This window comes from Microtus oregoni, unplaced genomic scaffold, assembly GCF_018167655.1.
Source record: "Microtus oregoni isolate MIOR12 unplaced genomic scaffold, Mior012 000011F_ref0000422, whole genome shotgun sequence".
Lineage (NCBI taxonomy): Eukaryota > Metazoa > Chordata > Mammalia > Rodentia > Cricetidae > Microtus > Microtus oregoni.
In genome coordinates this window covers 44,381,716-44,452,474 of record NW_024543070.1, presented here as the reverse complement: position 1 = coordinate 44,452,474, position 70,759 = coordinate 44,381,716, and the positions used below count along the sequence as shown (strand labels likewise).

At 45.0% G+C, this 70,759-nt stretch overlaps 6 protein-coding genes across 6 annotated transcripts; all 6 read right to left on the bottom strand.

Moving 5' to 3' along the window:
• Positions 1 to 36,638: 36,638 nt before the first annotated feature.
• On the bottom strand, positions 36,639 to 37,457 carry LOC121453210 (chromatin target of PRMT1 protein-like). Its single transcript, XM_041659736.1, has one exon. The coding sequence runs from the start codon at positions 37,455 to 37,457 to the stop codon at positions 36,639 to 36,641; it is 819 nt and encodes a 272-aa protein (XP_041515670.1).
• Positions 37,458 to 40,697: 3,240 nt separating this feature from the next.
• Positions 40,698 to 41,516, bottom strand: LOC121453209 (chromatin target of PRMT1 protein-like). The gene has a single exon (XM_041659735.1). It carries the CDS (start codon positions 41,514 to 41,516, stop codon positions 40,698 to 40,700), a length of 819 nt encoding a protein of 272 aa, XP_041515669.1.
• A 3,209-nt stretch (positions 41,517 to 44,725) lies between these two features.
• Positions 44,726 to 46,364, bottom strand: LOC121453208 (chromatin target of PRMT1 protein-like). Its single transcript, XM_041659734.1, has 2 exons — positions 46,314 to 46,364; positions 44,726 to 45,535 (listed from the first exon to the last, which is right to left on the bottom strand). The coding sequence occupies exons 1-2, from the start codon at positions 46,362 to 46,364 to the stop codon at positions 44,726 to 44,728; spliced, it is 861 nt and encodes a 286-aa protein (XP_041515668.1).
• A 2,336-nt stretch (positions 46,365 to 48,700) lies between these two features.
• Positions 48,701 to 49,519, bottom strand: LOC121453207 (chromatin target of PRMT1 protein-like). Its single transcript, XM_041659733.1, has one exon. It carries the CDS (start codon positions 49,517 to 49,519, stop codon positions 48,701 to 48,703), a length of 819 nt encoding a protein of 272 aa, XP_041515667.1.
• A 3,209-nt stretch (positions 49,520 to 52,728) lies between these two features.
• On the bottom strand, positions 52,729 to 53,592 carry LOC121453206 (chromatin target of PRMT1 protein-like). The gene has a single exon (XM_041659732.1). It carries the CDS (start codon positions 53,590 to 53,592, stop codon positions 52,729 to 52,731), a length of 864 nt encoding a protein of 287 aa, XP_041515666.1.
• A 2,649-nt stretch (positions 53,593 to 56,241) lies between these two features.
• Positions 56,242 to 57,060, bottom strand: LOC121453205 (chromatin target of PRMT1 protein-like). The gene has a single exon (XM_041659731.1). It carries the CDS (start codon positions 57,058 to 57,060, stop codon positions 56,242 to 56,244), a length of 819 nt encoding a protein of 272 aa, XP_041515665.1.
• Between the last annotated feature and the right edge of the window lie 13,699 nt (positions 57,061 to 70,759).

Below are 70,759 nucleotides of genomic sequence, written 5' to 3'. Positions count from 1 at the left end.
GTGACTGTCATTTGCACCCCTCTTGAAAGTATGCGTTTCGGGTTACAGGATGTCCAGATGGCTGTTTGCGGCCAGCCCTGTCTTGCTGAAGGGCTGGGACTGCATTCTCCACCCCACTGTGGAAAGTGTGGGCTGCTTGGAGAGGCATCAGCTCTGTCCCTGTGACTCTGAGGGAGAAGTGAAAAGTCAGAGCTAGCACTCCCTAAAGGATTTTATGCCTTCGGCTTGGGAATCTCTGACCTCAGTTTGGGACTAAACGAGACTGATGGACAGCCCTCCTCACTAAGCTTTGATGACTCCAGTCGTTAGTGGAGACTTGGACTTTTTTTTTTTTTTTTGGAAAGAGGTTATCTAGTATTTTTATTTATTTTTTTTAAATTTATTTATTTATTGAGGATTTCTGCCTCGTCCCCACAACCGCTTCCCATTTCCCTCCCCCTCCCCCAATCAAGTCCCCCTCCCTCATCTGACTTGGACTTTTTTATGTTCCCTCTAAGAGATGGTAAGGATAGCAAAATGGCAGCTAAACTGACAGCTGGTGGTTAGAGGCAAGAGCAGACCCTCACTTGGGAGGAATGGGAACATCCCATGAGGTGTCTTACAGGACAGCAACATGGCTGCAGGCATTGCCCTGGTTTGGACATAAATCCCCCAAAGGCCCATGCATTAAAGCCTTGGCCCCACTTGTGGGAGGAAATCAGGTCAGCGCTCCCTGCCATGTATGCTCCGTACAGTCACAGAGAAACCTACCAGGGACTGGAAGCCCAAACAAACGCACAGTAACAGAAACTTGGGCAACCATCCTAACTAGGGTTCACAACTGTGAAATTCAGAGGCCAGGGAGGAACTTGAACAACGGAAAGGGGTAATGGGTAGAGAAAGGTCATGGGGCATTTGAGTAATAAAAGTAACCCCTGGTTCTCCTGTCTGGGAGCCAGAGGAAAACAGCCCAGCTGCTCTGTCTTTATCTTCCCAGACTGGATATGACCAGAAGTTTTTGAGATGTCGAGCTGTGGATAGATAATGAACTGGTGGCTGCTAACTTAGGAAGAACTGAGGTGTGCGAAGGGTGTCCCGGCTCAGTTCTGGACCTAAGGTTCTCCGTGTCCTAGCTGGGGTTTGTGTAAACCTGTGTACCTATGTCTCACCTTGGGAGCTACAACATGAAGTGTGACTCACAAATGGAACTTGGGAGTCCAAGACTGACTGGAGGGACCCCAAGGCCACAGGAGAAGGCCAAGCAGTGTCTGGGGAGGAAAAATGCCATCAGGGTCCAGGTCAGGGAGGGATCCAAGGAGGATCCTGGGGGGGGGGGGAGGGGCGGGAGGGGTGGCAATGCTCCTGGATCCTGCAAAGGCCTCTATGGGAGCTTTTAGGAGAAAGGCTCCAGAAAGACACTGTGCAGCAGCCTTAGTGGGAGAGGAGCTTTTCTTTGTAGGTCAATCAGAGAAGGCTGGGGTGGGCTGGGGTGGGCTGGGGGACCTCCGGATGGGGAAGGGCATATGAAGTTGGTGCAAAGACTAGACATCCAGGCAGAGACTGGTGTTTTTCTTGGCCTGTGAGGTCAGCAGGGCTGATGTGGTTGCTGTGTTGAGGGAGAAGCCAAGGCCTCAGAGAGAATGAGCTTTGGCCAGGAGGAGGCCAGATCTGATCACCAGGATAACCCTCTAACAGTTCTCAAGCAAAGGATGGCGCCTCCCTTCCAGACGCTCCAGTTTGGGGCAAAGAACTAGAAACAGCTGGAAGTGGGGGGCTGCGATTGAGGAGGGTGCTGTTGACCTCTATGACCTGATGGCTACTTTCACTTCCTGGTCACCAGTAAGCAGGGTCCTGGAATAGAATGTGTGCCTTAGAGACCAGCCATGCAGTGACTCCTCAGGCCAGTGTGAGCTGGATGTGATGGATTTCCAGGTCCTAAAAGCGGGGTTTGGAGAGATTAAGAAATACATCTAACCACATAGCTTGAAAAGGTGCGATTCTCACTCAGGCCCAGCTGCTGCTAACTAAAGCACAGATCTTTGCCTGTCTTTGTTGTCACAGCTTCTCTGACTTCTGCATATTGGATTCTTTTACGGGACTTTCGTTTTCCTTAGGACTGGTGCAATAACCTGGTCGCATAATATATGGCCCAAACCAACCTTTCTGCTCCCAAATTTCTTATAAATAAGTATCAAAGTTGTTAGTCTATGACTTTAAAGATTAGAACAAATACCAAAAAAGAAAACCTTGGCCCCTTTTTATAAGCATGATGGTATAAAATATCATATGAATTCCTTACTAAATTACTAAATTTATGTGAAATATTAATTAATATTTTTTTCCAATTTGGCCAAGGAAAGGGATCTTCTGAAAGCCAAAAGAGACAATATAAAACAACCCTGTATTTGCTTTGCAAAGTGTTTATCTAGAAACTGTATGCAAATTCTTGAAAATGCCTCACCAATTAAGGCTTACACACCTCTCTCCCAGGTAGCTTCCCAGTCCGATCTCTCTTCTTTCCAGTTAAAATGTCATTTGCATTTTCATTTGGGGCAGAAAGCACACAGATTATGTGAGTTTTTTAAGTAACTTAGGCTTCCAGGTTAGTGTCCCCACCTCTGATCTTCAATACGCAGCAGAGGAGAGCTGCCTCCCGCACGGTCGGGTCTGCAGAAAATGAAATCAGAAACCAAGCTAGATGGTTCTTATAGGGTTGATGTTTCTGCCAGTTTGGGTTTGGAAAGGAATTTCACCTCAGGGAGTTTTGGCACAGGCCTTTCTTTTCCTTTTCTTTCTTCCCAACTTTCACCTGGAGCCCTCAGCTGGGACCCTCTTCCAGATAAAGGGCTTACTCTCTGACTCTTCCTCCTCACCTCTTTCATCAGACTTATGGGGAAATGATCTCAGATTGGAAAAGAACAGCACATGATACGTGGGTGAGGGGTGTTTGCAGCTCACTAGCTGGCCTTCCTTCTCATATAACCCCATAGTGATACCAAAGGGACCGCCTGGGCTAATTCCTGGGTAGTCGGCACATCTCACAGGGCAGTGCTGCTCCTCAGTCCTCCCCAGAGGGCAACTGAAGCAGCTAGCCATTCATAGCTTGGAAAACCATTGTTTTTTTTATCCAGGATCCTTTTATTCCAGGAACCCAGTGGTGACAATCAGTATAGACAGAATTTGTGCAAAGCAAATTAAGCCAAGGTGCCAAGTGGAAAGATGTTACTTTTGAAGACTATTTTCTTAATCTTGTATGTGTGCGCGCCACGTACATGCGTGTATACGGATGTGCACAAGCCATAGCACACATGTGGAGCTCAGACAAATTCTGGTGCTGCTCCTTGCATCCCACCTGGTTTGAAACAGGGTCTCTTTGTTGTCCGTGGCTGCATGCACCGGGCTTGCTGACCTGAGATGCGCTTCTGCACCCAGCTCTATACTTTTCTGGATATTTGAATCCAGGTTTTCACATTTATACAGGAAACATTTTGTATGGTGAGCCATCTTCCCAGCCCCAAAACATTGCTTTTTTGTTTTGTTTCATTTTGTTTTAAAGTCACATTGGGTGGCTCACAAGTGCCTGTAAACCCAGCTCCAAGGGATCTGATGTCCACCAGGCTTTCCACATGGACTGAAGTCAGTGGCTCTCCAGGGTCCTCCAGGCATAACTGCTGAGGTCCCAGTCTCGTGGGCTGAGCAGGTACTGGATGGTTCTCAGTCCCTCCAGCATGAAGACCGTTATTGCTGGCTACCCAAACCAAGTCCTGTAAGCCATTCCAATAAATCTCCCTTTGTAACACATAGTCAGCCTTTCCATCCCAACCCTTCCTTTCAGGTCCTCTGAAGAACCTGCCTGATAGACACACAGGCCCCTCCAGGTTCCCTCAAAACAGAAGAGCTCTCAGAATCACAGAAGCACAACATCCTGCAGAAGAAAGCTAGAGTCTAGATAACACCGTGAGAGCCTGGGGTCACTTCCCCGTACACCCCCATGGCTCTCCACATAGCAGACAGAGACGAGTATTTGGGTACTGGAATTTGCCACATGCCAGGCTTTCTATGGCCACTTGATGCCTTGTGAGTGTTTATCTGTGCTTGTGAGTGTGGGTGCTGGGGGAAACCAGAAGAGGGCATCAAACCTATCGGAATCTGAAAACGGTTAGGTGGTGAGGGCTGAGCTCCCAAGAACTGAACGTACGCCCTTTATGAAAGAGATGGGTAATGGGGTGCAGCAGTGCACGCCTGGTTTCTGTTTGTTTGTTATTTGTTTGTTTGTTTGTTTGTTTTAGAGGCCTGGCTGAACACCGTTGGCCTCCTTGTCCTGGACTCCAGTCTTCTCTACAGGCAGTGTAGGACATTCTGCTGTGGCAAACTCAAGGGCCTGAGACAGCTCTGCTGGTTCCCAAACACCCATTCACACCTGGGTTGTCTGCACACATTATAATTTTCTGTTTCTTTAAATGATGATGTTGCTCCTGGTTGCAGCCGGTGTTCTCAACTTGTAGGTGGTCTGTCCTGCCTGCCAGGCCTGGCTGTTTCTGGAATCCAAGGTATCTGGGAAGCACTTTGCCTGCCTTAATTGAGAGGTTCACAAAGACCATTTGTGAACATTAGTGTGCTGATAATTAGACACTGAGGTAGACAGCTATTCTTTTTATCTTTCTTCTACCTAGGGATCCCATCGTTTCTCAGAAGAGGGCTCCCTGATCTTAAATCTTTTTCTCTTTTCTTGTGTTCAGACTGAGCACTAATTCCTTCCTGTTCAATCTGAACACGGCTTCCGCCTTCTCAGTAAGTGATTGATGCTGGACACCCAGCTCAGGTCCAGCCAGCAAACCCTGTAGAGCAGGCTCTTGAAGCCACTTTTGCTAGAAGACCGCTCACTCCTCTCTTGGGCTTACAAGGTGCCTCTGAACATCATGAAGGCCTGGCATCTCTGCCATCATGTCTGCCTTCCTTTGGGTTGGACTCTTCATGTTGATATCCCAAGGAGCATCTGTCTACTAACCTACCTCATCCTTCCAGATGAAAGCACACAGAGAGTAAGTCATCGTCTCAGGATGATGTACAGTCTCCTTGGATCTCAGGAACAATGAAGCATGAAAGCCTCGCATGCAACCCCAAGATGAGAACACTTACCCCCCCCACCCACACACACACTGATACCCCCCAGAGCAGATTGGTCTTAGGAACTGTATTGAGTCCCTCAGGGAATGCCGGTGATGAACAATGTGTGGGGCTACCTTGCAGGGCAGCTGAAAATCTGAAGGACAGGCCCACACCATGACCAGAACTGTTTAATTATTCCAGTACATTCCCTGACTGATTCTTCCCTGTTGAAACCCCTAGCTTATGCCAGAATCTTGAAGATGAACTTAGGGTCACTAGACCCCTTTCTATTTCCTCTTTCCTGCCCACATTGATTGGACTTCTTTCCAGCTTCTCACCATTGCTCCCTCTTTAAATGATATTTTGATATAGCAAAGGGGTAAGGCAGAGAGGGGGGCATCAAGATTAAGATGGAAGAGCCCCTGAGATGGCTCAGTGAATAAAGAGGGTGCTAGCCTACCAGGGTGACCCCTGAGTTTGACTTCCAGATGCCACCTTGTGGAAAGGGAGAAGTAACTTCCAAAAGCTTCTGTCAAGTATGTTTGCATGCACACACTGAACAAATAAGTGTACAAAAGCAAGGATGTGGAAGAAAACTATTGGCAGAGAGATTGGAAACCTCTCCCCACCAGGGTTCCACGCAAGGAGCGGGGCTTCTCACAAGTGCTTCTCTCTTTTCTAACAAGCCATCTCTGTTTTTGTCATTATCCATGTGCCCCTGGTCCATTTCTTTGTCTGAGGACACAAGAGCTTGGACATCAGTACCCTGGGTCTTCAATCCACACCTGTAACATTAGTGGGTGGCTGAGCCCGCCCTGCTGAGGCTGTTGGAGCCTGGGTTGTGCCCTAAAGCTCTGGTTCTCCATGAGCTCTCTGTGATTTTAGTGGTCAGCTTAGAGTTAGGAATGGACAAGTGGACCTCCACTGTCTGCAATAGATGTGAGTCCAGATCCCTGCATCTGACCCATGTCCGGCTGACAGGACTTGGCTCAGGGCTGTTTGCTTGAATTACTGTCACACAAACTCTTTTCTCTCTAGGATTTCTGGAGAGGTGGAAGTAAGGCTGACCCTCACCGCATCTGTCTCCAGACCATGAGCCTAATAAAAGAGCTGGGTGGAAATCAACAGGATAAGTTCTGATGGTATTTGAGTGCCTGGAACCAACTGTGCCCAATGGTAAGATTTCCGGCTACCAATGACAATCAAGTTCTACCCTCTTACTTAGGCAAATTTGAATTTTGAAAGCATCCTAGCCCAATAACACATAAAACACACAGCTTACAAAGCAACCCAAAGTTTCTTTGACCTCGTCTTTGGTTCAAGACAACAAAATGATGCAAATTTCCACATTAGTGATGATTAGGTTAGCGTTAGTCTCTGGGAACATTTCGAATGAAACAATGCCGTGGAAGAGAAATATTGGGTCAGTGGCATCCCGATTCATCATGCTGGTGGATGAGTAGTCAAGACTCCAGCTTACCCGGTGTCTCAGCAGTCAGAGGTGTGTGGGGGCCCACGTGAGCACACAGGTGTACATGGTGTACATGTTTGGGGAGGCCAGAGACTAATGTCCTCTATGCCTCTCCACCAGATCCGGATTGGTTTACTGTTTGGACTAGACGGACTGACTGGCCATTGAGCCCCAGCAATCCGCCAGTCTCTGCCCCACTAGTACTACAGGCTTGCACTGCAGTTCATTGGGACAGTCCTCATGTGTACACAGCCAGTACCCCACCCACTGAGCTATTTCCCCGCAGTTAGATACCTGGTGCGCCAGGGGAGCCACTCTGTACACCCCGAAGTGGAGTGTCCCCCGCCTCTCTGTCTTAAGGAAAGTGTCTCCTACATCAGTTACTCCATTTGGACTCCTTGGCTGTTGACAGGCAGGTGAGTGGTGGCTGTTTCCTTCAGCACATATTGACTCTTCTTATTCTAGAACACTGGTTCTTGGCCTTCCTAATGCTGTGACCCTTTAATACAGTTCTTCATGTTGCGGTGGTCCCCCAACCATAAAATTATTTTCATTGCTACTTCATAACTGTAAGTTTGGTACTGTTAAAAACTGTAATGTAAATATCTGTGTTTTTCTGATGCTCTTAAGTGATTCCTGTGAAAGGGTCATTCTACCCCCCTAAGGGGTCACGACCCACGGATTGAGAACCTCTGCTCTAGAAGAATATACAAGGGAGTATACAAAACATCCGGCTTTCCTGGTTGTGAACAACAACAACAAAAATCCAGTGTTCTTACCTGTGGCAGCCATAGCCACAGCTCAGGACTGGATCTGCCTGAGTGACAGCCGGTGTCACAGGCAGCCCTGGGGAAGGGGAAAGTCTGCAGCAGAGGCTTGCGGCCCTAGCAACTGGCTTGGTGTGTGGTCTCTGAGCTCCAATTACACAGCCCCTCCCCCATATTCTGGAGTGGGGAGCATTTTGTCAAGCTTCCAGGGGATTCCCGGAGACCCCTCTCAAGGCTGAGAATCAAAGCTCTGAGGAGCTTTTCCTGGTGTCCCTGGTCACACCAGACCCCAGAGTTATCCCCTGAATACTCTATCTACAGAAACTAGTTTCCCCAATTCCTGAAAGTAGCAAAACGTTCATTCTAGAAGACGTAAAAATCTCAAACGACTCTACTCTACTTCCCAGCAGTCGGCGGTCATTGTCACCTGGGCATCTGCCAGTCACGAGCTTTCTGATCTGTGGGATTATGATCTGCTTTTCTGCCAGCTCCTCCTCTAGTGTATATCCAGTCTAGGAATTCCTCTCCAACTGACCCCACAGCTATGGAGCTAGGCTGACTTGCAGGAGCTTTGTCATTTATTAAAGTCAGTGAATGTTGAACAGCAACGCTGTGACTCCTGACAACAGGAGACTTTTTTCTTGTGATCCTGTGCTTTATGTATGAGAATACTTCATGTCATGGATGATCAGGATATTCAGTATGTTTTCAACCCAGTTCCTTCCTGTGCTCTCTCTCTCTCTCTCTCTCTCTCTCTCTCTCTCTCTCTGTGTGTGTGTGTGTGTGTGTGTGTGTGTGTGTGTGTGTGTGTTCCAGCCTCTGTGTGTGGCCTTCTCCTGGTAAAGGCAATGTTCCCACCGCTGACTGTCCTGAATGCTTTCCAAGCCTCCGCCCCCTGCCAACAGCCAGGCAGGCCCAGGGATCTCTCCCTCTCTACCAGGCAGCAGCAAGGGAGATAAGGAGTTGCTGCCCAGGCTTAGAGGCTTCCCAATAGGGGACAGCCAGGGAGCACAGGCTGCAAGGGGTGTCCCTTATAATAGCCACCCCTTCCACTGCCTCCTCTTAGAAAGCGCCCCAAAAGCTATCTGAAGGGTCCCATCTATCTACACCACCGGAAACCAAACTGGAAGTGGCTACTGCAGGTGGCCAGAAGGTGAAATCAGCACAGGACACACCAAGACCAAGTTCTCAGCACAACGGGGATTCATTTGCCCCAGAGGGACAAAGGGCAGGGAATAAGAGACAAAGACAAGAGATAGAGGATGAGAGAGAAGAGAAAAGGGTCAATGGGGTGGGAAGATATTTACCCCAGAGGGACAAAGGACACGTAGGCAAGTGGCAGTTTATAAAGGGAATCAGAAAACTCCATGTTAGGATGAGTTACTTTTGATTGGGCATCTTAATTAGGGTAGCCAAAAGGGGGCGTTAGATACTGGGTTTCATTACTTTGATAGCAGACCTTAGTGGTCCCAGGAGGAGGAAGTGGCCAAATAAGGGCACAGACCTCCTTGGCTAGCTCTAGGGATGTAATCTAACAGTTTAGCAAGGCAAATGAAATGAGGGAAGGGCAATACCTACTAGACACGTTTGCCATGCTCAGGCCTGTTAGAACCGTCAGGAGGACCAAGGTTCTGCAGCCTCTGGTTGTCTGGGGACAGAAGGGCTCTTGGACAGGAGAGCTGGGGTGGAGTTGGCACTTGGTAAGAGCCTAAGGACCAGGAGAGGCCCACCTTCTCTAAGAGCTCTCTCCTCGCCTCACCTCTCCTTCCCCAGACTCTCATAACATCACCCATTCTGGCCGTTTGTCCTTTAATTGCTTTTTAGAGGAGTCTGATTTTTCTGAAGGAGTTTGTCTGGCCAGGGTTGGGCCAGGCCGGGCTCTCTATGCTTGTGATCTGGTCAGCTTAGGGAAGTGACCACGACAACTGCCCAGACTCCTCTTGCTACCATCCTTCCGGTCTCAAGTGACCTGCCTGCTGGCTTTTCTCTTCTGGTGGCAACACTGGGAATTCTGTCTGGCTGTGACTTCCCATCATGAGATCTCTCCAAACGACTCAGCAATTCTTAGCCTTGCCTCGAGTGTTCTAGCAGGTAGACACCTGTAAAATCTTTCTGATGCTATGACCCCTCTGCCAACATCCTCAGAGGCATGCCGGGGAAATTCAGGATGCGATCTCCCTGTTCCTAGCTGTTCACTTTTAGTTTAAAAGGTAGGAGTCCAGGTGTGCAGGATAGGGCCTAGGCTCTTTGACTAGAGTATTATCTATCAGACAGGGTATTTAATATACCCATCACTTGGCCTCCCAGAAACCAGCATCCCATGGATGTGTGATGCCTGCCCCCAACAGAGTCACAATTCCACAGGACCTTGGTCCCCTCGTTGTCTTTTTCTCTGATAAGATAAATAAGCAGATTTTCTCAGGCCCTCATGTTTTTTTCAGATATGAATATTGATCAATCCCCAAAGTTACTAGAAAAATGAAAAATGTAGGCTCAGATGAATTCAAACTACTTGAGGGGGGGTGTCATACACCCCTCCCTGCATCCCAACTTTTCTGGATAATGTGGCTAAATACTTAAAAACAAACAAACAAACAAAATCTTTCAGAATGGAGGGTAAAGGGATGGCTACAATGGGTAAGGGCACGCTCTAAAAAGCCCGATGACCTGAGTTCAATCCCCAGAACCCACACTTAGAAAAGAAGTGACTCTTCTTATAAGCTGCCCTCTGACCTTCACATGAGCATGCGTATGTGTGTGTACACACACCGTAACACATAAACACACACATTAAATACATCAAAATATAGTGCTTTTTTAAAATTAAAAAAATGGTAGCTTGCAATCTAGGATTGTTTTTTTTCCCTCTGTAAAGTCTAACATAACACAACCCACATTGATTGCTCTGGGGGAGTGAGTGGGTAGGGACAGAAAGGTACTCGTATGGCTAAGAAGATCCTAACACCCACGTCAGGTAGCTTGCTACTGCCTGTAACTCCAGCTCCAGCTCCTCTGTCCTTACATTCTTGCAAAGTTTACCCACGCATACACATAATTTAAAATAACAATACTTTAAAAAATCTAAAAGCCCCCTGTGTTGAGGTCTCTAGCCAGCCATTTCTCACACACTCCTTTAGCGACTGGGAAGGATAGTATCTGCATGCTCTGCTGCTTACAAGATAGTTTGTGAGCCAAATGGACTAATGTTGGTAAGGCCATTTTATTTACCATAAAGTGCTGCACAGATGTGAGCTACTGTCCCTTAAAAGGTGGTTTCTAAGAAGTTGCAAGTGTCCCTGGAAACTTGAATATTTGTTCGTAGATGGCAAACGGGGTTCACTGAGTGATTAGCCCCTTAGGAGCTTGTCTGGCTATTTCTCAGAGCAATAAGTATGACTAGTGAATGCTATAGCAACCTGCTTTCCATGTAAGGTCTTGGCTAACAACAGGATTTTGTCTTAACTAAACACGGAGCTAAGTAGCCTCGTAGCCTGACTGATAGAGCTTTGGACCCCTGCTCTGCCTCATAACTTTCCTTGGGCAATTGCTAGGCTTCTGGGAGCCCTGTTTTCCTTGTCTGCAAGGAGATCCTATTAAGAATACGCATCTTGCGATTCTTGTGTGATAGAGAATGCATGCCTTGCTCCGAGACAGTTCTCATCCAAGAATTCCTTTGTGTTGAGTAGCAGAGCTTCCCGTTGGTCACACAGCGTTTGACAGGCGTTTATCAGATATCTTCTATGAGTCTGAAGGGAAAACAGCTTGAGCTACTCCTAAGTAAGAAGGATTGTTGATCCAAAAGCACAGGGGAGTTCTGTGCCTAACAGCTGGACAGAAACTTACAAAGACAAAAGGTGGGCTCCCCAGCCCCCCACTCCCCACACACACACACTCCAGAAGGACAAAGGTCACCCTGAGAAGCCACTGTAGCTGTGGTTGGCCGGCAGGAGGTAAGAGAAACCTAAGCAAACAACTTTACTTCCTAGCCTCTGTTTGTCTTCCCCCTAGTTGCCACCCAGAGAGACTCAAAGGCTGGTCCATCTATCCTGTCTTTTGTTCTTTTCTTTTCTTCTCTCTCTTTTTCATAGGCATTGGGGGTGGGGGGTTGGTAGGTGGGTAGATGGGGGTGGGGCGTGTCACTGAGGATTCTACCCAGGGCCTCACACCTGCTAGGCAAGTGCTTTGTTACAGCTGACATTCCACGGCCACCTCTGTTCCGTTCATCCTCCCAGGATCTCAGTAGATAAGAAATACAACTGTTGTTTGTTTTTCCTTTGTTAATCTCTTTTGTAACCAGGGTCCCTTTTAATAAAGAACTTATTGGGGATTCCTTTCCCCTCAAAGCCTCTAAATAACTTTATCCCATCTGCTGCCCTATGCCGAGAACTCCAGACACAGAGAGGAAATAAGCACAGAGAGAGATGTGGTTGAGGTGGCTGAGGAGAGGGGTTTAGTGGGATGCTGGGGTTGTGGCGTTTGAATTAGGTGACAAACGCGGTCAAAGGTGGTGTAGAGTGAAATGGTATTCAGATACCGTGTTAATCCCAAAGACAGGAGGAGAAAGACGGCCAACCGAAATCATCATAGACAGTTAGTTAAAGCAAGCTTTTCTATTCTTGTACACAGGAGGCTGCCTCTCCCTAAGGTGGGATTAGAGAGGCCTGCATTGGATGTGAGGAAGACAAGGCTTTTATAGCTCAGGGGTATAGGATTTCCAAATGGGGGATTTGGAGGGCAAAATAAGCAGGGTTACAGGAGCAGAACATCATAATGTTAGTCCTAACAACCTCCTGAAACAAAGACAGGATTGCAAAGTGGGCATGACAAGGTAGTCATAACAACAGGTAGTCAAGACAAGGTAGTCATAACAACAGGTAGTCAAGACAAGGTAGTCATACCTTTTGAAACAAAGGTAGGGTTGCAAGATGGTCATATACAACTTTTTGAAATAAAGACATGATTGTCACTCCTAGAACAGGCAGTAGAGAACTATTTGTAGTTAAGGTTACAAATGAGGCATAGCCTGGTCCTTGAGAAACAGAGGTTTAATCATAAACAGGAATGAACTTAGTTTGTCTTTGCTATAAGATGGCCTTTAAGCCTAAGATGGAGGCAGACTGGTTCTTCAGCAGGACACAAGAAAGTAGCAAAGGAACTTCAGATGTAGGAATGAGACACAGCAGAGGTTCCTGCATGACTGGGTGGTTGGTCTGGACTAGGGTAGCAGTTTGATTGGGTCAGGTAGTCTGGCTCTTCACCTTGGTGTTCCTTCTCTGTGTTCCTCTTGTCCTTCTCTCTCCTGACACAAAAGATGCTGTGGTGGTTCAGCCAGGGAGAAGACAGCAAGTGAGGTAAGGGCAGGCCAACTTGGCCCACACAGGTGATATTCTACCCACAAACAAACAAACAAACAAGATACTACCAAAAGGAGATTTCTGGAAGCAAGAGATATGAAAAGGGTACTAGGTTCTGGTTCAGTTGCATCATTTCAAAATATTTTTGTAGGCTGTTAGACCACCATGTGGTGGGCATCTGTATGTGGCTAAGGATTAAAGCTTTAAGGTGATGGCTACTACACTCAGTGAGTGAGACAAGGCTACAAGTCAAGGCATCTAAATTGACATCTGATTCTGTCAAGCAAAGGGCCCCAACTCTGGCATTTCTGGGTCTAGGGGAAAAAGAGAAGCCACCCTCAGCTCACCTCCATCTTTAAAGAGGGTATTGGTCAAAGCATAACAATGGGACCCAAGATGACATCGTGAACGTGAATGGCATAGTATTATTGGGAGGGGAGTAGAAGTTGGAAGGATTTGCAGTTGGGTGGATTGCTGGAAACAGCTGGTGTTGATGGTGGAGGTCAATCCTATGAGGCAGGGAGATGAAATGAAATGTTGAATTGATACAGCAAAGTAAGAAGGGTGAGAACAGCCCCTGTGATACCCTTTCTTTGGCAAAAGGAAAGAGTGGTCGCTGTGGAATAATGCTCTTGTACCCTGTAAAGATTTGTTACTCGTATTGGTTTAATAAAACTCTGATTGGCCAGTAGCCAGGCAGGAAGTATAGGTGGAGTGACCAGACTAAGGAAATTCTGGGAAGAGGAAAGACAGAGATGCAGTCACCTGTCAGATACAGAGGAAGCAAGATGAGAATGCCTAACTGACAAAAGGTAACAAGACACATTGCTAAACATAGATAAGAATCATGTGTTAATTTAAATTGTAAGAGCTAGTTAATAATAAGCCTGAGCAATAGGCTAAAGAGTTTATAATTGATATAAGCCTCTGTGTGTTTATTTGGAACTGGATGGCTGCAGGACTGGGCAGGATATAAACTTCATTTACAAGTGGTTCAAAAGGCATTAGCTCTGAGAGGGAGGGAAAGAGACCTTAAAATTCTTGACTCCCTCCTGTTTGTGTCTTCACGGTGCCCTTTCCAGGCTGTAGTCCTTATTCTTGTGATCCAAGACAATGACTTCTGTATTCTAGAATGCAGACTAGAGGAAGGGATGACAGAGAAAGCGAACAGCACAGACTTGCTACGTCTTAGGGAAAGATACCTGCTCTCATGACTTACTTGTCAGAACTTAGTCCCATGAACATACTAGCTGCAATGGAGTCTGGGAAATGTAGTCGGCATAATAAATTTCCACATGTATACTTAATTCTATTGCCATTGGGAAAATGTGTATTATAGGAAAGCCAGCCATCCTGGTTATATTTACCTTGCTATAAATAATGATTTCTGTCATTACTAATGTCACAGTTGTGTTCCTATATGACAACACTGTACAAACACCAAAATTGAGACTGAATTGTTGAAATTAGGCAGATGAATGACATATGATAAAGGCAGAATAATGGAAATACTGTCATAAAATGGAGATGGTATTTTACTACACAATTTACAGCTTCACTCCACATTCAAAAATATTTGTAATAAACTGTTAAAATGTTAGGCAGAATAAGACCCAATTCTTCTTTATATCCATATTCACAGCATATCCATCCAAGAATTTGGTTTTCTTCATCTTTAAATTTTTATCTAGAATGTCTCTAATTCTTAATACTTTGATTCTCGATTCTCAATACTCCATTTTCTACATTCTAGCCTTTATTTTTTTAGCCTTTGATTGGATTTTGTTGTTGTTTGGTATTAGAGGTTAAATCTTAGGGCTCACACTTGCTCGGCAAGTACTCTACCATGGAGCTATATCCTGTTTTTCATTTTTGATTTTGAGATAGTGTTTCAGTAGGTTGCCCAGGCAGGCCATGAACTTTCCATTCTCCTGCCTTAGCCTCCCAGGTAGCTGAGATTACAGGCTGAACTACCAGCTTAACTCTGCCCAGGTTTTGGGGGCTTGTGCTCAGGGCTTAGAGCTTCCCCCATAGATTCCACTGTGACTTGATGATGAGTAAGAGACAGCTGTCAGGGCAGAGGGGTAGCACTCACTGCAACAAGGCTGGAATTCAGATCCCAGCGTCCACATAAGAGACCAGGCATCCCTCCAATGCCTGTAGCTCCAGCTCTAGGGGCTTTAACGCCTCGCCTGTCCTCTGTGCACACATACTCAGGTCCATACACATACAATTAAAATCTTTGGGGGAGAGGGCGGAGCATGAGGGAGAAGTAGATAGTCCTCCTGGTCTACTGGGCTGACTTACAAGGGTGAGCTCTCCTCTCCTTTTCTTCCTTCTTCCCTTCTTATTTTGTGCCACTGAGAACACTGCATCTGTATCATAGTTTATAGAATGACAAAAGAAGACAGCAATCTTCACACACACACACACACACACACACACACACACACGGGGACATAACTGGCATAGTTAAATTCTATGTCATGTTAAGGTTGTCTTTCATTCATCTAGCTAGTACTTTTAACCTTTTCTTTCTTTTTGGTGTGGGTGTTGTTGTTGGTGGTGGTGTGTGTGCATGTGTGTGTGTGTGTGTGTGTGTGTGTGTGTGTGTGTGTACCAGTACATTTGTATGGTTGATACACAATAATGTGTGGGTATATGTGTCTTATGTTCTCATACTTGGATGCCAGAAAAGGATGCTGAATGTCTTCTTCTCATTCTCCACCTTATTTCCTTGAGACAGGGTCTCTCCCTGAACCATTTCACACAGCAGGCTTTCCAAACAGTGAGCTCTTGGCTCCACTTGCATTCCTCCAACCCCATGCTAGGGTTATAGGCACCCAGAGCCATACCCACGGGTCCTGGAATTCTAACTCGGGTCGTCATGCTTACATAGCAAGTCCCCCTATTCACCAAGCCATCTCAGCTTCTCAACTAGTCCTGCTATGAGTCAGGTGCCATATTGGCCCTGGACACTGATCTAACTTAGACTAATTTTCAACCGATTGCTGCCACAGGGCCTTGCTGATACCATCTTTGGGGCTACTCTACTTTGACCTTGTCTGATTTCTAATCCAGTACTTGAGCATCTGGGCCAGGGGCCATAAACCCTGAACAAGAACCTATCTTCTCTACTGTGCTGACCTCAGGATGCCATCACTCACCTCAGACCACCCGCCCCTCTTGGTACAAATGCATCACAGGTGCGCTTCTCCCTCAGCAATCTCTGACGTGTGCAAAGCTCTCTGCATACAGACCCACTCTCTGCATACAGATTGCATACAGACCCGCTCTCTCTCCACACACAGACCCGCTCTCTCTCTCTGCATACAGACCAGCTCTCTCTCCACATACAGACCAGCTCTCTCTCCACATACAGACCAGCTCTCTCTGCATACAGACCGCTCTCTCTGCATACAGATTGCATACAGACCCATTCTCTCTCCGCATACAGACCCGCTCTCTCTCTCTCTCTCTGCATACAGACCAGCTCTCTCTCCACATACAGACCAGCTCTCTCTCCACATACAGACCAGCTCTCTCTCCGCATACAGACCCGCTCTCTCTGCATGCAGACCGCTCTCTCTGCATACAGATTGCATACAGACCCGCTCTCTCTCTGCATACAGACCCGCTCTCTCTCCGCATACAGACCAGCTCTCTCTCTGCATACAGATTTTCTCTCTCTCCGCATACAGACCCGCTCTCTCTCTCTGCATACAGATTTTCTCTCTCTCCGCATACAGACCAGCTCTCTCTCCGCATACAGACCGCTCTCTCTGCATACAGATTGCATACAGACCCGCTCTCTCTCTGCATACAGATTTTCTCTCTCCGCATACAGACCAGCTCTCTCTCCGCATACAGACCGCTCTCTCTGCATACAGATTGCATACAGACCCGCTCTCTCTCTCTCTGCATACAGATTGCATACAGACCCGCTCTCTCTCTGCATACAGATTTTCTCTCTCTCCATATCTTTCAGATGCAACCGGTTCCTTGTGGGAAGCGTGCACTGTTGGTTCATTCCGCTCCAGCAACTGTCCACATTCTGGGAAGACTTTACACCATTTATCCTGCTCTGTGTCCAGTGTCCTTCATCTGCTGACACCTGCATGTCACCTTTCCTTCACATCTCGCCTTTGAAGCATGAATGTATGTCAAATGAACACATGATACTTGAGTATATGTAACACATGACCTTTGTGCAGAGATTTCTGCCTAATATTCGGCTATATTGAACCAGCAGCAGAGAGGAGAGAAAATCAAAGCCAATTGTTTGGCAGGGGAAAAAAGGCTTTGCTAACTCAGCTGGCATTGCCTATTCAGAGCAAATGTTTTGAGTAGTTCACATTGTTTTGACTTTTAGGTTATAGGGAGTTAATTGGGGTAATAACCAATGACTTGCAACAATGCTCACCTCTGTTCTGAATGGCCTCAGGGATGCTATTTGTTCCATAATGTACTTAAAAACATGTCATGATCAGATGCAGGAGCTGTGTCTTGGGATAGCTCAGTTACCCTGCTAGTTCTTCCTGATTTGCCTGTAGTGAAAAGACCGAGTTAATATGGATGGCCACATGAATGCAGGTGCCTTTTCCATGTCTTCATCAGAACCCACCCGTTTGAGAGCACAGAGGGGTACTACTCGAGTAAGAGAGCTGGGGGATGTATTTGTGCTGAATGCCCTTGGTACAAACTGGCAGGACACATGAGAACAGCATCCCTCAAGGAGTGCAGGTGGCTTCTTGCTCAGGTAACGCGTCTCATTGTCCCTTTGAGTCCTCGGATTCATTTAAGTTTCAGGCGAAGCACGGGGTGACACCATAGAAGACAGGAAGGGCAGTGGGGGATCCTCAGACAAAGAAGTGGTTTGGGAGACAGGAAAAAAAGAAGGAAAGAAAATCCCTAGGGCACCCTAGGAGCAGCCCAGTCTAAGCACGGTCACATGAGAGTCATCCTTGCTCATGTTATCCTCTCCAATTGCGTGTGTGTGTGTGTGTGTGTGTGTGTGTGTGTGTGTGTATTTAAAAGATACTTTGTGGTCCAGACTGGAGACTCTTCTATAACAAAACATGTTAAATGATCCATTGACTACAGTTTTTCATTTCACCTGTGTCTCAGCTTGATGAGAATCATATAAGCTCAGGAATAGAAGCAAGAGTAACTGGGAAGGAAGCCTTGGGTGAGGGTGGCTTTCAGGACGGGATGCTGGAGGAAAGTTGCTCGTGGCTGGCAGAGCAAGTGGCTGAACTTTCTACATCTACAAAAAACTGGAGGGTCAGAGATAGAGGATGTTCTATGTCTCAGTGAGGCCACTGGTCCTGATGAAGGGATGGCTTTGCCATGACCAGGTCAGGTCCAGCTCAGGACTCCTCAGCCTGCCTGCCTGCCTGCCTGCCTGCAATCATAGAGCTTCTCACTTTGTATTTGCCACAGAACCTAGCTTGATGGCTTCACCTCCCTGATGTGGGATTCCCCTCTATATGCTACAAATATGTTTTATTACCATTGACTAATAAAGAAGATGCTTTGGCCTATGGCAGGGCAGAATATAGTAAGGCAGGAAATCCAAGCAGAGATAGCGGAGGAAAGAAGGCAGAATCAGGCAGACATCAAAGGAGACAGACACTGGAACCTTACTGATAAGTCACAGCCTCGTGGTGATATATAGATTAAAAGAAATGGGTTAATTTAAGATGTAAGAGCTAGCTAGAAATATACCTGAGCCATTAGCCAAATAGTGTTGGAATTAATATAGTTTTTGTGTGATTATTCAGGTTTGGGCAGCTGGGAAATGGATGAGCAGTCTCTGTCTATACCTCCCTAAACAACCCCTTGAAACTTTGGTGTCTTGACTGCTTAAGTTGTGGCAGTAACATTCAATTTTTATTCTAGTTGCAATAACTTGGAAAAAATTACACAAAGCACAGAATAATGTATCTTAAATAGATGTTCAAAGATGTGGGTTTACATATTTTTATTTTATTAGTAAGTGGGAATGGTACTCTCCTGTTTTGTTTTGAGACAGAGTCTGTCTGAGGATTTCTATTGCTGTGACGAAACATCATAACCAAAAAGCAAGTTGGGAGGAAAAAAATTGTTTGGCTTACACTTCAACATTGCTATTCATCACTGAAGGAAGTCAGGACAGGAACTCAAAGAGGGCAGGATCCTGGAGGCAGGAGCTGATTCAGAAGCCATGGACAAAAGCTATTAACTGGCTTACTTCCCCTGGCTTGCTCAGCCTGCTTTCCTATAGAACCCAGGCCCACCATACCAGGGATGGCATCACCCACCATGGACTGGGTCCTCCCCCAATAACCACTAATTGAGAAAATGCCTTACAGCTGGATCTCATGGGAGCATTTCCTCAACCGAGGCTCCTTTCCCTCTGATGACTCTAGCTTGTGTCAAGCTGTCACACAAAACCAGCCAGTACAGGGTCCCTTTGTTATGTTGCTCTGGCTGTCCTGGAACTCACTGTGTTGTAGACCAGGCTGGTCTCAAACTCCCAGCAATCCTTTTACTCTGCCTCCCGAGGGCTGGGATTAAAGGTGTGTGCCTCCATGACCGGCTTCAACATAAACCAAACTACCTGCTTTAGAAATTCATTTTCCTTTGAAGAATGCCCTAAATGTGAGTTTTAAGATGACTTTTAGCTAAAAGGACAAAATGTGGTTTATAATCTATTTCTTTTAACTCACAAAAATCCCATAACTTCACACACACACACACACACACACACACACACACACACACACACACAGAGAGAGAGAGAGAGAGAGAGAGAGACCTAGAATGTTCAAGGGAGAGTTTGTATCAAGACCAACCTTAAAAAAATAGCAATTTATATCATTGTGTAGACTTCAGCAGTTACATGGTGAGAACATTCTGAAGAATGAAGAACCTCCTGAGATGCCTCGCTCCCCAATCTTCTTTATCAACTTGTGATTATACAGTGAAGTGTATAACATCAGGGAATCAGTGACCTCGACAGTCTTGGGCTCAGCCTCCCTAAATTCAGGGCTTTCATCGGTCAGGCTCAGAGTAAAGGGTAGGATGAACATCTGTATCTTCCTGCCAGCATGGAAGGCTTAGGCTGAATGCATCTACATTTCCCGAGCCAGGCTGGCTGTAGTTCATAAGGGCCATGCCTAGTATGGGAACCTTTTGCAGACTTGGTACCAGCCAAAGCTTCCCCTAAGCCTGAGCTACAGAACCCACAGCAATGATTTTTAAGTGTACACTGTGTTCAGGCTCCCAGGAGAAAGGAAGTTTAAATGTTTAATTAGAGAGAAACCAGAAACACGCGGAGCAAAGCCTTAAGGGTGACCACGGAATTCAGGGGAAGATGGAATTCTAAAGTTCTTCGGGACAGCCGACAGAATTTCAGGACTTTTATCTTGCCTTTTATTTTCTTTTCAAACCTTTGAAACTGAAAATATTTGAGGATAAATGTATGAGTGTGAGGCTTTTGGCAGAGTAGGAAAAAAATTGTCATTCTGAATCCAGGTTTGACTTGGACAAGGAGAGACTTACAAAAACACCAGGAAGACAGAAATTTATGAAAATCATATTGACTTAGGGATGAAGGGAAGGTTTCTGTCTAGCCTGAAAGTGATGTCATATGAAGAAGGGGAAATACTGAGAGTGTCCTGAGGTGGTGTTCCCCAATGTGTATTCCACAGAACTTAAGGCTCAGGAGATGCTTATTGATAGAGGGTTCTCTGACAGGTAACTTTGGGGACTCTCACAGTCCTTGAGACAGGCTTTCAGAAACCCTGAAACAAATCTTTCATGGTAGACTCAGTAGTTTCTAAACATTCTCTCTCTCTCTCTCTCTCTCTCTCTCTCTCTCTCTCTCTCTCTCTCTCTCTCCCACACCCCCCCCTCCATTATGACAATTTGATGTATATAACATATTCACATATAAAATATATAATGGTCAAGTTATGGTAATTAATATTTCCATCTCACTAAATAATGATTACTTGTTTGTGTTGGCAACTTTGAGCTCTTTTTCTCTTTTTAAATATTTATTTTTAAAAGCATTTGTATGTGTGCTGTGTGTGTGTGAGTGCAGTGTTCTCGAAGGCCAGAAGAGGGCACCAGATCCCCTAGAATTGGAGTTAGAAGCCGTTGTGAGCTGCCTGCTGGGAACTGAACTCAGGTCCTCTGCAAGAGCAGTGTAAGCTCTCAACAGCTGAACCGTCCCTCCAGTCCCAGCAGTCACTCTATTCGTAACACTCCTCCATTTTCATTGTGAGAAATGTGACTTTGTTTGAGAGAGAATGGGCCCAGACCAGGGGATGAATCTCCAGAGTTCAATGGTGAGGTGGGAGGAAAGTGTGACTCAGGATTGTGGGTCAATGACCTGTGACGTGGGAAGGAAAAGACACATGCAGGGAAATGCTTTTACTTTCTGCATTAGCATAAGGCTGTGCAGCCTGCGATCGTGAGAAGGCAGTGAAAATGGTCACAGGCGAAGCCCATCTAGTGTCCAGACCCCAGAACCACTGAGTTGAACTTACTCCACTCAGCCCCCTGCTCCTCTCCACAGTGTCCACAAATGCTGCTGTTGACTAAATGTCCTCACAGTTGGAAACTCGGGTCACTAGAGATGGAATATATCACACAAAGGAATGGCTGCCTTCCCTCTAGGTCTGAGTCATTGGACAATAGAGCGTTACTTTCCATTCTCTGCCAGCACCCTTTCCGTGTAACGTGCCGTCTGTAGAGCTCGTTCGGCAGACTCCCGTCTGCATTTCTGAAAATACTGGTGGGAAGGGACTTGGAGAGTGGGGTCTAGGGTGACCTCCTTTGATTCTTAGGATTGGGTGAGAACTTCAGTGTTCAGTTTCCGGGATGCAGTGGAACCTCTAAGAAACAGGGACTATTGTGAGATCTTTGCGTTAATGGAAGTGAGTTTCCAGACTCTTCCTGTTAGTTAGTATTCAGGCACCTGCACTGGTCTGCCCTTGAGGTCCTCACAGGCTACGTCCTTAGCTGCAGCCACTAACAGCACCTTCTTTGCGCTTTTGCTATGTTCCTTTTTAAAAGGTGGACCTTGCCCAACTCCCGTCTCTTCCTTTCTCTCTGCTTCTCTCTCTCTCTCTCTCTCTCTCTCTCCCTCCCTCCCTCCCTCCCTTTCTCTCTCTCTCTCTCTCTCTCTCTCTCTCTCTCTCTCTCTCCCTCCTCCCCTCCCCCCTCCCCTCTTCTCTTCTGCCACTCCAGTCCCCAGAGGATGGTCTCCCCTCTCCCCTTCCCCCTTTTCCCATTTACTTTCCCCCAATAAGAAAAGCTCTCCATCTGAGCTCTGTCGCGTGGTGTCTTTCTCTCATGCACCACTATTTTTTTTTTAATTACAACACTCCTTGTTTCCCTTTTGTCCCCTAGCCATCAAGTAAGCAGTTTTTCTCTGCCATATATTCCGACTATGAGGTGCTGCTACCATGTTTCCAATCCAAAGCAACAACAAAGACTGAAACCTCCCAACTATCAGCCAAAACAAAACTTTTCTCTTTATAGGTTAACTCATGTATTTTTAAAAATATATTTTTTGAAAATGTAATGTGCGTGTACATGGTTGTAGAATCTCTGTGAGAGTGTATACATGCATTTGGAGGTCTGAGGACAGCCTTGAGTCGTTGTTGGTCTCACCACCCACCTTGTGTGAGACAACGTCTTGTTTGTTACGGGTGTTGTGTGATATTTTGATTGTGTTCTGACAAATAAAGCTTGCTTGGGGTCCGAGGGCAGAGCCAGCCATTAGCTGACCATGGAGGTTTGGAGGACTGAGGACAGAGAGGAGACAGGAAGTGGTAAGGTGGGCCTGAGAGAGGATCCTGGCCCTTTCAGATGGAGGAATGGAAGAGGTGGGAACTAACTGGCAGCTGCTCCCTCTTCGCTAATGGTTCAGGTGCTTACTCCTGTAGTAATAAGGGGCGGCAGGGCTGCGTCCCCAGCACCCCGGCTGCCTGCCCGGCTAGCTTATGCCCGAAATAACAACACACAAACTGTATTCATTTAATCACTGCTTGGCCCATTTCTATCTAGCCTCTTCTAGGCTAATTCTCACATATTAATTTAGCCCATTTCTAATCATCTGTGTAGCGCCCCTAGGTGCGCTTACCGGGAAGATTCTAGCCTAGTCCATCCTGGGTTGGAGCTGCATCGCGTGCGTCTGCCTGTGAGCTGGGAGCATGGCATCTCTCTGAGGCGTCTGCTCCCGAGAGGAGAGCTGTGGAGTCTGAGCTCACTTCCTCTTCCTCCCAGCGTTCTGTTCTGTTTACTCCTCCCACCTATCTTCTAACCAATGAGGGCCAAGCAGTTTCTTTTTATTTAACCAATGACCTTCCTCTATCGTTTCCCCTTTTTCAGTTTAAACAAAAAAAAAGGCTTTAACTTTAACATAGCAAAATTACATATAACGAAACAGTTATCAAGTAAAAGTTACAATAATCTTTATCATAACTAAGGAAAACTATAACTATAACTAACTATTCTTAACTCCGTCAAAGACTCCAGAAAGATACAATACTACCTAAGCAAACAAGAAAAAAGCAACTTTTAAAACTCTAGAAATGACAGAGACATCTCGCTGCCTGGACAGTCATCCAAAGTTCCTCTGTACCGTTGGGGCATACATCTTCAGCCTTCAGGCCCATGGTATCCAGCAGACATTTCGATAAAGCAGGAAAATTCAAAGTCAGTTCAGTCACTATCTGTTGTGTCCTGCAGAATGTCTCGCAGACTCTTTCATGAATCAGGAACCCCGAAAGATCATCTCACCTTAGGCAAGTTCAGTAGTCCTCTCTCTGTGGGTTCTCTATGTCCAGTTTATGCAATAGTCCATGCATGAGCAGTTTCTTGCCCAAATGGCTATCAAACTCCATAACGAGCCTCTTCGATGCCCATCTTCCTCTTGAAGTAGATTGGTGCTGCCAGGAGCAGAGTGTCTCATTGTCATGAAAAGTCCTAAGTTATTAAAACATTTAAAATGCCATATTCTATAATCTTTGAAAAATATGAAGAATGCCTATCTAAAATATATCTACGCACATCTAGAAAATATTAACTAACATGACTACAAACTTGACTATTATTATGATTATCCATCAACAACCTATATTTCCTAATTAATTATACATTACATTTTAATAATGAACTACACAATCACAATACCTTAATCAATATCAGAAATACATATACATATAACAAAATTGACCGTAAATCTCTATCAATAAAGCAAAATCTATACTAATGCAAATTATTCATACCTATATCATATCCCCCTTTAAATGTAAAAGAACGTTTATAAACCATATTTGGGAACATGGGAGCAGTTTTTTTTCTCCAAACTGCTTCCTGCTGAATGGGGGCGTCGTTAATTAGGTCTTTCATGGTATAACCTGTGTGCTAGTTTCATCTCAGTTGGCAGTTGAGCGAAGCAGTTTTCTGAAGATGTTCACAGCAACCCTTCAGGAGGACGTGGTCCATCATATTAAATCGGAATAGAAGAAATGAACAACGTCTCATCCTCTGTGAAAACAAAATAAGAAACTCCTTTCCAAAGCATCATGTCCTTAGATCCAAATTTCAAAGTCAAGGCATCAAAATATCTATGTTGGATTAGTTCAGCAGCATTTATAAATAAATATCTTTTAGCATCTGTTGCCCCGTCCTCAGCATTTAAATAATTTAAAGAGAGCATAATAGCATATAGTATCAAAATTCTCTGTGTATTTTCCATCTTTGTGCAGCTTTGTTTTAACCTCTATTTTGTTTATTTTTACTTTTAACTCTTTGCTTTTTGAGACAGGTTCTCTGTATCTTTGACCTGAAGTAACTCTGTAGACCAGGCTGTCTTTGAACTCTCAGAGATCCGCCTGTCTCTGCCTCCCAGGCATTCGGGATTAAAGGTGTACACTACTACACCTTGAACTCACAGAGATCTGTTTGTCTCTGCCTTCTAGGCACTGGGATTAAAGGCGTGTGCTACCACACCTTGAAGTCACAGAGGTCAATCTCCCTCTGCCTTCCAAGTGTTGGGATTAAAGGTGTGTACTACCACACACAACAACTCTCTTCCTTTTTTTTGTTTTTTACTTTAAGAACTTCAACTTTTAGTCTGCATATATTTTAACACACTGTAAACCATTTAAAAATTTTCTTTGTCTTTGAATCTCTCTTTACTGTATATCTCTCTTTTTCTGACCATATGAGTCTTTAATTTACCAAGCAATATCAGTAGGATTAAAGGCGTGGCTTTGCCGGCTAGATGTAGCCCATTCCTTAGCTTTCCAGCCTCATGGCTGAGGTACTGGCTGTAGCCATGTTTACTGCCACAACTCTATGGTATTTCAAGGTCCCTGCCAGCAAGCAAGCTTCAGCAGCCTGTGCTTGCAAACCACACGAACCGCCTGCATAAAAGAGTCAGAGTTTGCCCTGGCAGGACAGCCCAGAAAGCTGGCATTTTTAAATGGTGCAGCTTTTTTCCTGCTATGGCTGAAAACCGAAAAGCATGCATTCAGCTTTTCGTCAACACTGTTTAAGTGTTTCGTGGCAGGACCTCTTAAAAGAGCTGCAAGCTTTGCAGCTAAAGTTGAGTCAGGAAGCCTCTCTTAGATGAGAGCGCTTGATTGCCTCTAACAAGCAGAGCAGACCCGAGAATACAGCGAGTCTAGTTGCCATCAAACAAATCATAGCACTTTACTCCAAATGCTCTATTCAAAAGCTCTGTCTCCCGCAGGAGCCAGACAGAGAGCGCAATGGCGGCACATCCCCAGGAAGTCGCGCTTTAAAATGACACAGCGTTTTTTTCTGCTACTGTTGCCGAATCAGGAAATCTCTCTACAGCACGCCACCAACAAACAGCAAAAATCTATGTTAAACTCTCTCTCCCTTATTTTTAAGCCTTCTCAGGTTTTTTAAGTGGGTTTAGTCCATCACGTGGGGCGCCATATGTAGTAATAAGGGGCGGCGGGGCTGCATCCCCAGCACCCTGGCTGCCTGCCCGGCTAGCTTATGCCCGAAATAACAACACACAAACTGTATTCATTTAATCACTGCTTGGCCCATTTCTATCTAGCCTCTTCTAGGCTAATTCTCACATATTAATTTAGCCCATTTCTAATCATCTGTGTAGCGCCCCTAGGTGCGCTTACCGGGAAGATTCTAGCCTCTGTCCATCCTGGGTCGGAGCTTCATCGCGTGTGTCTGCCTGGGAGCTGGGAGCATGGCATCTCTCTGAGGCGTCTGCTCCCGAGAGGAGAGCTGTGGAGTCTGAGCTCACTTCCTCTTCCTCCCAGCGTTCTGTTCTGTTTACTCCTCCCACCTATCTTCTAACCAATGAGGGCCAAGCAGTTTCTTTTTATTTAACCAATGACCTTCCTCCATCATACTCCAATATCTGACTCCTGATTTTTTATTGATAGAGATTAGATTAATGCTTCGTGTGGGCATATCCACCATGGAGTTGGAGCGGAGTCCCAGTGGCCTGGCAGAATCAGTCTTCTATCCCGGATGCTCCCTCAGGCAAAGCTGCCCTCTCAGGCCATGGCAGAGAGATGTGAAAATCCTTAGCACTCATAACATGGCTGACTGAAACTGGTTTCTCAAGAAGATTAGGGAAATTTCAAAGTGGGGTAAGACAGGGACAAAGCTGAGAGAACTCCTTAGGAATCTTATGGTGACACCTGTTTGTGTCCCCGAGATGGGAAATTGCTTTTATGGAAAGTATATTTCTAATATTCAAGGAAGAATCAGCAAGCTTCTGCAGGCCTCTCTGAATTTCCAGTGAGTCAGCAAAAAGTCAACAAAAGGTTGACCATTCCCTTCACTTAGCCTGCCCATGGCAGTCAGATGCTCACGGGGAAGCAAAGGAAAGTCTACACCAGGAAGACTTCACTTTTGGCTGCTGTAAGGTCTCAAAAACAGTATGTGACTAACAGTTCTGAACTGCTGAGGCACCTTGAGGGGGAGTCTGTGCATTTTATGAGCCTGGGAACAGGTGTCAGGAAGGAGGAATAAAAGTTGTGCCTGTTGTTTGAGTAAAAGAAGACAGCATGAAAACCTGTGTTCTTTTAAGCACAGCTCTGAGTTCCGGGTGCTTTTTCTCCTGCATTACAAAATTCCCATTCATTTTCCAACTCTGATCCATTGGCAGCTGTAGAGTGTGTTGAGGTTTCTGAGGCCCACACAGGCTGCCGAGGATCACTCTGTGCCCCAGGTGCCCCCAGTCAAACAGAAGAGGCAGCATCTCGCTCAAGCACAAATTAGCCAGCTTTCGGCACCTCCCTCCAGGATGGAACGTAGTAGGAACGTAGCAGCCTATAAGTCTGCAAACACTCTGGAAAGAGTGCTCACAGCCTCGTGACTGAGGGGGAATCGCAGGTTGAGGGCTGGGATTTGTGGATTCTGTCCTCTGCACCACACTCCTCAAGCTGTCCTGCCTGTTTTTGTGGGTTTTTTTTTTCTCTCTCTCAGAATATGGCAAAGACTCTGGGGTTCTTGACTTGACCTCTTCGCAGCTCTGGGACTCTAGAAATCTTCTGGGCCCTGCTGTCACTTGAAGTTCTTGAGGTAGAGTCACTTCCTGAGTAAGTTCAAAACTTCGATTTACACTATGTGAAGTCATGGGAAAATTTATTATCTTACTGAGGAGACATCCAAAAGTAGGGTGGAGTCCAGAAACGCAGTTGGTCACTAAGAAATAGGCTCTCTCTTTCACTTCCGAATCCTAGAGTGGCTTATCATCTTGATATGACCTAGAATTACCTAGAAGACAAGCCTCTTGGCTCACCTGAGAAGGATTATTTAGTTTTGGTTCATAGGGGTGGGAAAAGGCAACCCCTGTAGGTGGCACCATTCCTTGGGCTGAGGTCCCAGAATGACTTCAAAGGAGAAAGCTGACTCAGAACAATCATCAGTCTCTCTCTCTGCTTCCAGCATAAAAATACTAAGCAAGGAACATATGCTAAATGTTTTCATAATCATTCTATCCTAAGGACTCTAAGTCTTGTATTAGAAATGGCTTAGCTAAATCATAAGAGGACAGTAACTATGACTATCTAATCTTCAACTCCATCGAAGGCCTGAGAAGGGAGAGAATATCGCTTGAGTAGGCAGGACGTGCAATCAAGCAGCTTCGAAAATGTGCAGTAGATGACAGAGACAGCTGGCTGCCTGAGCAATCACCCAAAGTCTCATTTGCAACATTGGAGCAATCAACTTTGACTAAGGCCTAGAGTAACTGACAGACCATTTGAGTAAATTCAAAACTTCGATTTACACTATGTGAAGTAATGGGAAAATTTATTATCTTACCGAGGAGACATCCAGGGTAGGGTGGAGTCCAGAAATGCAGTCCTGCACTGCGAGGCAGGATTTTTTTTTTTTTTCGAAACTGTCTTACTCTGTCTTGATAAGGTTTGGCAGTCTTTTTTTTTTTTTGTATCCTGCTTGTCCAGTCCAGACACCATGCATTTTGTCAGTGGTCAATGCATGGGCAGTTCCTTGCCCAAAGGCCAGTTTTGCCAAGAAGGACACAAGCCCCAAGTGGAGTGTCTTCGGTGGTCAACATTCTCTCAGGAATAGATCGGTGCTGCCAGGAGCAATCCTGTCTCACATGAATAGAACTCCAAGTCATGCAAATGACATGTTCTATAGCTCTTTGAAGTGGTTCAAGATTACCTATCTATGCAGAATACAATCTCTAGGTATCTAAAGAACCTGATTAGTCTTACTATAAGTATGACAAACATGAATGACTATTGACCCATAATAATACTTAATACCTTTATAACTTTAAGACTTCATATTAGAATATTAAACAATCTTTAAGCAATTGTGTAGCAATTGAGGACAATGACCTTAAAATGTAAACAATGTACAAGTATCTGGATCAGAGGTAGAAATGTATAATGCTATATGATAAATATATCCCAAAACTGTATCAATATACAAAATGTCTTAAACAGAGGTAGAAACAAACATGCATACATTCTGACAAAATAACTTTGCATAGGTGTACAAATATTATAAACAGAAATAGGAGCATATTTAAGATAGAAAATATAATTCGAACCTGTATCAATATACAAGAATCTATATCAATGTATATTGTCTGTAAATAATAGCTCACAAGTATTCACTCTATTACTCACTATTATTATTATTAGTGTGAGTAAGCTTACAGTAATCTACTATCCCATTCAATTTCCCCCCTTTTTTTTTAAAAAAAAGAGATCTCTGAGCCTACATAATTTCACCCCAACCTCCACCCCTATACCAGTAATAATCAACCCCTAAATGATGTCCTTAATCCTAAGGACAAATTTTGTTGGGAGAGGGGGCATCTTCTTTTAGAATTACTTCCGGCTGTCATGGGGGTAATGTTCTTTCTATGGGATCCTGTAAAAGTAAAATGATAGTTAAGTTTCAAGATTATTGTCTGGTATAATTGCAAATGGTCTCTGAAGAGTCGATAGGGTTTTTCTGAGTTTCCTATTTGGAGTTCTGGCCAGAATGGTGTAAGAAGGTTTATCATTTCAGCTAACCAAGTTGGAACCATCTTGAGCAGCTAGTACCCCAAATCAGTCTTAAAGTAGCACTACCAGCATCATGAGGTCATATCAACCAGGTAGACTCATTGTTGTGAGGCCCCATTTTCTTCCTGGAAACTTCAAAGATTACTGCATGAAAATCTACTGTTCACTGTGGAAAACTTAAACATTATTCGTATAGACATATATTTAACAAAAGATACAATATAGACAAAATAGGTATGAACAAAAGGTCCCTGTGTAAGGTCACCACATACTGAGCCTAGGTTCAGCCAGGAATGAATCTGATTTACAACAAAGCATAGAGCCAATTCAGGTCAGCTTGCAAAATGCTCTTATTTGAAGAGAAAGTTTTGTTTAGTTTGGCTTGGTCAGTGGCTATCTGTGTGTCTCCCTGTTTGTGGGAAGGAGCACCTCTGAAACCTGGCCCCTACCATTGCCACATGAATTGAAGCCCTTGCCCATTGCCACACAGGCTGAAAGCCCTGGCCACTGGCACACCGACCGAAGCAGCTTCTCAGCTCCAAGGTCTGTGATGCTCCCACATAATCTGGACCCCTAGATCTCCATCTTTCTCTTCCTTCTTGTCTCTCTCTTCCCCTCTCACCCTTTGGAAGGATTTTACAGAACAAGAAATGAATACATATGTTCTATTGTAATAAGGAATTTTAAAACCTTATCTTATATATGAAAACCCTATTTTTATATATTAAGTGACCATTAGTGATTAGATATGCAATATTTTTTTTTCTTTTTTTGGGGGGGAGCACGAGTGGTTAGAGGCAAGGTTTCTCTGTGTATCCCTGGCTATCCTGGAACTCTGTAGACCAGATTGACCTCGAACTCACTGAGATGCATCTGCCTCTGCCTCCCAAGTGCTGAGATTAAAAGTGTACACCACCACTGCCTGGATTATTTTCAAATAATCACTCCAGTCAAACTAAACAACATACCCATCACTCATGTCACACTATTTTCTTATTTTGTATGTGTGTGGTGTAATGAATATCTAGCATCTTAGATTCAGGTATACAGTGCTGTGTTAAGTGTGGTTACCTGCTCCCAAAGTTATCTGCTTTCCTTATTCCACAGCTGACACGTTGTAATCTGATCAATGCCTCCCACTGCCACCTTCCCCCACCCACATCGCCTTGACTCTGGGTAGCCAGCATTGCATCTCCCAAATGCTCCAACCTCTTCCTGAACATTCCCTCACTGTCCATGCTGACGTTTCCCTTGCTCTTGTCCATGGGGTTAGAGAATAGTGTATAGTACTATCGCTAAGAACCTTAAAGATACACATTGATTTCACATGTGAGAGAAATCACAGCGGTATCTCTGTGACTGGCTTGCTTGACTTAGCACAGAAGATGATTCAATTCAAACAAGTTAAAGACAGAAGTAAGGGAATCAGTGCAGGACCCAAAGAAGAAAGCCAGGAACACAGATGGCAATTAACAACATGCAAGAAAAGTTCAGCGAGGATCTTGAGGTTTAAGAAAGGCCGATCATTGTGGTGCACGCCTTTAATCCCTGTGCTTTGGAGGCAGAGACAGGAGGATCTCTGTGTGTCTTGGCTAGATTTTTGCCAACTTGACACAAGCTAGAGTCATATCAGAAGAGAGAACTTCAGTTGAGAAAATGCTTCCATAAAATTACAATTAGTGATCAGCCCACTGTGGTTAGGGCCACCCCTGGGCTGGTGGTCCTGGGTTCTATAAGAAAACAGCCTGAGCAAGCCTTAGGGAGCAAACCAGTAAGCAGCACCATTCAGGGGCTCTGCATCAGCTCCTGTCTCCAGGATCCTACACTGTTTGCACTTTTGTCTGGACTTCCTACCCCAATGAACAGAGATACAGAACTGTAAGCCGAATAAACTCTTCACTTCCTAGTTTGCTATCTGGTGAGTGTTTCATCGCAGCAATAGAAACCCTAACTAAGACACTGCAAGTTCAAGGCTAACTTGGGCTACATAGCAAGTTCCAGACCAGCCAGAGAGTTAGATAGAGAGACCCTTTTGGAAAAACCAACCAAAAAAGTCAAAAAGAAAAGAAAGAAAAAATTAGAAATGTAAAGAAAAGGATTGCAAAAAACCTCAATGATTCAAGTAAAAACTATAGTGGAAAGAATTGCTAATAGACTCAGCCCAACAGTGGAAATAATATCAGATGGAAGACATGGACAAAAGCATCCTATATTCAAATAATGATAAAGGAAAAAAAAGCAACATTACCAGAATGTCCGAGAATTCTGGGAGATGATTAGAATCTACAGAATAGGAGAAGAAGCTGAGATAGAAGGATTGAGAATCTCTTAACAGAAATCATAACAGAAAAGTTTCCAATTTTAGAGAAAGTAGACACCCAAACACAAGATGAATTTAGGGCTTCAAATAGATACAACAAAAATCTCTCTGAGAGACATTGTAGAAGACACAAAAGAAATAGTATAAAAAAACAGTATTAAAAAGACAAAGAAAAGAAACAGTATCAAAAGCTATAAGGAAAAGACATCTCAGCTCCTCCGAGAAGCTAAGGAGGGGAAGCAGGACGGGGAGGAGGATGGGGGAGTCCGGAAGTGGGCATAGGGGTCTCTGAAACTGGAATTATAGGCCATTATGAGCCACCCGACATGGGTGCCAGGGACTGTTCTAGGTCTTTTGCCGGAAGAGTATACATTCTTACCTGTTGAGTTACCTTTTCAGTCCCATAATGACTATAATTTATGAAGATCACCAGCAGTCAAGAAAAAAAGAAGAAAAAATATGCAAATGTACCCCTCCCCACTCCATTTCCCCTTCCCTATAAAAACACTGTAAATTGCCGAGAGTCTTCTGGTGACTTCTTGCATTTGGCACCGGTTTGATTGGTTTTGGCACCCGTAGCGGAGTGACTCATGAGAGAATACTGTGGGGCTCCTTCCTCGCAGATGGAACGGTGCTGGCTAACCCAACGGCAGCAATGCCGCATGCTTATAATACTGCAGGAATTTGCTGCTGGTGGGCCAATGAAAACAAACACGTCCGAGCAAAGAGAGCCCAGTGAATACAGAGTTGCAAGAGGATAAAAATTAAAACACACATGGTCATTTAATATGCAGTCAAAAGGGTGGAGGTGGAGACTCTTGTGTCCTTTATTGAAATACACAGTGAGATGACCCAGCAAGTAGATGCTGTCTGCCAGTGTGCGCTTAGTTGGTCTTCCTCTTCGCTCCCAGGCCTTCAGGAGGTAAGCGGTAGGCTCTACCAGGTGTTCCCCCTCCAGCATACGCTGTGTGTCCCATCACGATGTACCCCAAACACTGTGTTCCCACATGTCTAAACACAATGAAGCCAAGATACCATGAACTGGAACCTCCCAACCAAAGCCCAAATCCAATTTCTGTCCTTTAAATTTCCCAAGTATTTCTTCACAGCAGTGGCAACCTGTCTGACCTACCACTGTTAAATCTTTTGTTTTCCTTTTCCGGTACTCATTAAACGTTGTTGTAGTAAAATGCATAAACATAAATTTTCTCTTTAATCATTCTACGTGTATGATTGGCTGAGACTGATCTCAAGCTATGGTGCAGTCGTCACCACTTCCTTTGACAGCCCCTTTTCTCTACCCCAAGTGCACTGTCTATCCATAAAGCGGTAACCACCCATTCCACCCTCCCCCAGGCCTTCCTAGACCCTAGTGCTCTCTGTATGAATCTGCTGATTCCAGAAAGTTCTCTAAGTAGAATCACATACTATTTGTGTTCGGCTTGTTTAATTTATCACAGTGTTTTCTTTTTTGCATGAATGTATGCCTGTGGAATGCTTGTAAAGGTGCCTGTACATACATGTACATATATGTAATAACGTGTTAGTGCAGATAGAAGACAGAGGTGGACACAGGAAGTCTCCCTCTAAAAATTTCCAGTCTGGCTTTCTCACTCTTTCTTTTTTGTTTTTGGTTTTTTTTTTTTCCTTTTGGAGACAGGCTTTCTCTGTGTAGCTACATTTGTCCTGTGTCTCACTTGATAGTCCAGGCTGAACTTGAACTCACAGAGATTTGCCTGCCTCTGCCTCCAAAGTGCTGGGATTAAAGGCACATGCGACCACTGCCCTGCCCTCCAACACTCTAACAATCAGAAAAGGAAATTAAGACGATAGTTCAAAGAAGCATTCAACTGAGTAAAATAGTTAGTGATGAGTTAGACCAAAAACATTATAAAATTTGTACTCTGGGGGGCTGGAGAGATGGCTCAGCGGTTAAGAGCTTTGCCTGCTCTTCCAAAGGTCCTGAGTTCAATTCCTAGCAACCACAGGGTGGCTCATAACCATCTGTAATGAGGTCTGGTGCCCTCTTCTGGCCTTCAGGCATACACGCAGAAAGAATATTGTATACATAATAAATAAATAAATAAATAAATATTAAAAAAAAATTGTACTCTGAAAACTGCAAACTATGCTCACTGAAAACAAAATAGCAACAGCAACAACAACAAAAATGATCCTAGGGGCTAAGAGGTGGTTCAGGGGTTAAGAGCACTGGCTGTTCTTACAGAGGACCCAGGGTTGATTTCCAGTTCCATGACTGGTTGAAATGTCTATACTTTTAGTTCAGGGAATCTGACTCGCTTCTTCTGGCCTGCTCGGGAACTGCAAGCATGTGGTGCAAAAACAAAGGCAAAACACTTGTATGCACATTAGTTTGAAAAAAGATTAATAAAAACTCAAGGTCATAAAATGGGGTTCAACCTCATATTCCAAAATGCAAAAGAGAGCAACTGGCTCGAACATATATTTCAGTCTGAAATGACAACCTAACATTAAAAAAAAAAATCTCATTTTGACACTGTGTGTCTGAGAGAGGTCTCTCCCATCTTATATTCCATTCTAAGACTGAGATTAAGAGAATGCACCACAGGGATTAAAGGTGTGTGTTATACTGACCACAGGGATTAAAGGTGTGTGTTACCATAACCTGGTCTATAAGGCTGATCAGTGGCACTGTTTTACCCTAAGATCTTCAGGTAACTTTGAATTATTAAAAAAAATTGAAATGTCACTGCATATTCACTTTTAGTCTAAAAAAGGGTTAAAAAAATATAAGAAAATTATATACAATAAGTACAATTATATACAATATGTACAGGAATTAAATACATAAACAATGTCTAGAAATTTCCATTTGACAAATTGAGAACAAATATTTCACATCTATCCTATCTATATGGGTTCAAAGTTTTCACCCTAATTGACTTTCTATCATAATTTGCTATCGACGTCTGGAAAACTAGAACAATAGCTATCAAATACTCAACTCCCTTAGAGACGCAAGAAGGAAATAACAGAAATTGAATAAGCAGGAGGTGCAAGCAAGCGACTTCCAAATCATGGAATGATAGAAAACAACTGTCTGCCCGTACAATAACCCAAACTGAGTTCCTGGGCAGCATCGGGGCATCCATCTTCAGCCTTCAGGCCTAGCACCTGTGACAAGCTTTTCTGTAAAGCAGGATATTCTGTGTTCTGCTTGTCTTTAGGACAATGTCATGGCAGCAGTCAAGACAGGGGCATTTTCTTGACCGGTGGCTTTCTTTTTGAAACGAAGAAGTAAATTCCATGTGGAGTTAATTGCAAGTTCATTATCTTCTTTGAAGTAGATTGCTGCTGCAAGAAGCAGACATATCTCATTGTCACAAAAGAGAACAATTTGGTTATTAAAATATTTTAATTGCCATATTCTATAAATCTCTGAAGTCTTTGAACAAGACTTATCAATCTAAATTTTATCTTTGTTTGACCTTGAAAATATACCTAGTATGACTATGAGTTCAATTGTACTAGGTGATTAACTACTAACCTATGTTTCTTTATTATATTAAACAGTTAATTGATAATAAGAATTTTCAAAGTCTAAAAATTTATATTAATTTATATTAAGTGAGCTGTAGAGGTACAATAGCTCAGACAAGAATGGAAATGTATGTAGAGCATGTTTTACTAAAATTGACCTCAAGTTTGTATCAATGTACAAAATTTGTATACAGTATACAATACTAAACCAATTGCAAAACACTTAAAACAAATAGGTGCTGAAAAGTGGATCAATAATCTTTTTTATTTATTTTTTCATTTTATCTCTCTTCTCTCTCTGTCTCTGTCACTCTCTGTCTCTCTCTCTCTCTCTCTCTCTCTCTCTCTCTCTATCTCTGTCTCCTTCTGTTTCACCATTGTGGATTTTTGAGCCAGGGTTTCTGAGTAGCAGTAGAACCTGTCCGGGAACTTGCTCTGTAGACCAGGCTGACCTTGAACTCATTAAGACCAGCCTGCTTCTGCCTCCCAAGTGTGGGGATTAAATTGATTGCCACCAACGCCCAGGCTTTGTTTTGCAAAACAAAAACTTTGGATCTAACCAAAGATGCTTTGTTTAGGTTTTCCCTAAGCATTATCCATAATAAATTGTAACTAACACATTACACAAAAACCAACATCCATAATCCATTTTTGGGTGGAGGGGAGAAATGTGCATAGTTTTCTAGGCTACTTCCTAATGATTGGGTGCTGATAAATTTTTTGAATGAGACAACAGTTTGTTATCACGAGCCAGATAAATGGATTCCACTGAAACTGAACAGCTGACAAATTATTGTTAAAATTAAACCTTCAAGAGGTTCAAAACAAAAAGCGATTTATGTAGATTGAACCAAGACTGGTTCTGGACATAGGTAACTGCATGTCTGCAGTTAGGTTGTAAAGCTTCTCCTAGCCGAGTGTCTTTGGCGACCACAAATGGCTTCTCTTTCACTAAATGTGAAAAATCTCTTGGAAATGACACAAAGGCCAAAACAGTTAAAAAATGTTATTTTAGGGTGGAAATTCTACACATCCAGCTCAGCATGTCCTATGCAATGTCAAAGACTAAATCAAAGTGGCCACAACGTGTACGCCGGTCCTGACTCAGGAGCACTATCAACATTTCCAAATTACCACCTTCACCATCAACATAGCACACAGCTCTTAAGGAAGGTGTAGAACTCTAACCCAGAGAGCTCACATCAGTGAGAACTCTGGCTGCTTCTGGGAATTCTTTCTGGGATCATAAATGTGATTAGAAGAAATATTAATCTATCGGCGTATACAGCAGGTGAGGCAGAGACTGGAAAAAAGTTCTCCTCACAGGGCCAACGCCTTCCTGCTTAAACCCAAGTCTGGGTGACTGGATAAACAACAAAACAAACTCAGCCGAATCAAGGGGAAATGGGGTTTATTTCACAGAGCATCCGAAAGGCACCCACTGGTGGCAAGGGAGTCCACAACCCATGGTGTGAGTCCTTCCGGCCTCAGTCAGGGTCCTTCTCATGGGTGCTCAAGGCTATTTCTTCATAGGCACAGCTGTGGTGATTTCCCGAGAGTCTAAGAGGCAGGCAGGCAGGCTTCAGTTTCAGAATCTGCCTCTGCCATGTAGGCATCCAACTCAGCATCCAGGCGTGCTTTAGTGTTGGACATGTATGCATCCAGTTCTTTGTCCAGCTGCTCCTTGGTCAATGCAGGGCGAGTGCGGGCACCTCTGCCTCGACCACGGCATCCAAAGTTCCCTCTTCCCCGACCTCCTCTGCCTCGACCACGGCATCCAAAGTTCCCTCTTCCCCAACCTATCACAGCCAGACCTCTACCACCGATTCCACCACGACCCCTAGCTGCACGCCCTCGGCCCCTTCTCCCAGGACCTCCACGACCTGGAACAGCACCACCCCTTGAGTCCATTTGTGGGGCAGCAAAGTCTTGTTCACCTCGGAGGAGCGGGCTTCGACCTTGGAATGACAACCCGCCCCTTGGCAGGCTTCTGGTGGCAAGTCCCCCACGTAGTCCTCCCCTTCCTCTTCCTCTTCCACTTCCTCGTCCTCGGCGAAAGCCTCCCTGGATTTTGGGTAGGCCTCGTCCTCCAATCGCTCCCCTGGACAGGTCACCTCTGGGTAGGCCTAAGGGAGCCTGGATGTTCCTCTTGTTACCCAGGCGCTGCTTAAGTTTTAATGCTGCCTGGACAGAGGGTCTATTCTCCATCTGCTGGGCCAGTCTTCTGTTTCTGGCGCTGCCTTGCAGCTGCTGCTGCAGCGAAGACCGAATAGTCACTGGCGTGGACTGTTTGTTCTCCACCAGACTAGTAAAGCGCTCATTGAGAGACAACTTGGTGGTTCTTATTAGCACCACATTCCGCCCTGACTGTGCATCCATCTTCAGGTCCTGAGAATCGAAGGAGATGGACCTCAGGGCTCCTCTCGCGGACGCTGCGGGCGGGTTTGCTGAATCTGAGCTGTCAAGAACCACTCGGGTTTATTTGCTGGGTGCTTGGGTTAGGCGCTTGCCTAAAGGGTATGATGCGAAGCTCACTCCTGGTCCCTTGGCTACCTAGTCCGCTGACACTTCTGCTTGTCCGGCCCACCCTCTCCTTCCTTTGCTTTGTGCTAGTCCGTGCTGCCAAGTCCAGCTTGCTACCTCCAGAAATCTCACAATGAGAGAGACTGTGTCTGAGAGAGGTCTCCACGCCTTTTTATGTTCTCCTCTAGGGGTGGGACTAAAGGCCTGCACCAATGGGATTAGAGTGTGTGTTAGGGTGTGGCTACTGGGATTAAAGGTGTGTGTTTCTAAATCTGCTCTTTAGGCTGATCCATGGCACTCTTTTACTCTCAGATCTTTAGGTAATCTTTATTTATTAAAATACTATTGAAATGTCACTATTTTCCCACTTTCTATCTAAGAGAAAAGAGAAGGCTATGACGAATATGAACATACACAATGAGTACAGGCAATAAATACATCAACAATGCCCCATCCATTTGTGTTTGACAAATTCAGAGAAAGATTTCACCTCTATCCTATCTATTTGGGTTCAAAGTTTTCTCCCTAATTGATTTTCTATCGTAATTTGCTTTCTTTTTCTGGAAAACTAGAGCTGTAGCCATCAAATCCTCAACTCCCTCAGAGACCCAAGAAGGAAATAACAGGAACTGAGTAAGCGGGAGGTGCAAGCAGGCGACTTCCAAACCATGCAATGACAGAAAACAACTGTCTGCCCGTGCAGTAACCCAAACCGAGTTTCTGGTAGCATCGGGGCATCCATCTTCAGCCTTCAGGCCTAGCATATTCGACAGGCTTTTCTGTGAGGGAGGATATTCTGTGTCCTGCTTGTCTTTAGGACAATGTCATGTCAGCAGTTGAGACAAGGGCATTTTTTGCCCGATGGCTTCCTTTTTGCCACAGAGAAAGTAAACTCCATGTGCAGTTTCTTCCATGTCCATTATGTTCTCTGAAGAAGATTGCAGTTGCAAGAAGCAGACGTGTCTCATCGTCACAAAGAGAAGTGTACAAGGAGCTCTGGGCTGCGAGCCTGCCGCCTGGCTCCCAGCCGCCTGGCCAGCTTATGCCCCGAAATAACAACACACAAACTGTATTCTTTTAAACACTGCTTGGCCCGTTGGTTCTAGCCTCTTATTGCCTAATCTCACATCTTGATTAACCCATTTCTAATAATCTGTGTTGCACCACCATGTGGTGGCTTACCGGGAAAGATTCAGCACGTCTGACCTGGCGGCTGGCTCCAGGGCGGCTGCCCTGGAGAGGAGAGGCATGGCGTCAGGCTCACTTCCCTTCTTCCCAGCATTCTGTTCTGTCTACTCCTCCCACCTACGTCGGACCTTTCAGGCCAAGCAGTTTCTTTATTAATTATTCAATGAAAGCAACAGATAGACATATGACCTTCCCACATCAGAGAACAACCAAGGTTATTAAAACATTTTAATTGCCATATTCTGTAGATCTCTGAAGTGTTTTAAAATGACCTATCCTTCTAAATTATCTTTGTTTCATCCTGAAAATATACCTAGTATGACTATGAGTTCAATTGTACTAGGTGATTAACTACTAACCTATATTTCTTTATTATATTAAACAGTTAATTGATAATAAGAATTTTCAAAGTCTAAAAATTTATATTAATTTATATTAAGTGAGCTGTAGAGGTACAATAGCTCAGACAAGAATGGAAATGTATGTAGAGCATGTTTTACTAAAATTGACCTCAAGTTTGTATCAATGTACAAAATTTGTATACAGTATACAATACTAAACCAATTGCAAAACACTTAAAACAAATAGGTGCTGAAAAGTGGATCAATAATCTTTTTTATTTATTTTTTCATTTTATCTCTCTTCTCTCTCTGTCTCTGTCACTCTCTGTCTCTCTCTCTCTCTCTCTCTCTCTCTCTCTATCTCTGTCTCCTTCTGTTTCACCATTGTGGATTTTTGAGCCAGGGTTTCTGAGTAGCAGTAGAACCTGTCCGGGAACTTGCTCTGTAGACCAGGCTGACCTTGAACTCATTAAGACCAGCCTGCTTCTGCCTCCCAAGTGTGGGGATTAAATTGATTGCCACCAACGCCCAGGCTTTGTTTTGCAAAACAAAAACTTTGGATCTAACCAAAGATGCTTTGTTTAGGTTTTCCCTAAGCATTATCCATAATAAATTGTAACTAACACATTACACAAAAACCAACATCCATAATCCATTTTTGGGTGGAGGGGAGAAATGTGCATAGTTTTCTAGGCTACTTCCTAATGATTGGGTGCTGATAAATTTTTTGAATGAGACAACAGTTTGTTATCACGAGCCAGATAAATGGATTCCACTGAAACTGAACAGCTGACAAATTATTGTTAAAATTAAACCTTCAAGAGGTTCAAAACAAAAAGCGATTTATGTAGATTGAACCAAGACTGGTTCTGGACATAGGTAACTGCATGTCTGCAGTTAGGTTGTAAAGCTTCTCCTAGCCGAGTGTCTTTGGCGACCACAAATGGCTTCTCTTTCACTAAATGTGAAAAATCTCTTGGAAATGACACAAAGGCCAAAACAGTTAAAAAATGTTATTTTAGGGTGGAAATTCTACACATCCAGCTCAGCATGTCCTATGCAATGTCAAAGACTAAATCAAAGTGGCCACAACGTGTACGCCGGTCCTGACTCAGGAGCACTATCAACATTTCCAAATTACCACCTTCACCATCAACATAGCACACAGCTCTTAAGGAAGGTGTAGAACTCTAACCCAGAGAGCTCACATCAGTGAGAACTCTGGCTGCTTCTGGGAATTCTTTCTGGGATCATAAATGTGATTAGAAGAAATATTAATCTATCGGCGTATACAGCAGGTGAGGCAGAGACTGGAAAAAAGTTCTCCTCACAGGGCCAACGCCTTCCTGCTTAAACCCAAGTCTGGGTGACTGGATAAACAACAAAACAAACTCAGCCGAATCAAGGGGAAATGGGGTTTATTTCACAGAGCATCCGAAAGGCACCCACTGGTGGCAAGGGAGTCCACAACCCATGGTGTGAGTCCTTCCGGCCTCAGTCAGGGTCCTTCTCATGGGTGCTCAAGGCTATTTCTTCATAGGCACAGCTGTGGTGATTTCCCGAGAGTCTAAGAGGCAGGCAGGCAGGCTTCAGTTTCAGAATCTGCCTCTGCCATGTAGGCATCCAACTCAGCATCCAGGCGTGCTTTAGTGTTGGACATGTATGCATCCAGTTCTTTGTCCAGCTGCTCCTTGGTCAATGCAGGGCGAGTGCGGGCACCTCTGCCTCGACCACGGCATCCAAAGTTCCCTCTTCCCCGACCTCCTCTGCCTCGACCACGGCATCCAAAGTTCCCTCTTCCCCAACCTATCACAGCCAGACCTCTACCACCGATTCCACCACGACCCCTAGCTGCACGCCCTCGGCCCCTTCTCCCAGGACCTCCACGACCTGGAACAGCACCACCCCTTGAGTCCATTTGTGGGGCAGCAAAGTCTTGTTCACCTCGGAGGAGCGGGCTTCGACCTTGGAATGACAACCCGCCCCTTGGCAGGCTTCTGGTGGCAAGTCCCCCACGTAGTCCTCCCCTTCCTCTTCCTCTTCCACTTCCTCGTCCTCGGCGAAAGCCTCCCTGGATTTTGGGTAGGCCTCGTCCTCCAATCGCTCCCCTGGACAGGTCACCTCTGGGTAGGCCTAAGGGAGCCTGGATGTTCCTCTTGTTACCCAGGCGCTGCTTAAGTTTTAATGCTGCCTGGACAGAGGGTCTATTCTCCATCTGCTGGGCCAGTCTTCTGTTTCTGGCGCTGCCTTGCAGCTGCTGCTGCAGCGAAGACCGAATAGTCACTGGCGTGGACTGTTTGTTCTCCACCAGACTAGTAAAGCGCTCATTGAGAGACAACTTGGTGGTTCTTATTAGCACCACATTCCGCCCTGACTGTGCATCCATCTTCAGGTCCTGAGAATCGAAGGAGATGGACCTCAGGGCTCCTCTCGCGGACGCTGCGGGCGGGTTTGCTGAATCTGAGCTGTCAAGAACCACTCGGGTTTATTTGCTGGGTGCTTGGGTTAGGCGCTTGCCTAAAGGGTATGATGCGAAGCTCACTCCTGGTCCCTTGGCTACCTAGTCCGCTGACACTTCTGCTTGTCCGGCCCACCCTCTCCTTCCTTTGCTTTGTGCTAGTCCGTGCTGCCAAGTCCAGCTTGCTACCTCCAGAAATCTCACAATGAGAGAGACTGTGTCTGAGAGAGGTCTCCACGCCTTTTTATGTTCTCCTCTAGGGGTGGGACTAAAGGCCTGCACCAATGGGATTAGAGTGTGTGTTAGGGTGTGGCTACTGGGATTAAAGGTGTGTGTTTCTAAATCTGCTCTTTAGGCTGATCCATGGCACTCTTTTACTCTCAGATCTTTAGGTAATCTTTATTTATTAAAATACTATTGAAATGTCACTATTTTCCCACTTTCTATCTAAGAGAAAAGAGAAGGCTATGACGAATATGAACATACACAATGAGTACAGGCAATAAATACATCAACAATGCCCCATCCATTTGTGTTTGACAAATTCAGAGAAAGATTTCACCTCTATCCTATCTATTTGGGTTCAAAGTTTTCTCCCTAATTGATTTTCTATCGTAATTTGCTTTCTTTTTCTGGAAAACTAGAGCTGTAGCCATCAAATCCTCAACTCCCTCAGAGACCCAAGAAGGAAATAACAGGAACTGAGTAAGCGGGAGGTGCAAGCAGGCGACTTCCAAACCATGCAATGACAGAAAACAACTGTCTGCCCGTGCAGTAACCCAAACCGAGTTTCTGGTAGCATCGGGGCATCCATCTTCAGCCTTCAGGCCTAGCATATTCGACAGGCTTTTCTGTGAGGGAGGATATTCTGTGTCCTGCTTGTCTTTAGGACAATGTCATGTCAGCAGTTGAGACAAGGGCATTTTTTGCCCGATGGCTTCCTTTTTGCCACAGAGAAAGTAAACTCCATGTGCAGTTTCTTCCATGTCCATTATGTTCTCTGAAGAAGATTGCAGTTGCAAGAAGCAGACGTGTCTCATCGTCACAAAGAGAAGTGTACAAGGAGCTCTGGGCTGCGAGCCTGCCGCCTGGCTCCCAGCCGCCTGGCCAGCTTATGCCCCGAAATAACAACACACAAACTGTATTCTTTTAAACACTGCTTGGCCCGTTGGTTCTAGCCTCTTATTGCCTAATCTCACATCTTGATTAACCCATTTCTAATAATCTGTGTTGCACCACCATGTGGTGGCTTACCGGGAAAGATTCAGCACGTCTGACCTGGCGGCTGGCTCCAGGGCGGCTGCCCTGGAGAGGAGAGGCATGGCGTCAGGCTCACTTCCCTTCTTCCCAGCATTCTGTTCTGTCTACTCCTCCCACCTACGTCGGACCTTTCAGGCCAAGCAGTTTCTTTATTAATTATTCAATGAAAGCAACAGATAGACATATGACCTTCCCACATCAGAGAACAACCAAGGTTATTAAAACATTTTAATTGCCATATTCTGTAGATCTCTGAAGTGTTTTAAAATGACCTATCCTTCTAAATTATCTTTGTTTCATCCTGAAAATATACCTAGTATGACTATGAGTTCAATTGTACTAGGTGATTAACTACTAACCTATATTTCTTTATTATATTAAACAGTTAATTGATAATAAGAATTTTCAAAGTCTAAAAATTTATATTAATTTATATTAAGTGAGCTGTAGAGGTACAATAGCTCAGACAAGAATGGAAATGTATGTAGAGCATGTTTTACTAAAATTGACCTCAAGTTTGTATCAATGTACAAAATTTGTATACAGTATACAATACTAAACCAATTGCAAAACACTTAAAACAAATAGGTGCTGAAAAGTGGATCAATAATCTTTTTTATTTATTTTTTCATTTTATCTCTCTTCTCTCTCTGTCTCTGTCACTCTCTGTCTCTCTCTCTCTCTCTCTCTCTCTCTCTCTCTCTCTCTCTATCTCTGTCTCCTTCTGTTTCACCATTGTGGATTTTTGAGCCAGGGTTTCTGAGTAGCAGTAGAACCTGTCCGGGAACTTGCTCTGTAGACCAGGCTGACCTTGAACTCATTAAGACCAGCCTGCTTCTGCCTCCCAAGTGTGGGGATTAAATTGATTGCCACCAACGCCCAGGCTTTGTTTTGCAAAACAAAAACTTTGGATCTAACCAAAGATGCTTTGTTTAGGTTTTCCCTAAGCATTATCCATAATAAATTGTAACTAACACATTACACAAAAACCAACATCCATAATCCATTTTTGGGTGGAGGGGAGAAATGTGCATAGTTTTCTAGGCTACTTCCTAATGATTGGGTGCTGATAAATTTTTTGAATGAGACAACAGTTTGTTATCACGAGCCAGATAAATGGATTCCACTGAAACTGAACAGCTGACAAATTATTGTTAAAATTAAACCTTCAAGAGGTTCAAAACAAAAAGCGATTTATGTAGATTGAACCAAGACTGGTTCTGGACATAGGTAACTGCATGTCTGCAGTTAGGTTGTAAAGCTTCTCCTAGCCGAGTGTCTTTGGCGACCACAAATGGCTTCTCTTTCACTAAATGTGAAAAATCTCTTGGAAATGACACAAAGGCCAAAACAGTTAAAAAATGTTATTTTAGGGTGGAAATTCTACACATCCAGCTCAGCATGTCCTATGCAATGTCAAAGACTAAATCAAAGTGGCCACAACGTGTACGCCGGTCCTGACTCAGGAGCACTATCAACATTTCCAAATTACCACCTTCACCATCAACATAGCACACAGCTCTTAAGGAAGGTGTAGAACTCTAACCCAGAGAGCTCACATCAGTGAGAACTCTGGCTGCTTCTGGGAATTCTTTCTGGGATCATAAATGTGATTAGAAGAAATATTAATCTATCGGCGTATACAGCAGGTGAGGCAGAGACTGGAAAAAAGTTCTCCTCACAGGGCCAACGCCTTCCTGCTTAAACCCAAGTCTGGGTGACTGGATAAACAACAAAACAAACTCAGCCGAATCAAGGGGAAATGGGGTTTATTTCACAGAGCATCCGAAAGGCACCCACTGGTGGCAAGGGAGTCCACAACCCATGGTGTGAGTCCTTCCGGCCTCAGTCAGGGTCCTTCTCATGGGTGCTCAAGGCTATTTCTTCATAGGCACAGCTGTGGTGATTTCCCGAGAGTCTAAGAGGCAGGCAGGCAGGCAGGCTTCAGTTTCAGAATCTGCCTCTGCCATGTAGGCATCCAACTCAGCATCCAGGCGTGCTTTAGTGTTGGACATGTATGCATCCAGTTCTTTGTCCAGCTGCTCCTTGGTCAATGCAGGGCGAGTGCGGGCACCTCTGCCTCGACCACGGCATCCAAAGTTCCCTCTTCCCCGACCTCCTCTGCCTCGACCACGGCATCCAAAGTTCCCTCTTCCCCAACCTATCACAGCCAGACCTCTACCACCGATTCCACCACGACCCCTAGCTGCACGCCCTCGGCCCCTTCTCCCAGGACCTCCACGACCTGGAACAGCACCACCCCTTGAGTCCATTTGTGGGGCAGCAAAGTCTTGTTCACCTCGGAGGAGCGGGCTTCGACCTTGGAATGACAACCCGCCCCTTGGCAGGCTTCTGGTGGCAAGTCCCCCACGTAGTCCTCCCCTTCCTCTTCCTCTTCCACTTCCTCGTCCTCGGCGAAAGCCTCCCTGGATTTTGGGTAGGCCTCGTCCTCCAATCGCTCCCGTGGACAGGTCACCTCTGGGTAGGCCTAAGGGAGCCTGGATGTTCCTCTTGTTACCCAGGCGCTGCTTAAGTTTTAATGCTGCCTGGACAGAGGGTCTATTCTCCATCTGCTGGGCCAGTCTTCTGTTTCTGGCGCTGCCTTGCAGCTGCTGCTGCAGCGAAGACCGAAGATGGACCTCAGGGCTCCTCTCGCGGACGCTGCGGGCGGGTTTGCTGAATCTGAGCTGTCAAGAACCACTCGGGTTTCTTTGCTGGGTGCTTGGGTTAGGCGCTTGCCTAAAGGGTATGATGCGAAGCTCACTCCTGGTCCCTTGGCTACCTAGTCCGCTGACACTTCTGCTTGTCCGGCCCACCCTCTCCTTCCTTTGCTTTGTGCTAGTCCGTGCTGCCAAGTCCAGCTTGCTACCTCCAGAAATCTCACAATGAGAGAGACTGTGTCTGAGAGAGGTCTCCACGCCTTTTTATGTTCTCCTCTAGGGGTGGGACTAAAGGCCTGCACCAATGGGATTAGAGTGTGTGTTAGGGTGTGGCTACTGGGATTAAAGGTGTGTGTTTCTAAATCTGCTCTTTAGGCTGATCCATGGCACTCTTTTACTCTCAGATCTTTAGGTAATCTTTATTTATTAAAATACTATTGAAATGTCACCATTTTCCCACTTTCTATCTAAGAGAAAAGAGAAGGCTATGACGAATATGAACATACACAATGAGTACAGGCAATAAATACATCAACAATGCCCCATCCATTTGTGTTTGACAAATTCAGAGAAAGATTTCACCTCTATCCTATCTATTTGGGTTCAAAGTTTTCTCCCTAATTGATTTTCTATCGTAATTTGCTTTCTTTTTCTGGAAAACTAGAGCTGTAGCCATCAAATCCTCAACTCCCTCAGAGACCCAAGAAGGAAATAACAGGAACTGAGTAAGCGGGAGGTGCAAGCAGGCGACTTCCAAACCATGCAATGACAGAAAACAACTGTCTGCCCGTGCAGTAACCCAAACCGAGTTTCTGGTAGCATCGGGGCATCCATCTTCAGCCTTCAGGCCTAGCATATTCGACAGGCTTTTCTGTGAGGGAGGATATTCTGTGTCCTGCTTGTCTTTAGGACAATGTCATGTCAGCAGTTGAGACAAGGGCATTTTTTGCCCGATGGCTTCCTTTTTGCCACAGAGAAAGTAAACTCCATGTGCAGTTTCTTCCATGTCCATTATGTTCTCTGAAGAAGATTGCAGTTGCAAGAAGCAGACGTGTCTCATCGTCACAAAGAGAAGTGTACAAGGAGCTCTGGGCTGCGAGCCTGCCGCCTGGCTCCCAGCCGCCTGGCCAGCTTATGCCCCGAAATAACAACACACAAACTGTATTCTTTTAAACACTGCTTGGCCCGTTGGTTCTAGCCTCTTATTGCCTAATCTCACATCTTGATTAACCCATTTCTAATAATCTGTGTTGCACCACCATGTGGTGGCTTACCGGGAAAGATTCAGCACGTCTGACCTGGCGGCTGGCTCCAGGGCGGCTGCCCTGGAGAGGAGAGGCATGGCGTCAGGCTCACTTCCCTTCTTCCCAGCATTCTGTTCTGTCTACTCCTCCCACCTACGTCGGACCTTTCAGGCCAAGCAGTTTCTTTATTAATTATTCAATGAAAGCAACAGATAGACATATGACCTTCCCACATCAGAGAACAACCAAGGTTATTAAAACATTTTAATTGCCATATTCTGTAGATCTCTGAAGTGTTTTAAAATGACCTATCCTTCTAAATTATCTTTGTTTCATCCTGAAAATATACCTAGTATGACTATGAGTTCAATTGTACTAGGTGATTAACTACTAACCTATATTTCTTTATTATATTAAACAGTTAATTGATAATAAGAATTTTCAAAGTCTAAAAATTTATATTAATTTATATTAAGTGAGCTGTAGAGGTACAATAGCTCAGACAAGAATGGAAATGTATGTAGAGCATGTTTTACTAAAATTGACCTCAAGTTTGTATCAATGTACAAAATTTGTATACAGTATACAATACTAAACCAATTGCAAAACACTTAAAACAAATAGGTGCTGAAAAGTGGATCAATAATCTTTTTTATTTATTTTTTCATTTTATCTCTCTTCTCTCTCTGTCTCTGTCACTCTCTGTCTCTCTCTCTCTCTCTCTCTCTCTCTCTCTCTCTATCTCTGTCTCCTTCTGTTTCACCATTGTGGATTTTTGAGCCAGGGTTTCTGAGTAGCAGTAGAACCTGTCCGGGAACTTGCTCTGTAGACCAGGCTGACCTTGAACTCATTAAGACCAGCCTGCTTCTGCCTCCCAAGTGTGGGGATTAAATTGATTGCCACCAACGCCCAGGCTTTGTTTTGCAAAACAAAAACTTTGGATCTAACCAAAGATGCTTTGTTTAGGTTTTCCCTAAGCATTATCCATAATAAATTGTAACTAACACATTACACAAAAACCAACATCCATAATCCATTTTTGGGTGGAGGGGAGAAATGTGCATAGTTTTCTAGGCTACTTCCTAATGATTGGGTGCTGATAAATTTTTTGAATGAGACAACAGTTTGTTATCACGAGCCAGATAAATGGATTCCACTGAAACTGAACAGCTGACAAATTATTGTTAAAATTAAACCTTCAAGAGGTTCAAAACAAAAAGCGATTTATGTAGATTGAACCAAGACTGGTTCTGGACATAGGTAACTGCATGTCTGCAGTTAGGTTGTAAAGCTTCTCCTAGCCGAGTGTCTTTGGCGACCACAAATGGCTTCTCTTTCACTAAATGTGAAAAATCTCTTGGAAATGACACAAAGGCCAAAACAGTTAAAAAATGTTATTTTAGGGTGGAAATTCTACACATCCAGCTCAGCATGTCCTATGCAATGTCAAAGACTAAATCAAAGTGGCCACAACGTGTACGCCGGTCCTGACTCAGGAGCACTATCAACATTTCCAAATTACCACCTTCACCATCAACATAGCACACAGCTCTTAAGGAAGGTGTAGAACTCTAACCCAGAGAGCTCACATCAGTGAGAACTCTGGCTGCTTCTGGGAATTCTTTCTGGGATCATAAATGTGATTAGAAGAAATATTAATCTATCGGCGTATACAGCAGGTGAGGCAGAGACTGGAAAAAAGTTCTCCTCACAGGGCCAACGCCTTCCTGCTTAAACCCAAGTCTGGGTGACTGGATAAACAACAAAACAAACTCAGCCGAATCAAGGGGAAATGGGGTTTATTTCACAGAGCATCTGAAAGGCACCCACTGGTGGCAAGGGAGTCCACAACCCATGGTGTGAGTCCTTCCGGCCTCAGTCAGGGTCCTTCTCATGGGTGCTCAAGGCTATTTCTTCATAGGCACAGCTGTGGTGATTTCCCGAGAGTCTAAGAGGCAGGCAGGCAGGCTTCAGTTTCAGAATCTGCCTCTGCCATGTAGGCATCCAACTCAGCATCCAGGCGTGCTTTAGTGTTGGACATGTATGCATCCAGTTCTTTGTCCAGCTGCTCCTTGGTCAATGCAGGGCGAGTGCGGGCACCTCTGCCTCGACCACGGCATCCAAAGTTCCCTCTTCCCCGACCTCCTCTGCCTCGACCACGGCATCCAAAGTTCCCTCTTCCCCAACCTATCACAGCCAGACCTCTACCACCGATTCCACCACGACCCCTAGCTGCACGCCCTCGGCCCCTTCTCCCAGGACCTCCACGACCTGGAACAGCACCACCCCTTGAGTCCATTTGTGGGGCAGCAAAGTCTTGTTCACCTCGGAGGAGCGGGCTTCGACCTTGGAATGACAACCCGCCCCTTGGCAGGCTTCTGGTGGCAAGTCCCCCACGTAGTCCTCCCCTTCCTCTTCCTCTTCCACTTCCTCGTCCTCGGCGAAAGCCTCCCTGGATTTTGGGTAGGCCTCGTCCTCCAATCGCTCCCCTGGACAGGTCACCTCTGGGTAGGCCTAAGGGAGCCTGGATGTTCCTCTTGTTACCCAGGCGCTGCTTAAGTTTTAATGCTGCCTGGACAGAGGGTCTATTCTCCATCTGCTGGGCCAGTCTTCTGTTTCTGGCGCTGCCTTGCAGCTGCTGCTGCAGCGAAGACCGAATAGTCACTGGCGTGGACTGTTTGTTCTCCACCAGACTAGTAAAGCGCTCATTGAGAGACAACTTGGTGGTTCTTATTAGCACCACATTCCGCCCTGACTGTGCATCCATCTTCAGGTCCTGAGAATCGAAGGAGATGGACCTCAGGGCTCCTCTCGCGGACGCTGCGGGCGGGTTTGCTGAATCTGAGCTGTCAAGAACCACTCGGGTTTATTTGCTGGGTGCTTGGGTTAGGCGCTTGCCTAAAGGGTATGATGCGAAGCTCACTCCTGGTCCCTTGGCTACCTAGTCCGCTGACACTTCTGCTTGTCCGGCCCACCCTCTCCTTCCTTTGCTTTGTGCTAGTCCGTGCTGCCAAGTCCAGCTTGCTACCTCCAGAAATCTCACAATGAGAGAGACTGTGTCTGAGAGAGGTCTCCACGCCTTTTTATGTTCTCCTCTAGGGGTGGGACTAAAGGCCTGCACCAATGGGATTAGAGTGTGTGTTAGGGTGTGGCTACTGGGATTAAAGGTGTGTGTTTCTAAATCTGCTCTTTAGGCTGATCCATGGCACTCTTTTACTCTCAGATCTTTAGGTAATCTTTATTTATTAAAATACTATTGAAATGTCACCATTTTCCCACTTTCTATCTAAGAGAAAAGAGAAGGCTATGACGAATATGAACATACACAATGAGTACAGGCAATAAATACATCAACAATGCCCCATCCATTTGTGTTTGACAAATTCAGAGAAAGATTTCACCTCTATCCTATCTATTTGGGTTCAAAGTTTTCTCCCTAATTGATTTTCTATCGTAATTTGCTTTCTTTTTCTGGAAAACTAGAGCTGTAGCCATCAAATCCTCAACTCCCTCAGAGACCCAAGAAGGAAATAACAGGAACTGAGTAAGCGGGAGGTGCAAGCAGGCGACTTCCAAACCATGCAATGACAGAAAACAACTGTCTGCCCGTGCAGTAACCCAAACCGAGTTTCTGGTAGCATCGGGGCATCCATCTTCAGCCTTCAGGCCTAGCATATTCGACAGGCTTTTCTGTGAGGGAGGATATTCTGTGTCCTGCTTGTCTTTAGGACAATGTCATGTCAGCAGTTGAGACAAGGGCATTTTTTGCCCGATGGCTTCCTTTTTGCCACAGAGAAAGTAAACTCCATGTGCAGTTTCTTCCATGTCCATTATGTTCTCTGAAGAAGATTGCAGTTGCAAGAAGCAGACGTGTCTCATCGTCACAAAGAGAAGTGTACAAGGAGCTCTGGGCTGCGAGCCTGCCGCCTGGCTCCCAGCCGCCTGGCCAGCTTATGCCCCGAAATAACAACACACAAACTGTATTCTTTTAAACACTGCTTGGCCCGTTGGTTCTAGCCTCTTATTGCCTAATCTCACATCTTGATTAACCCATTTCTAATAATCTGTGTTGCACCACCATGTGGTGGCTTACCGGGAAAGATTCAGCACGTCTGACCTGGCGGCTGGCTCCAGGGCGGCTGCCCTGGAGAGGAGAGGCATGGCGTCAGGCTCACTTCCCTTCTTCCCAGCATTCTGTTCTGTCTACTCCTCCCACCTACGTCGGACCTTTCAGGCCAAGCAGTTTCTTTATTAATTATTCAATGAAAGCAACAGATAGACATATGACCTTCCCACATCAGAGAACAACCAAGGTTATTAAAACATTTTAATTGCCATATTCTGTAGATCTCTGAAGTGTTTTAAAATGACCTATCCTTCTAAATTATCTTTGTTTCATCCTGAAAATATACCTAGTATGACTATGAGTTCAATTGTACTAGGTGATTAACTACTAACCTATATTTCTTTATTATATTAAACAGTTAATTGATAATAAGAATTTTCAAAGTCTAAAAATTTATATTAATTTATATTAAGTGAGCTGTAGAGGTACAATAGCTCAGACAAGAATGGAAATGTATGTAGAGCATGTTTTACTAAAATTGACCTCAAGTTTGTATCAATGTACAAAATTTGTATACAGTATACAATACTAAACCAATTGCAAAACACTTAAAACAAATAGGTGCTGAAAAGTGGATCAATAATCTTTTTTATTTATTTTTTCATTTTATCTCTCTTCTCTCTCTGTCTCTGTCACTCTCTGTCTCTGTCTCTGTCTCTCTCTCTCTCTCTCTCTCTCTCTCTATCTCTGTCTCCTTCTGTTTCACCATTGTGGATTTTTGAGCCAGGGTTTCTGAGTAGCAGTAGAACCTGTCCGGGAACTTGCTCTGTAGACCAGGCTGACCTTGAACTCATTAAGACCAGCCTGCTTCTGCCTCCCAAGTGTGGGGATTAAATTGATTGCCACCAACGCCCAGGCTTTGTTTTGCAAAACAAAAACTTTGGATCTAACCAAAGATGCTTTGTTTAGGTTTTCCCTAAGCATTATCCATAATAAATTGTAACTAACACATTACACAAAAACCAACATCCATAATCCATTTTTGGGTGGAGGGGAGAAATGTGCATAGTTTTCTAGGCTACTTCCTAATGATTGGGTGCTGATAAATTTTTTGAGTGAGACAACAGTTTGTTATCACGAGCCAGATAAATGGATTCCACTGAAACTGAACAGCTGACAAATTATTGTTAAAATTAAACCTTCAAGAGGTTCAAAACAAAAAGCGATTTATGTAGATTGAACCAAGACTGGTTCTGGACATAGGTAACTGCATGTCTGCAGTTAGGTTGTAAAGCTTCTCCTAGCCGAGTGTCTTTGGCGACCACAAATGGCTTCTCTTTCACTAAATGTGAAAAATCTCTTGGAAATGACACAAAGGCCAAAACAGTTAAAAAATGTTATTTTAGGGTGGAAATTCTACACATCCAGCTCAGCATGTCCTATGCAATGTCAAAGACTAAATCAAAGTGGCCACAACGTGTACGCCGGTCCTGACTCAGGAGCACTATCAACATTTCCAAATTACCACCTTCACCATCAACATAGCACACAGCTCTTAAGGAAGGTGTAGAACTCTAACCCAGAGAGCTCACATCAGTGAGAACTCTGGCTGCTTCTGGGAATTCTTTCTGGGATCATAAATGTGATTAGAAGAAATATTAATCTATCGGCGTATACAGCAGGTGAGGCAGAGACTGGAAAAAAGTTCTCCTCACAGGGCCAACGCCTTCCTGCTTAAACCCAAGTCTGGGTGACTGGATAAACAACAAAACAAACTCAGCCGAATCAAGGGGAAATGGGGTTTATTTCACAGAGCATCCGAAAGGCACCCACTGGTGGCAAGGGAGTCCACAACCCATGGTGTGAGTCCTTCCGGCCTCAGTCAGGGTCCTTCTCATGGGTGCTCAAGGCTATTTCTTCATAGGCACAGCTGTGGTGATTTCCCGAGAGTCTAAGAGGCAGGCAGGCAGGCAGGCTTCAGTTTCAGAATCTGCCTCTGCCATGTAGGCATCCAACTCAGCATCCAGGCGTGCTTTAGTGTTGGACATGTATGCATCCAGTTCTTTGTCCAGCTGCTCCTTGGTCAATGCAGGGCGAGTGCGGGCACCTCTGCCTCGACCACGGCATCCAAAGTTCCCTCTTCCCCGACCTCCTCTGCCTCGACCACGGCATCCAAAGTTCCCTCTTCCCCAACCTATCACAGCCAGACCTCTACCACCGATTCCACCACGACCCCTAGCTGCACGCCCTCGGCCCCTTCTCCCAGGACCTCCACGACCTGGAACAGCACCACCCCTTGAGTCCATTTGTGGGGCAGCAAAGTCTTGTTCACCTCGGAGGAGCGGGCTTCGACCTTGGAATGACAACCCGCCCCTTGGCAGGCTTCTGGTGGCAAGTCCCCCACGTAGTCCTCCCCTTCCTCTTCCTCTTCCACTTCCTCGTCCTCGGCGAAAGCCTCCCTGGATTTTGGGTAGGCCTCGTCCTCCAATCGCTCCCCTGGACAGGTCACCTCTGGGTAGGCCTAAGGGAGCCTGGATGTTCCTCTTGTTACCCAGGCGCTGCTTAAGTTTTAATGCTGCCTGGACAGAGGGTCTATTCTCCATCTGCTGGGCCAGTCTTCTGTTTCTGGCGCTGCCTTGCAGCTGCTGCTGCAGCGAAGACCGAATAGTCACTGGTGTGGACTGTTTGTTCTCCACCAGACTAGTAAAGCGCTCATTGAGAGACAACTTGGTGGTTCTTATTAGCACCACATTCCGCCCTGACTGTGCATCCATCTTCAGGTCCTGAGAATCGAAGGAGATGGACCTCAGGGCTCCTCTCGCGGACGCTGCGGGCGGGTTTGCTGAATCTGAGCTGTCAAGAACCACTCGGGTTTATTTGCTGGGTGCTTGGGTTAGGCGCTTGCCTAAAGGGTATGATGCGAAGCTCACTCCTGGTCCCTTGGCTACCTAGTCCGCTGACACTTCTGCTTGTCCGGCCCACCCTCTCCTTCCTTTGCTTTGTGCTAGTCCGTGCTGCCAAGTCCAGCTTGCTACCTCCAGAAATCTCACAATGAGAGAGACTGTGTCTGAGAGAGGTCTCCACGCCTTTTTATGTTCTCCTCTAGGGGTGGGACTAAAGGCCTGCACCAATGGGATTAGAGTGTGTGTTAGGGTGTGGCTACTGGGATTAAAGGTGTGTGTTTCTAAATCTGCTCTTTAGGCTGATCCATGGCACTCTTTTACTCTCAGATCTTTAGGTAATCTTTATTTATTAAAATACTATTGAAATGTCACCATTTTCCCACTTTCTATCTAAGAGAAAAGAGAAGGCTATGACGAATATGAACATACACAATGAGTACAGGCAATAAATACATCAACAATGCCCCATCCATTTGTGTTTGACAAATTCAGAGAAAGATTTCACCTCTATCCTATCTATTTGGGTTCAAAGTTTTCTCCCTAATTGATTTTCTATCGTAATTTGCTTTCTTTTTCTGGAAAACTAGAGCTGTAGCCATCAAATCCTCAACTCCCTCAGAGACCCAAGAAGGAAATAACAGGAACTGAGTAAGCGGGAGGTGCAAGCAGGCGACTTCCAAACCATGCAATGACAGAAAACAACTGTCTGCCCGTGCAGTAACCCAAACCGAGTTTCTGGTAGCATCGGGGCATCCATCTTCAGCCTTCAGGCCTAGCATATTCGACAGGCTTTTCTGTGAGGGAGGATATTCTGTGTCCTGCTTGTCTTTAGGACAATGTCATGTCAGCAGTTGAGACAAGGGCATTTTTTGCCCGATGGCTTCCTTTTTGCCACAGAGAAAGTAAACTCCATGTGCAGTTTCTTCCATGTCCATTATGTTCTCTGAAGAAGATTGCAGTTGCAAGAAGCAGACGTGTCTCATCGTCACAAAGAGAAGTGTACAAGGAGCTCTGGGCTGCGAGCCTGCCGCCTGGCTCCCAGCCGCCTGGCCAGCTTATGCCCCGAAATAACAACACACAAACTGTATTCTTTTAAACACTGCTTGGCCCGTTGGTTCTAGCCTCTTATTGCCTAATCTCACATCTTGATTAACCCATTTCTAATAATCTGTGTTGCACCACCATGTGGTGGCTTACCGGGAAAGATTCAGCACGTCTGACCTGGCGGCTGGCTCCAGGGCGGCTGCCCTGGAGAGGAGAGGCATGGCGTCAGGCTCACTTCCCTTCTTCCCAGCATTCTGTTCTGTCTACTCCTCCCACCTACGTCGGACCTTTCAGGCCAAGCAGTTTCTTTATTAATTATTCAATGAAAGCAACAGATAGACATATGACCTTCCCACATCAGAGAACAACCAAGGTTATTAAAACATTTTAATTGCCATATTCTGTAGATCTCTGAAGTGTTTTAAAATGACCTATCCTTCTAAATTATCTTTGTTTCATCCTGAAAATATACCTAGTATGACTATGAGTTCAATTGTACTAGGTGATTAACTACTAACCTATATTTCTTTATTATATTAAACAGTTAATTGATAATAAGAATTTTCAAAGTCTAAAAATTTATATTAATTTATATTAAGTGAGCTGTAGAGGTACAATAGCTCAGACAAGAATGGAAATGTATGTAGAGCATGTTTTACTAAAATTGACCTCAAGTTTGTATCAATGTACAAAATTTGTATACAGTATACAATACTAAACCAATTGCAAAACACTTAAAACAAATAGGTGCTGAAAAGTGGATCAATAATCTTTTTTATTTATTTTTTCATTTTATCTCTCTTCTCTCTCTGTCTCTGTCACTCTCTGTCTCTCTCTCTCTCTCTCTCTCTCTCTCTCTCTCTATCTCTGTCTCCTTCTGTTTCACCATTGTGGATTTTTGAGCCAGGGTTTCTGAGTAGCAGTAGAACCTGTCCGGGAACTTGCTCTGTAGACCAGGCTGACCTTGAACTCATTAAGACCAGCCTGCTTCTGCCTCCCAAGTGTGGGGATTAAATTGATTGCCACCAACGCCCAGGCTTTGTTTTGCAAAACAAAAACTTTGGATCTAACCAAAGATGCTTTGTTTAGGTTTTCCCTAAGCATTATCCATAATAAATTGTAACTAACACATTACACAAAAACCAACATCCATAATCCATTTTTGGGTGGAGGGGAGAAATGTGCATAGTTTTCTAGGCTACTTCCTAATGATTGGGTGCTGATAAATTTTTTGAATGAGACAACAGTTTGTTATCACGAGCCAGATAAATGGATTCCACTGAAACTGAACAGCTGACAAATTATTGTTAAAATTAATTTATTTTATTTATTTCACAGAGCATCCGAAAGGCACCCACTGGTGGCAAGGGAGTCCACAACCCATGGTGTGAGTCCTTCCGGCCTCAGTCAGGGTCCTTCTCATGGGTGCTCAAGGCTATTTCTTCATAGGCACAGCTGTGGTGATTTCCCGAGAGTCTAAGAGGCAGGCAGGCAGGCTTCAGTTTCAGAATCTGCCTCTGCCATGTAGGCATCCAACTCAGCATCCAGGCGTGCTTTAGTGTTGGACATGTATGCATCCAGTTCTTTGTCCAGCTGCTCCTTGGTCAATGCAGGGCGAGTGCGGGCACCTCTGCCTCGACCACGGCATCCAAAGTTCCCTCTTCCCCGACCTCCTCTGCCTCGACCACGGCATCCAAAGTTCCCTCTTCCCCAACCTATCACAGCCAGACCTCTACCACCGATTCCACCACGACCCCTAGCTGCACGCCCTCGGCCCCTTCTCCCAGGACCTCCACGACCTGGAACAGCACCACCCCTTGAGTCCATTTGTGGGGCAGCAAAGTCTTGTTCACCTCGGAGGAGCGGGCTTCGACCTTGGAATGACAACCCGCCCCTTGGCAGGCTTCTGGTGGCAAGTCCCCCACGTAGTCCTCCCCTTCCTCTTCCTCTTCCACTTCCTCGTCCTCGGCGAAAGCCTCCCTGGATTTTGGGTAGGCCTCGTCCTCCAATCGCTCCCCTGGACAGGTCACCTCTGGGTAGGCCTAAGGGAGCCTGGATGTTCCTCTTGTTACCCAGGCGCTGCTTAAGTTTTAATGCTGCCTGGACAGAGGGTCTATTCTCCATCTGCTGGGCCAGTCTTCTGTTTCTGGCGCTGCCTTGCAGCTGCTGCTGCAGCGAAGACCGAATAGTCACTGGCGTGGACTGTTTGTTCTCCACCAGACTAGTAAAGCGCTCATTGAGAGACAACTTGGTGGTTCTTATTAGCACCACATTCCGCCCTGACTGTGCATCCATCTTCAGGTCCTGAGAATCGAAGGAGATGGACCTCAGGGCTCCTCTCGCGGACGCTGCGGGCGGGTTTGCTGAATCTGAGCTGTCAAGAACCACTCGGGTTTATTTGCTGGGTGCTTGGGTTAGGCGCTTGCCTAAAGGGTATGATGCGAAGCTCACTCCTGGTCCCTTGGCTACCTAGTCCGCTGACACTTCTGCTTGTCCGGCCCACCCTCTCCTTCCTTTGCTTTGTGCTAGTCCGTGCTGCCAAGTCCAGCTTGCTACCTCCAGAAATCTCACAATGAGAGAGACTGTGTCTGAGAGAGGTCTCCACGCCTTTTTATGTTCTCCTCTAGGGGTGGGACTAAAGGCCTGCACCAATGGGATTAGAGTGTGTGTTAGGGTGTGGCTACTGGGATTAAAGGTGTGTGTTTCTAAATCTGCTCATTAAGGCTGATCCGTGAGACTCTCAGATCTTCAGGTAATCTTTATTTGTTAAAATACTACTGAATGACACTATGTCTTAAGAAAAAAGAAGGCCATTAGTAATATGCTTATATACAATATGTACAGGCAATAAATACATCAACAACATCCAGTCCATTTGCATTTGACAAATTTAGAGAAAAGATTTTACATCTAGCCTATTTATTTGGGTTCCAAGTCTTTTCCCTAATTGACTTTGTATCATAATTTGCTTTCTTTATCTGGAAAACTAGAACCATAGCTATCAAATCCTTAACTCTCTCAGAGACCCATGAAGGAAATAATAGGAACTCAGTAAGCAGGCGACTTCCAAACCATGGGATGATAGGAAACACCTGGCTGCCCTGACAGTCACCCAATTCGAGTTCCTGGGCAGCATCGGGCCATCTGTCTTTCGGGGCAACAATCTGCACATGGAAGCCAGAGCGTGATCTTAAGTGTCTTCCTCAATTACTTTCCATTTTATTTTTTGAAACAGCTTCTAGAGCTCACTGATGGGCTAGACTTGCCACTGAGATCTCCCTATCTCTTTTTACAGGTGCTCATATGACAACCATGCACTGCAAATACCCAGCTTCTATTCAGGTGCTGGAGGCCCAAAAGCAGGCACTTGTGGCTATGCAGCAAACACTTTACCCCCTGAGCCACCCCCTGGCCTTAAACAGGGCTTTAAAAAACACAGTAGAGGGGAAAAAAAGCTAAAAAAAATATATATACAGGGATCCGAAGGAGATAATTTAGTTGGTTAAGTATTGGACAGGCAATCAAGTTTTGAGTTCAATCCCTAATCCCTAACAGTGGCATGTGCTTGGAATCCCTGGTGGGGGCAGGGCATATCTCTAGGGATTGCAGTCACCCAATTTAGTCTAATGGGCTAGTGCCAGGTGCCAGTAAGAGACCCTGTCTCAGAAAACAAGGTTAGACAGCTCTTTAGGAACGACACCCAAGGTGGACCTCTGACCTCCACATAAACCTGTACACATGTACACCCACACACCCCAAATGATAAATAAATAAAATTTTAAATCTTTAAAGACTTAAAGACAGCTTGGCTTGGCATATTTTCCCTCTCTTATTACACTTGTCAAAGTCATTCATTCCTTTCCTTCCCCACCCCCCGCCGAGATGGCCATCTTTGTGGTCAAAGTCACTTGAACAGAGTCCTATATATCCAGTTAATATACAGTGACCTGATGGAGGAAGGTCATTGGCTAATAAAGGCACTGCCCTGGCCCATTTTATTAGTTAGAGGATAGGTGGGAGGAGTAAACAGAACAGAACGCTGGGAGGAACAGGAAGTGAGGTCAGAGACTCCACAGCTCTTTCGGGAGCAGACGCCTCAGAGAGAGACGCCATGCCCCGCTCCCGGGATGAAGCTCCGACCCAGGATGGACTAGGCTAGAATCTCCCCGGTAAGCGCACCTTGGGGTGCTACACACAGATTATTAGAAATTGGCTAAATTAATATGTGAGAATTAGCCTAGAAGAGAATGGGCCAGGCAGTGTTTAAAAGAATACAGTGTCCGTGTAATTATTTCGGGGCATAAGCTAGCCGGGCAGGCGGCTGGGGTGTTGGGGACGCAGCCCCGCCGCCGCCTTTATTACTACAGTGACCTTCTGTTCTCCGTGACCAGTTCTGCAGATCATGTAAATTCCATACAATCTGCATGGCCCCCTTGACTGATTGATGTTGACCCCGGTGTGTATTCACTTTTGTAAAATTGATGATTGCCTCAAAAGTGGGTCTCCTTTGCATCCAACGGGCCTGGGCCTGGAAAGCAGTTTCCACTCAGCTCTATACTTTTCTCTGATTAAAAATACACTACCCTGTTTTTCTTGAATTTCAAAGATAAACTGATATAACTGTTCAGTAAGAAAGAAGTGTGCCAGGCTTCATGTGTGATTTCCAAGGAGGTTTGTGTCTGGTAGCAGGAGAAAAAGAGGCCATGAAGGTGGTTTTGGACAGGGACAGTAGGCTTCCACAAGGACAGGGGCTCTGGGTCTATGGGCTTTCTGAGTTCTGAAACACGTATGATCATCCTGTTTACTAAAAGTTGTCTCAGGAGGGTGTGCTAAGTGTTGCCATAGGACACAGCTTCAGGGGAGGATACCAACAATACTTTGTAGGACCTCAGTTTTGCAGTCAACACACGCTAGTTAAATATGCCCATGGCTGAAAGTCCGAGACCTTGAATTTGATCTTGAGTGGACTCTTGGGAGCACCAACTGAAGGCTACCCAGTGACATCATAATTCCACTCACCCCAGTGCATGAATGTCCTGCCTCTCCTAATCTTGTGAATTTCCCTGAGTTTCTGCTCACTCTTAATCTAGTTCAGTGTTAACTCTAGCTCAGAGGTGCTTGAAGTGCTGTTTTAGGCTTTAACCTCATTGCTTCATTTGGTTTCCCTTTGAACTTGTTATGTCCAAATCCGTGGGTCCCCATAAAAGCAATAAAGGAGACCAAGTCCCATATGAAAAAGCAAAAAGTCTTTATTTTAATCAAGTTTGCAAACTCGGTCTCTCTGCATGTTCAATGTATTGGGATATCTGGAGAGCCCCAAGCTCAATTAGAATTGGGTTTTTATAGTAGTAAAGGTGGGGGTGAGGGATCTCTGAGGTTCAGGACCCCTGATTGGCTGACATTTGTCTAGGGGTGTCCTGGTGAAGTGCTGGCAGGTGTTTCTATTTACAGTGCTTGGAATGCCAGGAATCTCCTTTGAATGGTCTGTTCTTGGGTGGGGTCAGGTAATCTCCATGCCTGCCAGGCCTTGTCTCAGGGTAAACTATTGAGACTCTAGACTCCATTTAAATTTATCGACAGCCAGAGTCCCAGATGATAATGGTTGGAGGAAGTAAAGAACTTTTGTTTTGCCCAGACTTAGATTATCATGGCTGGCCCTCACAAACTCACTTGAATATTGGAAAGCTATAACCAAAGAAGAGAACTTGCTTGAACTGAATTGTTCCTGAATTGTGCCTGAATTGAAAAACAGCCCCTGCTTCAGTTTTTGGGACTGGGTGGTTGGGACAGAAAAGCTCCATTTACAGTCTGCATTTTGTGAGCTCCTCTCCTCATTTTCACACTTGGGAGGCTATCGGCACTATCTTTGCAAAGAACCCTTCCGTGATCTTTCTGACAGCATCTTGCAGGTCATGGTGTTTGCTAATCCATAGTTAACTGGACATTATGCCAGTTTCGTATCTTTCAAATGCTTAAACACAAGGCTTGTTTGCTCCTATGGTTACAGGGGCTCTTCCAGCTAGATGGCATTGCATGCTCCCTTAAGTCTCATCTGAGAGGCTCCATGTGTAAGCGTTTGAGTTGGTTGAGACGTTCTTTCTTCTGAGAATATTAGTAACCAAGAGACCGAAACTTCCAAGGTGAGTGTTTTTAGCTTCTCGGGGTTCAGACTTAAAAAGCTCTTCCTACTAGGCAGAACAGTGAATACTAACACCATCCTCAGGTGCATAAACTCAGGGTGTTACTCTTTAATTGCTTCAAATTCAGTACTATTCAGGTGCTACCATACCACATGGCTATTGGCCAGGTTTCATCCTGACAGAATCCCTAAATATTTTGTGTGTGGTTCTAATGCATAATCTTTTGGTGTTTGTCCAAGCACAGAGGTAGGTATAACTCTTTACGGGAATTCCTGGAATCTAAACAGGCGTACTCAGAGCTTAAACAGGGCCCCTACCCCAACAGCCTTCATTGCCAACATAACCAGAGTGCCCTCCCCCCACTGACAGGGAATTCTTGGAAGACAACTTCCTTTGGCATATTTTTTTACAAGATTAAACTGTGTAGAGAGAGTCTGGGGGAGAACTTAGAGGGAGAAAAATGGTTACTCACATTCCCTAAATTCTGTTATTGTTTTGGAAGCTTGAACAAACAAAGTGGTTGGTGAGGACTTCTCAGCTGAGTGACCCAAGGAGCAAGGAGCAAAAACAACGGACTTAACTGGAGGGTCTAGAAAATCAAACTAGTGAATGCAGTGTCCTAAAACACAGACATACATACACATGCTTGCATTTTGCACACACACACACATACATGCACACACACACACGTATTGACATGTCAACATTATGCGGAAGGAATTGATCTGTGATTATGTTGAATTGAAATTGGAAGCTCTTCTAGAGGATAATATTTCTGAAATGTGTGCTTTTATATTTATACATATATCGCTACACATTTCTGAACGTACTCTCTAGGATCTCTGCTAGCTACTCCCTGTCATATATACAACAGACAGTGACAGAACCAGAGGGGATACCTGGAACGGCCCACAGAGGAGAAAGGCAGCAGTAGTGAGTGGGACTATAGGAACCTCTCAAATAAAAGGTGGGATGCATACCAGTGCGGGGGAGGTATCAGCAGGGTCCACAAGGAGAACAAGGTGAGCATAGGTACGGAGCAGAGGACCTAGCACGAAGTGGGAACATTCAGGTAATGAGGTGGCCTGTGGTACAGAGTCTGGGTGTCAGATGAGGAAAGGGCACTGAGAGGGGATAACGTCGTTCTAAACTGTAGCCAAACTTCAATGCTAGCTTCAAGAATGTGGACATCTTGAAGGCATTGGGAATCCACAGATGGTTTCTGTTGTGTTTAGGGATGTGGGTGCAGCCAGGGAGGGAAGAAGAGGTAATGCCGCGTGCAGATACGGCTGTGAGATGACTCAGCCCTGGTGGGTGATGATCCGAGTGGGGAGAAAGAGAGAGAGGAATAGCTGGGGATCTGCGGGCTGCAGTAGGCCAGGGTGAAGACATGAGCGCCCTGCCCAAGGCTGTCAGTTAGCACAGCTGTACTCCTGGAGTAGCGTAAACTCTGCCATTCCATCTTACCTCAGTTAATTATTACCATTTTTTATGAAGTAGCTGCCTAACCGTCTTACAGAGAGATCCGGTGTCATACAATGTGTGAATGACAGGTGGGATTTAAACTCACTTTTACCCCCACTTTAAGATCCATGTTCAGCCGGGCGGTGGTGGCGCACGCCCTTAATCCCAGCACTCGGGAGGCAGAGGCAGGCGGATCTCTGTGAGTTCGAGACCAGCCTGGTCTACAGAGCTAGTTCCAGGACGAGCTCCAAAGCCACAGAGAAACCCTGTCTCGAAAAACCAAAAAAAAAAAAAAAAAAAAAAAAAAAAAAAAGATCCATGTTCAAAATACACTGTGGCACATTGGTATATATATTTTTTTAATGGCCAATAACTGCAGAAGTAGAGAATGTAGAAGAGGCTCTGCCTAGGCCAGGTTATCCTTGCATCCCAAGATCCTGGTCATAACCACCATTGTGTAAGCAACTCTGTAATCTGTTATCTTCCATTGGGATTTGAAGCAAAAGTCTCCTGTGCTGAGTCCCTGTTCATTCAGGCTTGTGGAGGTATAGAAGATGGGCAGAGAGTCACAACATGTTTTAGGTTTGTGGGAAATTGCAGAGGACAAGACAGAAATCATAAAAGCACAATTGAATTACGTTGTGTTGTGGCCCCTGGGATAACAGCTGTTTTCCAGGTCTACAATCCTCATTAGGAAATTAAAAACCCAAAGCTTCCCATCCGCAGCCTTGCACTGTTGGCCACGTGGTGACAGGAAGCCCTGTGTTTGTACAGGTGGGGGAGAGAGCAGCCTTGCGAGGTGGGTGGCTTGAAACTCTGCTGGGAGCCCAGGTGGGGTGTGTGAGGAAAAGGCAGTCCAGGAAGGGCTGTGTGCTCTGTGCTCCCTGTACGAGGGAGGAGTGGAAGGTGGCCCTTTCTGTGTTGCTGGGTCACGTCAGGGCCACAGATTCAGTAAACCTCTGCACGAACAGACCCAGAAGGTTTTGGTCCTGGTATAAACTCAGTTCCCACTTCTAAACAAATACAGAAAAAGCACTACAGCATCATGAACCTTTGCAGTGGCTGAAAGTAACCTCAACCTTGAAAACACAAAAAGAAAGGCCATTCACTAAAAAAAAAAAAAGCATTGAATTAAAACAAATTATGTATATTTAAAAAATTAAGCATAGATTATAAAATTTTAAATATATCTTTTGAAGTATTAAACCACAATGTTATATGTAACATTAAAATATGTGCGAGTGTATGTATAAATATGGATTTGTTTTAAAGCATAGAAAATAAATCACAGATATCGAAAATGTGGCTCCCTCAGCCTTGGAGTTTGGGAGCCCATGAGGTGGGGTGTGAAGATGAGGGGGATGGAGGCACAGTGCTGATGGCATTCTAGTTTCTGGGTTATGTGAGGTGAGTTTGCCCGACTGTAGGGGAATGGACATGTACTGAGCACATTTGGGAAAGTGAGGCTGTGAAGGCTGTATGTGAGATGCATAAAGCATGAAGTTTTGGCACGATATTCTCAAATTACAATGGGTGTTTTGGGACATAGCCTCATCTGAGGTTAAGGAGCATATGCAGAGCATAAAGCCAGGAAGAAACAGGTGTTTTGACACAGGAATGCTTCAAGGGTTTGCAAGCAGATGATTGTGGGGAGTGCAGGCCATGGAGTCTACCTCCCAGGTGGTCAAGGAAGAGCTAACAAGGGAGATATTTGACCTTGACCCCAGGAAAGGAGAGAAACAGTCACACAACCACCTAAGAGATGTTTGTGTTTCTTGTTTGTTTGTTTGTTTTGTCTGGGGTAAGAAACGGTGACCATTTGGGTCCTAACGCAGAAACGGCTGCCTCCCCAGCCATTTGAAGAGGTGTGGAATGAATGGCTCAAGCCAGAACTCATTGTGTCATCTGAAAAGCTGAATGCAAGAGGAAAAAGAGAGGCCTCTTGTCTCCCCAAATTATCAAACATTTGGAATAACAGCAGGGTGCAGAAGCACCATAGGACCCTGTCAAGCTTAGGAGTCTGGGCTATTGCAAACACAAAGCAGGCTTGGTCTGCTCCAAGGAGCAGCAGAGAAACTGAAGAGATCTAAGAAGTGCTAAGGCTGATTAAGGCGACCTTAAATTTCGCTCTGTGTGCAGCAGAGGCCATTGGCAGACTCTGAGGAGAGAAACAGTAGAGCGCAGTGTGCATCTAGAAGGTTCTCTGACTCTTGTCTGGGGCAGTAAGAAGGTCGGGGAGGATCTAATCTAGGTAGATGATGAATCACAACAATCACAAGAAAGAGTTCTACATAACACACTTTGGTCATAAGCAGGTTCAACTAGGTCGTCACCACCTCCTGCACTGGGAGTCTTCTGCGTGTTCTTTGGTTTGGGTGATAATTGATCTGCTGCTGTGCTGGTGTGGATGTGGATCGTGTGCTGAGACAGATGGTAAGATAGCCAGGTTAAAGGTATCCTTTCCCTTCTCACTATCCTGACTTCAACTAATTTGATACCACATGGAAACCATCAGTAGAAAGAGCAAAACTCATGATATGTAGGAGTTCCATGATGTAGAATTCCATTACATTCTTTTTAAAGAGCAAAGGACTCCTGTCCATACTGTCTATAGGTGTCCCAAGAGGCTTCCCTCTTGGGGACTTCAGAATTCCAGCTGAGCCAAGAGGGAGGGCCAGCTCAGGAGTCTGATACAGTAGGTGGCCTCAATGAGGCAGGGACTTTAGTGGACACTCCACTGTTTTGATTTCAGCCATGGCAGGGGTGCACATGATTGTACCTTTGAGCACAGAGCTCCTTGGAGTTATAGGAGTAAGCTTGAGGTCTCTGCCTTAAGAAGGAGGTAAAGGTGATAAGGACACAAAAGGAAGAAGAAAAGGAATAATAATCAGGCAAAAAGCTAGACAAAGGATATTAGATTCAGGGTTCTTGTTTTGAAAATAAAGAAAGGAGAAATGCTGTGGAATAAAGCTCTTGTATACTGAAAAGATTTGTTACTTGAATTGGTTTAATTAAACACTGATTGACCAGTAGTCAGGCAGGAAGGATAGGCAGAGTGACCAGACTAGGAGAATTCTGGGAAGAAAGAAGGCCAAAATGCAGTCATCAGCCAGACATAGAAGAAGCAAGATGAGAATGCCTTACTAAGAAAAGGTATCAAGCCACGTGGCTAAACATAGATAAGAATTATGGGTTAATTTAAGTTGTAAGAACTAGTTAATAATAAGCCTAAGCTAATAGGCCAAATAGTTTATAATTAATATAAGTCTTTGGTACTGGATGGTTGCAGTACTGGGCAAGACAGAAACTTCTGTCTACATACACACAAATATATTTTCTTTTAGATTTATTTTATTTTTAGTTATGTGTGTTACATATCTGTGTGGATGCGTATGCACACCTCTATGTGTGTGTGTGTGTGTGTGCATGCACATGCATACTATATACATGAGGAGCCCATGGAGACCAGAAGAGGGCCTCAGACCCCTTGAAGCTGGAGCTATAGGCAGTTTTGAGCCACCTGATAATGGTGCTGGGAACTGAACTTGGGTCCTCTGTAAGTATAATAGTGTTCTTAACTGCTGAACCATCTCTCTAGCCACATACATATGTCTCTTATTATGCCAGTTATGTTTTGCTGAAACCATATTTTTTAAAAGAAAAAGAGGAAGTAGATTAGAATTAACCAACTGCTTATGGACCCGATGAGCTTGAACATGGCTTTGTACCATTTGTGGAAAACATGACCCCTTGCAATTGTGCAGCAACAGAAAAGGTCATTAACTTGCCTAAGGTCAGCCATCTAGAAATGGAGGAATCGGGATTCAAAATCAAGTTCATATGCTTTTCTGTCTTGGAAAAGTAAACATAATAAGAGTGATTTCTCCCATCAAATTCCACAGGTGATAACTGGCTGACCCCTGAGGCTCATCGAAGGGGCTCCATACTGTTTTTCAGGCTACATCAGAGCAAGTCACACAGCTTCCATCTGATTCTCTTGGGGGGGTTCACTGTTAGGATGTTTCCTCTGTAGATGCTTCCTCTTGGGGGGCTCACTGTTAGGAGGTTTCCTCTATAGATACTTCCTCTTGGGGGGCTCACTGTTAGGATGTTTCCTCTGTAGATGCTTCCTCTTGGGGGGCTCACTGTTAGGATGTTTCCTCTGTAGATGCTTCCTCTTGGGGGGCTCACTGTTAGAATGTTTCCTCTGAAGATACTTCCTCTTGGGGGGCTCACTGTTAGAATGTTTCCTCTGTAGATACTTCTTCTTGGGGGGGGGCTCACTGTTAGGATGTTTCCTCTGTAGATACCTCCTCTTGGGGGGGACTCATTGTTAGAATGTTTCCTCTGAAGATATTTCCTCTAGGAACCTGTCAGTCTTGAGAAGCCTGATCCACATGGAAAGGTCACATAACTTGTAAGTCCCAGATCTGATTGAGCAGCCCAGCCCAAGTACCAGCAATGTGGGTGAAGAAGCCATCTTGAATGTAATCTTCCCAGCCCTAGTTATTCAGTCTTACCAAACAAAGCCCCAGATGCCATGGGGCAGAGATCAACCAAATCCTCAAGCCGCTGAATCCAAAAACATAATTTTATTCTGCTTCATTTGGCATGGTTAGGCAGCAGCAGACAGTAAGACCAGCAATTTGCGTGGGTGGTATAAACAGATCTGAGCCTGAATATCCAATAGGACCAAGCAAGGTAAGCCATGGAATGGATTAATTGCAAGAATGACAGATTAATCCCTTACCTATTATCAACTCTGGTCCCATTTTAGGGAATGTCATGTAGTTTCTTAAGTCCTATCAATTCAGTAAACTTCTTGGGTCAAACAACTAATACATAGTCCTATAGAAAGTTGTAAAGTTAAACCAGTCTTTCTGGCTCATGTAGATCATTAAGGGCTGTTTTTGACACAGTAATTCCTTGCTCTGTAGACTGTAAAGACATTTGGAATTGCATGGCTAATGACATTTCTCAATCTATAGCTGGTGGGAGTAATTTTAAGACAAAGTATTGGATAGTTTCAATTTTTTTCAAAAGTAATATGTTTGGGGTGTATTTATTATAGAAGAAACATTGGTCAAATTGATATTTGTTCAGGAACCCAAACCATGACCAAATTGCTCGTGAACATTTTTTTAGGGCAGTGTGTAGTATGCAATTGCTTTCGATAAGCATGACTCCCTGTAAACCTAATAAAGATGTATTTCTCCTGAAGCCTCCTTTAACTAAAAATACATTGCACTGAAAATTAAATGCTCTAATCAACTAGATTCAGTCTCTGTAGTGTATTTTAAAAGTTCATGAGCATAAAAATCCTGATGGGGTGGTGCACGCCTATGATTCTAGCATGGGGGGAACCGGGAAGGTGGATGACGAGACAGGTAGATCCCAGGGTCTCTTTGGCTGGCTAGTCTAGCTAAAGCAGTGAGAGCTAGGTCCAGTAAGAGACTGGAGAATGATAGAGGAAGACACCTGCTAGGTGACCTCTGGCCCTCTACACACACACACACACACACACACACACACACACACACCACTCAGGAATCATGAGCATAGAGATTCAAGCGTGAAATAGTGAAGCCACTGCTCTCTGGCCAGGCTAGGCTACATATGCAGGACTGTGCCCCAGGCTTTCAGCACATGAAGGCGAGACACCAAGACAGCTTGAGCTTTCAAGGGGGAAAATGGTTCTGGAGGAATCTAGACAGAGCTTGGGGAAACATCTGACATAAAAGCAGAGGAAAGGGAAAAGGTGCAATGGTTAAGAAAGCGGTAAGAACTATAATAATTTGAATGTAATTGGCCCCATAAGATCTTAAGAAGTGGCACTAGGAGGTGTGGCCTTGTTGGAGGAAATGTGTCACTGTGGGGGAGGATCTTAAGATCATCTGTGCTCAAGTTATGCCCAGTGTCATGGACCACTTCTTGTTGCCTGTGGGTCAGGATGTAAGACTATTAGTTCATTCTCCAGCACCATATCTGCCTGCACGCCGCCTTGTCCCATCATGATGATCTGAAACTGTAAGCCGCCCCAATTAAATGTCTTCCCTTTATAAGAGTTGCCATGGTCTTGGTGTTTCTTCATGGCTATAGAACCTCTAACTAAGACAGAAGTTGGTACCAGGGACTGGGGTATTGTTATGATAGAACTGACCATGTTTTTGTTTGGAGGAATTTGGACTTTGGGAGTTTGCACTAGCAATAAAAACCCTAAGACAGAGCCAAGAAGAAAAATACTGAGTACAAAGCAGAAGTGATCACGCAGAGTGTTCCTGTCACCAACTACGGCTGTCTTCTCAGATCGCTATGGTGAAGCAGGACGCTCCTGCCTAGCCCTTCGGCCTCAAGCACCCTTTGTATTACACAAATCCATGTTGATGGTGCTATGTCATTCCCACAAACTCCAGATTCCTTCTATGAGTGTGCACTAAGGATTGTGGCAGAAACCCACATGAAAGACTCTGGTTAGCACAGTGATAAATCTTCTGGAAGATGAAATGGCTCTTGATGACTTCCATTCTGCCATCTGGACTGTAGCCATTTTGAATGTTAACTCTTTACTCCTTTTAATTGGTTGTGGCTAGTGTTGCTTGTGTCGTTAGATTAAAAATAAAACAGGGAAACCCTTCCCACTGCCACAAAGCTCACAGCCGGCCATAATGCAGCCAGAGGCTTGCTTTGTGAGCTGTTTAGGAATGAATCATCAGGCTACTTGAAGCCAGAGGCTCCAGTAAATCTAAACATTTGATAATGCTTGTTTTGGCTTCATTTAGTGGGTAATGTGAGATCAACCAGTCAAGCTCACTGCCATGCCAGAGCTGGGCGGCTTCTTACAAAAACAGCAGCATTTCCCTCCAGAGCCCAGGAACACCTGTGAAATAATGCAGTTTCTAGACTCAAAAGGGATGGGAGTGTCATTCAAGTCAAAGTCGACTTGGTTAAAAGCTCCTTGAGAGGGGCGTGGACCCTGGTAAGTTGCCCATGCTTCTGAGGATGGCCAGGCCCCACACCCATGCACATGCAGGCAGCACCAACCGGACTCAGTCCTTTATTAAAGAAGGGGAGGAGAGGAGGAAGAAGAAGAGACAAAATTAGGTGGGAGATATGAATGAGGAGGTCTAGGGAGAATTAGAGGGGAAAAGAGAGGCAGATGTGATCAAAATGTACTGTAAGCATGCATGGAATTCTCAAAGAATAAATAATTTCTTTAAAAGGTCTTTGAGATTTACTACTGGGTGTCATGCAAATTGTATCAGTCAGAATTTGTACAAAATTGGGTTCCCTGGGAACAGCACTTAGAAATGAGGACTGTGTGAGGGACTGATTGATTAAAGACGCTCATCCAGGGAAGCCCAGCTGGCTCAGGGTGGTTTGGAAGTGTCCCCCAAAGTTCCATGTCTTAAAGGCTTGGTCACCAGACTGTGCTTCCTTTTGGAGGTTTGGAACCTGTGAAGTGGTGGAGTCTAGTAGAAGAAAGTGAGGTCATTGCAGGGAATGTCCTTTAAGAGAACACAGGGGCCCTGGCACCTCCCTGTCTTTCTTTTTGCTTCCAGGCCATTGCATGGCGAAGAGCCTCCTCTTTCAGACACTGGCACCATTATGGACTGCGCTGTCACAGGACCAAAGCGTCAGGGCCAAGAGACCATGAACTGAAATCTCTGAAACCATGAGGCACAGACATAAGCCCTTTCTCATCTTAAACTCGATTATCTCATGTCTTTTACGACAATGACAGAAAGGCACCATGTTGGCATTCTGTCTTGGGTCAAGTGCTGTGAAGCCTGGTAGCAAAGGAACTGGGATGTCATTTAGTCTGTGATCAAAGCCCCTGTGAGTGCCACTGTGAATATAATCCAGGAGTCACTCAAGACTTGCAAAGGATGTGGAAGTTTATGTATTGTCATCCATGAGGCAGTTGTTCAGAAACTGTAGCTGAGCACAGGTGAACTTTCAGCTCTCATTGGGGACAAATGGTTGTCGGATGCTCAAGCTTGTCCATGGTCCTCTTTCCTCAAACTCCAGCTTGAATGTTCTACATAAGAAGACGGGGAAAGTTGGGTGTGTCTTAATCATCCGAGGAACTTGTGTTGTATGTTAGCTGTTATAATATTCCTTACCATCTCTGCAATGCCCTCCTTTCTGGTACAAATAAGAGAAATAATTTGGACACAGTTTATATTGAATGTTCAAGTTTTCGTGAATCCAACTATCTATGTGATGGACACCTACGGTGTGTTTTCGTGAATCCAACTATCTATGTGATGGACACCTACTGTGTGTTTTTGTGAATCCAACTATCTATGTGATGGACACCTACGGTGTGTTTTCGTGTTCTGAACACTGTTCTCGGTCTTGGAGACACAGGACAGCAATGCAGCCTATGG

Excerpts from the sequence above, each read along its gene's own strand:
- LOC121453210 (XM_041659736.1), bottom strand. The coding sequence starts at position 37,457 with ATGGATGCACAGTCAGGGCGGAATGTGGTGCTAATAAGAACCACCAAG.
- LOC121453209 (XM_041659735.1), bottom strand. The coding sequence starts at position 41,516 with ATGGATGCACAGTCAGGGCGGAATGTGGTGCTAATAAGAACCACCAAG.
- LOC121453208 (XM_041659734.1), bottom strand. The coding sequence starts at position 46,364 with ATGCTAGGCCTGAAGGCTGAAGATGGATGCCCCGATGCTACCAGAAAC. Across the intron at positions 45,536-46,313 it reads CCGATGCTACCAGAAACTCG|CTCAGATTCAGCAAACCCGC; the intron begins GTTTGGGTTACT and ends GGTTCTTGACAG.
- LOC121453207 (XM_041659733.1), bottom strand. The coding sequence starts at position 49,519 with ATGGATGCACAGTCAGGGCGGAATGTGGTGCTAATAAGAACCACCAAG.
- LOC121453206 (XM_041659732.1), bottom strand. The coding sequence starts at position 53,592 with ATGGATGCACAGTCAGGGCGGAATGTGGTGCTAATAAGAACCACCAAG.
- LOC121453205 (XM_041659731.1), bottom strand. The coding sequence starts at position 57,060 with ATGGATGCACAGTCAGGGCGGAATGTGGTGCTAATAAGAACCACCAAG.